At 40.1% G+C, this 72089-nt stretch overlaps 2 protein-coding genes across 4 annotated transcripts; one reads left to right on the forward strand and one right to left on the reverse strand.

The window, feature by feature from the left end:
* Window positions 1-675: 675 nt before the first annotated feature.
* Window positions 676-44187, reverse strand: EPDR1 (ependymin related 1). 3 transcript variants are annotated; one of them, XM_066272155.1, is made up of 4 exons: window positions 43632-44187; window positions 3471-3679; window positions 2120-2312; window positions 676-1119 (listed from the first exon to the last, which is right to left on the reverse strand). In XM_066272155.1, the coding sequence occupies exons 1-4, from the start codon at window positions 43928-43930 to the stop codon at window positions 912-914; spliced, it is 909 nt and encodes a 302-aa protein (XP_066128252.1). In that variant the 5' UTR covers window positions 43931-44187; the 3' UTR covers window positions 676-911. The 3 variants fall into 3 exon arrangements, with proteins under 3 accessions (XP_066128252.1, XP_066128253.1, XP_066128254.1); XM_066272156.1 differs by lacking the exons at window positions 676-1119; window positions 2120-2312 and adding an exon at window positions 6323-6393 and having other exon boundaries at window positions 3527-3679; XM_066272157.1 differs by lacking the exons at window positions 676-1119; window positions 2120-2312; window positions 3471-3679 and adding an exon at window positions 37442-37556.
* A 3804-nt stretch (window positions 44188-47991) lies between these two features.
* SFRP4 (secreted frizzled related protein 4) lies at window positions 47992-58738 on the forward strand. The gene is made up of 6 exons (XM_066276632.1): window positions 47992-48884; window positions 50179-50259; window positions 50354-50419; window positions 52327-52525; window positions 55472-55535; window positions 58250-58738. The coding sequence occupies exons 1-6, from the start codon at window positions 48152-48154 to the stop codon at window positions 58433-58435; spliced, it is 1329 nt and encodes a 442-aa protein (XP_066132729.1). The 5' UTR covers window positions 47992-48151; the 3' UTR covers window positions 58436-58738.
* Window positions 58739-72089: the final 13351 nt, after the last annotated feature.

Raw genomic sequence — 72089 nt, forward strand, 5'->3', positions numbered from 1 at the left:
CAACAGTGTGGTGATTGCCAGAGGGAAGGGGCGTTGGGTAAGTGGAGGTGAGCAACAGGAAGATAAATGGGGAAGGAAAGAGACTTTGCTTTGGACAATGGACACATGATGCAGTATGCAGTTGATACCTTGTTGATCTGTATATTTGAAACCTGTATGGTTTGTGAACCAATGTCACCCCAATATATTCAATTAAAAAACAATTATATTAAAGAACACTTTAGGGCCCTGGCTGATTGGCTCAGTGGTAGAGCGTCGGCCTGGTGTGCAGAAGTCCCAGGTTCGATTCCTGACCAGGGCACACAGGAGAAGCGCCCATCTGCTTCTCCACCCCTCCCCCTCTCCTTCCTTTCTGTCTCTCTCTTCCCCTCCCGCAGCAAGACTCCATTGGAGCAAAGATGGCCCGGGCACTGGGGATGGCTCCTCGGCCTCTGCCCCAGGTGCTAGAGTGGCTCTGGTCGCAACAGAGCGACGCCCCGGAGGGGCAGAGCATCGCCCCCTGGTGGGCAGAGCGTCGCCCCCTGGTGGGAGTGCCGGGTGGATCCCGGTTGGGCGCATGCGGGAGTCTGTCTGACTGTCTCTCCCCGTTTCCAGCTTCAGAAAAATAAATTTAGAAAAAAAAAGAAAAAAAAAGAACACTTTGAAATGCAATTAAATTTGTTTATTGAAGTGATATAAATAGTGAGTAATACAGACTGTTTTCAGCATAATGTGTCACACATTTCTCCTGGTAATAGATGATAGATAGATGTGCTGAAGAAACACAATAATAGAATGATCTAGAACAATAAATTTAATACTAAGAGTCTCCCCAGAGATCAGCAAACTCAACTTCATTAACAGATGAGAAAACTAAGCACTAGAGAGGCTGGCATTCTCTACTCTACAAATTTTTAGGGCATCATCATGTGTCAGGCACTTATTTGGTGTTGGACATATAAAAGTAAACAGAACACAGTATGGGTTCTGAAGGAGCTTCTAGCCAAGCTAGTGTGTGACAGTGTCCAGTCTGCAGGAAACAACACACAGCCTACATAAGTACTTAAAACAGCATGCATAAGCTGCAGTGTGCACGCAGTCCAGGCTCTGGAGATATTCTCAGTGCTTGTGTGAGCTGACCTAAGAAGGATGATAAGAAGTCAGGTAGATAAAGAGGCTGAGAGACAGTACCCCAGGAAGGCCAAGGCGAGGGAAAGCATAGTGCATTTCGTTAACGCAGAATTTTGGAGACAATAATCTTCCAACTCACAGTATAGTGGTATTTTTTAGAATACTACCTGTCTTTCTCTGTAGGTCTCCTGATGAGGATGTGATGATTCAGCATAAGTATCAATACTCTTGCATAGAAAAAAGGAAGCATACAGTGAGAGGCTCATGCTCACCCAGAAATAGACATGAAGATTTTAAAACTCTCCTGTTTAAAATGTCTCTTTAGAGGAATACTTTGTATTATAATCTTTCATTTCCTTTCAAAGTAAAGTATTTATATCAATTGGCTCATGCCGTAGACTCTTAAGTCTGAAAGGGATTTTATGGGATCACTTTTTTAGTGGCCTAGGGAGAATAGGGGAGAATAGGGTGAAGGCAGGGGAGCAGTCACTTCTTGGTGGAGGCAATAAGAACTTAAAAATTAATAATAACTCACATCCCGGATGAGTCCCCACAAAAAAAAAAGAAAAAAAAATTAATAAGCTGACCAAAATTGTTCTCTTTTTTTATTATCACCATGTGCCAGGAATCTGGTGATTCTCAGTAATGTCAGTAAGGGAACAGTCTTCCCTGCCATGGCCAGCTGCTCCCGCTGACCCTCGGCCCGTCGTCAGCCTTGGTGTACGCCTGAACACAGAGGTGCAGCACCCAGACAGGCCACACAGAGCCCCCCGTTCATCTCTACCTTTCATGTTACCAATTGTCTCCATCCTAGTCCCTCTCGTAAACAGCTTGAGTAGCCCACATCATTCATATGTACAAAAAAAAAAAGAAAGAAAAACAACAACAAAAACACATCAGTTGTCAATCTCCAAAGAAGATTCTCATCTCTCAAGTCTTAAATTTGTTTTGAGTGAGGGCAGCCAGTGTCTAATGTCGGACGCTGTCACTCCTGTGTCCCCAGGCTTACCAGGCACAATCCTCGCTCATCCTTTCCAGCTGGGCCGTCTGGCACGTGCTGGGCGGTATAAACACTGAGGGGTCTTTAATGCCCATCTGTATGTCGAAAAACCGTGTGGACAATATCACACTATAGTTTTTGGTGAAGGTTTCCTGGATAGGATAACAATCCTTGACTGTATAAATGCCAATCCATGTTTCATCTATAAGAGAAAGGGACGTGACTTTTTAATATAGAAGACCGGCAGAATCCTTATCTTTTATTGTGGTAAATTATAAATAAAATTTCCCATTTTAACCTTTAAGTACAATTCAGTGGCATTAAGTACATTCACATTATTGTGCAACCATCACCACCATCCTCTCCAGAACTTTTCATCTTCCCAAATGAAACTCTGTGCCCATTAAATGTTAACTCCCAAGTCTCCCTTCCTCCTACCTCCTGACCTCTCCATTCCCCCTTTCCTTAGCCCCTGGCCACTACCATTTTCTTTCTGTCTCTATGAACTTGACTATTCACTACATCATATCAATGGAACTATACAGTATTTGTCCTTTTGTGGCTTATTTCACTTAGCATAATGTCCTCAAGGCTCATCCATGTTTTAGCATGTGGCAGAATGTCCTTCTTTTTGAAAGCTAATATTCCGTTATATGAACACACCACATTTTGTTTACCCATTCATCTGCTGATAGAGGCTTAGGTGTTTCCACCTTCTGACAATTTTGAGTAATTCTGCTATAAACATGAATTTTCAAATGTCTGAGTCCTTGTTTTCAATTCTTTTGGGTATATGATCAGAAGTGGAATTGCTGGATCATATAGTAATTCTATATTTATTTTTTGTTGAATTGTCATACTGTTTCCCACAGCACAAAGGCCTGCATTTCTCACAGTCTTGGGGTAGGTGCATTAGCAGCAGAGCAGAGAAGAGCTTCACATTTATGTATAAAAGCAGACACTAAAAATAATGGCAGTAAGTTTGGTCACTGTGACGTTAGGAAGTGATGTGGGGAAAGGAAAAGGAGACATCCAACTCTAATGCGTGCCTTAGCAGACACTTTCCATGCCATTGGTCTAGGCAGATGGGGTAGAGGGATCATCAAATGTCAGAATCAAAGCTAAGTCCATAACGGGTAATGTGACAGAAAGGTACATACAGATAGTGCTAGAAGGCGGAGGTGTTTGACACATGATTCTGGTGTTATACAACTAGCAGAATACACATGAGAACTTTAATGGGGATTAGACAATTTGATCACACTTATAAATTTCCCTAACAACTACTTTCCTTAATGGACTTAAACACTTTTTCCCATAATGCTGTCTGCAACCCATCCTTATATTTCTGAACCCTTACACGATCTAGCTGACTTTCTGTCAGACCACTCCTGGACGGTGATCTGCTCCTGTGGCCCCCCTATGGAGTACTGGTCTTCAAAGGTAGAGTTCTGAGGAATGTCAAGAGGGTCCCAGGGGTCTGTCAGGGTGATCTTGGAGCACTGCTTGGTTGCTTGTTCAATCTGAAACATCACTCTATCTTTGTAGAGCAAAATATATTCAAATAATCTGAAAGACAGAGTAAAAGACAATAGTTTAGGACATTAAGTGACAATCATCATAGTGTTTATCAGCACAAAAGCCAAAAGCCTTTAATATAAATTACTCTTAAAATAAAAAATAAGTTAGTTCTGTTTGTAGTAATCATTTACTTATTTATAAACATCAGACATACAAATAACCTGAATATAAAATAATTAAATTTTATAGCTCAAAACTGAATATTCACCAGACAATTACTTATCAAGCACCATATGCCAGACTCCGTGTTTAGGATACAAACATGAGGAAGACCTGACCCCAGATTAACAGATATTTGTGACCTATCTTTTAGCCACAGGGACACAGGAGGATCTGACCATTGGGTTGGTTGAGTTCTCCTTAGAGCACTAAGTCAAGGAATTATGCACACTGAATGCAGAACAAGACCGCTGAGGTGGGCCAGGCACCTCAGTCCCACTGTCTTGACTGTCAGTCATGAGTGAAAGGCTTTGGTGAGGAGACACAGCCTCGCTGAGAATGGGTGCCCCTCGCATACTGAGAGGAGGCGGAGACGAGCAAGGACAAAAGCTGAGGGGACCCCAAGTGAATGGCTTCCCATGAAGCTTGTCTGCATGCTCTCTGCCTCACCTCTTATGCCTACGAGGCTGTGCTGGAAGTCAGCGGACCAATGCACGATCACCTTACACACTGTGTTGTCAACCATCCTGTGTCAGTCTTAAAAATAGCAATCTTGAGCAAAGCCGATTGAGTTTCTTTTTTTTAAATAAAGTTTTTATTTTCAATTACAGTTGACATACAATATTATATTGGTTTCAAGTGTACACCCCAGTAATTAGACATTATATAACTTACAAAGTGATCACCCTGATAAATCTAGTACCCATTTGACACTATACATAGTTATTAGAATATTATTCATTATATTCCTTATGCTGTATTTTAGCTCATATGACTATTCTGTAACTACCAATTTGTACTTCTTAATCCCTTCACCTTCTTCACCCAACTCTCCAAACCCCTCCCCTCTGGCCACCATTAAATTGTTCTCTGTATCTATGAATCAGTTTCTGTCCTTATTGTTTGATTTAGTTTTTAGATTCCACATATAAGTGAAATCATGTGCCCATGAGTTTCTGTGTTGGACTATCAATCCAATACTCAGGCCATGCTGCTGGTGGAGCAGATGGAAGTTGCAGCCCCAACCTCATAAAGTGAAATTCTCAGCACTTGAGGGTAAAAGAGCCCAGAAAAGTGGCATTTCATAAGCCAATAAGGACAGTTTACACAAATGATCCGTGGTGTGTGAGCCTCATCCACAGCCTCCACAAAGGACTCTTGTTCACGATCCCAAGTCTGAGCTTAAAAAATATTTTCTTCAGGAAAAAGTACTATAAATTATCACTATCTCTATGGTTAAAATAGCTTTACTGTTAGAATTATGTTGTTGGTATCTACGAGCTAGTGGAGAAATATACACATGACCTCATTATATATATTTAGACACGTCTATCCTGCTCAGTCCAGAGAATATTTGAAATGGCTTGCAGTGGTAAAACTCACGCACAGACTTTCAGAAATGCAAGTGAACGCAGACAGACGAGGAAGTCCTCCTTTTATGTCATATTGCTCAAGAATGGAGTCACCTTTTATATTACACATGAGAGTCCACATCAAACCATAAGCCCTTTGGAGAAGTTTGGGGTTAGATTGTCACTGTTTTTTCATTAGGTCCCCGGAACATTAGGGTCTAAACATTCACAGAAGGAATAAAAAAAACAACATCAACTTTAGCGCATAGTCCATTCATAAACAAGGGAATTTTTGTGCATATGCAAATCCTGTTCTATGGGCCTTTTAATGACAGAAGCCCCCCCCCATAAAACACTTGTACTAATTGCCCTCATGGTGGTCTTCATTATTCTTCTCTTTGCCATCAGTGTCACCCTCTTGTACTTTCCCAAGTTCAAGGTGTTCAGCCTAGAGGGTCATTCCTAACTTTTGATAAGACTTCAGTGTGTGCTTCTCAAAGTGCCTTGATTGTCCCCTGGAAGACATGCAGCCATGTACAGGGGAGGGATGCCTTCTTGAGAACAGCCCACAGACCTTAAGCCCACAATAACTGGGCCTGGCAGCCATGTTCACATATACGACTTAGTCACTCAGCAGAGTTTGCTGAACCAAAGATGGATATCTGACGTAGGCAGGACTATCAGCTTTGCTCCCTCTGACATGTGGAATTGTGACACAAGTTCTGCCAGTTTGTCACTTCATGTGGCTGGATACATTATATGTAAACACAGAAGTCATGGTAATCTCTTTTCCAATGTGTGAACTGAATAAGAGCAAAGAATGAAGCAGAAAGCAAGCTGGGATAGCAACAGCTGCTCAGTTCCTAAATGCATTTCTCTCTGAGCCCCAGCGCCTGGAGAGTCCTCTGCAAAGTTATGATCACTTTCCTTTGTCCTAGTAAGTGTTTCTTTTTCTGCTTGGACTTTTTGCATGACTCATACCCAGGACTCATTTCTAATAGAGTTGAGGACTCCACTATTCCCTCTAGAACCTCGGGTAACAGCTGCCAGCACAGCTGTGCTGGGAGAGGCACAGCATGGCCAGCTGCAGACCAAGGGCCGTGAACACTTGGGCATTCACCTGCCAGGGAAGGGAAGAAGACAGCAGGGAAGAAATGACCAACCTCACTGTTTTCTCGAGGCCGGCTCTGCCTGTACCAAAAAGTACAATTTCATTTAAAAATGAGAATTCTAGACTTGAAACAATCATTAAAAATGTTAACATTTGTTAATTCTGGGTGGTCTGAACGCAGGTGTTTGTTATGTGTTCTCTGCTCTTTACTGTTTTCAAAAAAATTTTTAAATGAATACATAGTCTGATATTAAGTGATCTATGTTGACAGTACCTTAAGTTAAACAGAAAATATTCATTTAATGAGAAACAAAACAGAATTGTAATAATTTGCTTTTCAAAGTATCTTGTGCACATAAATGTGAGTACTGCTCTGTGAGAAATTTTAGAGATTTTCATGGTGCTGTTGTGGCTTTTATGATTATGTGAACACATGCAGGGTTCAGTTGTTAGGTTCTCCAATGCAAATAGAATACAGGGTCTGGGATCCGACAGAGCCAGAGGGTCAAAACGCAGAGGTCAGCCAGGGTTGAAATGAGTCGTCGACTGGGGGTAATAACTGTAGACCCGAAGGACTGACCAACTTCAACAGAAACTGGATTCTGGGAGGCAAGATCAAAGCCTGGCTCTGAAGCGAAGTTGTCACACACTGTACCCTCCAGGGTGCAGTCAAGAGAGGTGAGGGCTGGAATGGATGTGGAGGTCAAGGCAGCAGGCCAGCCCTGGGTCAACAACAGCATCAAACTCCTCCTTGCTGGCCAGACACCAAGTAAACAAGGTTCCAGGAGGCCCCACCACTGAGTCTCAGCTGTGAGCAAGGTCAGGCTCTGCAGGTCTGGCCAACAGTCAGCAGGCCAAGCTCGCCAACGCAACCTCAGCCCACAGGAGGTAATCAGAGCCCCATTTTTTGCCACTCATCTCCAGGACAATGAATATTTATTGCTTTTGACAATATCCTCAGACTACATGAACAATTTCTATTTTTTTTCATGAAAATCTATTTTCCTAAATATTAGGCTCTACTGCCTCCATGTTTTATAAAACAATAAAAACCTGCAGTACTTTATATTTAAAAATAGGTCTTTGATTTTTGCAAAATTAATTCATGTTTAATGTAAAAAAATAAAACAATATAGAAATGGAAAAGAATATTTAAAATTGTCCAGAAACTCTTACAGAAATAACTCTCAAAATACGTTGTTCTTTTTTAATTTAATTTTTAATTGTGGTAAAATACGCACATTTACCATCTTAACCATTTTTATGTATACAATTTAGTAGTACTATGTCCATTTACATTGTTAGGTAATCATCTCCAGAAAAGAAATTCTATACCCATTAAACAATTCTCTGTTCCCCACCCTGCCCTCAGCTGCCAGCAACCACCATTCTACTTTCTGTCTCCATCATTCTGACTACTCTAGGGATCTCATGTAAGTGAAGTCATACAGTGATTGTTCTTTTGTGACATGTTTATTTCACTTAGCATAGTGCCCTCAGGGCCCATCCATGTTTTAGCATGTCAGAATTCCTTCCTTTGTAAGACTCAGTAATATTCCATTAAAAGTATATAGCACAATTTATTTATCCGTGCATCCATGGATGGACACTAAGTTGTTTCAAACTGTTGACTAATTTGAAGAATGCTGCTATGAATATTGGTGTGAAAATATTTTGACTGCTCAATGAGTACTATGCACATTTACAAAAATTAGTGAATATTATTCATTTGTTTTCTAACCTGCATTTTAATTCAACAATTTGTTCTTGATATACTTCCAAATCAAATAAGAGTTTTTTGGAATCATTTTTGTTTAATTTCTTATGAAATATTCTAAACAGGCAGAAGAGTTAAAGGGTCAGCACAATGATCACCTTAATATTTATCACACAGATTCATCAGTTGTTATGTTTGTCATGTTTGTTATGTTCTAAATATTTCTTTAAAAGAGGACTTTCTGCCTTGTGGCCACAATACCACTGTTACACTTAAGAAATTAAAATTAATTTCCTAATACCAGCTAATATTGGATCCATATTCAATTATCTCCCACAATATACTTAAAAGTGGGTTGTTAAATCAGAATTTTATCACTATTCAAGCACTATATTTCTTTGTTACATCTTTTTTTAAAATCTAGAACTCTACTATCCTTTTTCTTTTTTTTTTTTTTACTTTTAAACTTGCATGGAGAACCCATGTTTGTAGATATTCCACATTCAAGATTTGATAATTTCTTCATGGTATCATTTAATGAAACTAGACATGAGATCTGAAGACTTAATTAAATGTGCAGTAAAGAGTTTTAGAAAAAACATGTCATTGGTAAGTCTGTGTACTTTGTGTTTCTCACATAAGACAGGAGATGTCTCACCTCACTATTAATGCTACCAACTTTGATCACCAAGGTAGGTGCTTACTCCGGGTGTCTCTGTCATAAAGGTGCTTCCTTTGGCAATTACCAAATAATCACTGGGTAATACATTGTGATGTATGGGCTATTTTGTTACCTTATAACTCTTACCTAATGGTTTTAGGTAAAAGCACTTTGTGAATTAATTATTTCACTAGAATTGACATAATAGTACTATGGCATAACTAATGATATCTATTTATCTATCCATCTGTCTATGAGTATCACTTTGCACTCTTGGGTTTTTAATTTATTCAATGTAAAACAAACAAAATAATTGTCCCTTGTGATGCCCAAATTGTCCAAAGTTCTGTCAGTGGGAGTTTCTACCAAATAGTATTTGTGACTTTTAAGAACACCCACTAGTCTTTGAGTATTTTCTGCTTTTCTGTGACACAAGGTGACCCGGGCTCACATTGGACTTTCCTTGCACCAAATCTGAAATCAGCCAAATCTGAAATTTCTTTAAAGAACCCTGGAACTTAGTGGGAAACAACTTAGAAACTACCATCAGGGCAGTAGATGTGCTCATTGTCATTGGGATGTTATTGTTTTGAGGACATTTCAGTGGTCAGAGTTTCCTACATTAAAAAAAATAATCATAAATTCATATTAATATTTCTAATTTAAATTTAACATTATAGGTTTCCCTTACTTTTGTTTTTAAATTTATATCTCTTTTCTCTTAAATTAAAAATCATACTTCCTAAAACATTAGCAAATTTAATTATTTGCTTTATGCTATAATAATTATGAAATAACTTCAAAACCATTATTAAAAATATAGAACTACTGAATGAAGTTTAAGATTTCATTGTAGCACTTTTTCCTTAGATTATAATTCACTACGAATTAGAGTCACATTACTTATGATAAAAAGTCACATGAAATAGCCTATTTCCTGTGTTTCTAGATTGATATACTGCTAGGTTTATTTGTTTCAATTTGTTCTCAATTTGGGGACTTAATACTTTTCCTCTTTGATTTATTGTATTATTTGAATATATTAAAGTTTTCATGTTTCAATATGATATAGAAAGGCATACTAAGGAAAACCTCACTCCAATCCCTCTGCACCCCTCATGCTCCTAAGGATAGCACTTTTCACTGGCTTCATGTCTTTTGACAAGAAAAATAAGCAAATAAAGGTATGCATTCTTATTTCCCTCTTTTCTTTACAGAAAAGGTAGCATACTACATATAGACTTCTCTGCACCTTGTTTTTCCCCTATTAGAGGCTGGCCTTATTCTTCATAGCAGTAGAACAGTCTATTGTGTGTAAGGACCCTTGTTTACTATGCTGTTTCACCTCCTATAATATTGCCCCAAAAGCCACAATGAATAACCATGTGTTGTTATGGAAATGCATGTTTAGTGTAAATTACTAGATTTGAAGTTACTATGTCAAGAAGTATTTTGTTAAATATTATTGAATATCTGTTCATTGGGTTGTACATTTTGCATTACTATCAGCAACACACAAAAGTGCCTTTTTTCTTTATAGTCTTGCAAAGAGAATATGTTGTTAGACTTGAACTTGGGCCAATCTGATAAGTAAGAATTGTTATCTTTCAGGTGGTTTTTTAAGAACTTTTTTTCTTACCATAAATGTAAAATGTAAAGCTTGAGCAGTCTTACAAAATGACCACCTGGGAGGCACCTCAGAGCCTCTGTCAGCAGTGTGGCTCCAAGCCGCCTTCACCTATCATAGTGCCTTCAGCATTTCTTCATATGCTTAAGGACCATTTGACCATCCTTTACTGAGACATGACTGTTCATTTCTCTGCATATGATGTTTTGGTTTTCTTCCTAATTTCTTTAAATCATTAACTAGCCTTTTATATCTGATATAGTTGCAGATATTTTTTCTCTGCTATTTGTTGACTTTCTTTAACATTTTCTTTTTATAATGAAAAGACTTTGCACTTTTGTCAAATCCCCTTTATTGCTTCTGAATTTTGTCATATTTAGAAAAACATTCTCTGCTCCCAGGTTATAAAGTAATTCACTCATGTATTCTATAATCTTCATACGGTTTTATTTTGTTAACATTTAGGTCTTCAAACAGTTTGGGGTTTATTATGTATGGTGTGAAATATGGGTGAGATTTTATCTTTTCCTAATTATTCTAACACTATTAATTTAAAAATCTATCTTTTTCCCAGAGATTTAAGATGCTACTTTACCCTATACCAGTGGTTCTCAAAGTGTACACCACGGCACACTGGTGCACCCTAGAAGATTTTCAGGTGTGCCCTATGGTATTCCGGAGAAATATGTGCCTGCTGGGGACCAAAAAACCAACAGAGTTTTTGGAGCTTAGATTTTTGGGGACAGAGGTGTGGGGAATTGACTATAAGCTGACAGTTTGCCCAACCTCCCACCTCACTTGCCTCATTGGGTTGCAAAAAACTGTTAAGCTATGGTGCTGGATTGTTTATCCCACCCCCTATGTTCTCCGGAAAGACTGGAGGCAAGTTTCTTCTATCCTTTGTTTGGTGTAAAGTTAAAATGATATGTATGGTGGGGGTTTCCTGCACTTGGTAAAATTCTTGGGTTGCCTTGGAAACATGATCAGAGACCATTGATTTGCTAATGGCCTCACTTTACCCTATAAAAAAAGCAAAATGTGGTTTTGGGGCTCACTTTGTTCTTGCCAGCAGCAATTACAGGGCCCTCACAACCCCGTATTTTCTTAATTCTGCATATTTTCTTAATTCCACACAGTTCCCACTTAGGATGTGGAATTTCTAGTTGCGCTGGTTCACAGCATGTGCCCAGATATAAAAATGAAAATAGTTACTCTATTATACCATTTCATTATGGAAATACTGTTCTTTTTGTTAACACATCATTATTATATTTATTATTAACAGATCATTATATTATTTATGTTTCTCATAAACACAAGAATGAAAAAAACTTAACACATTTGCACCAGGACCTGCCGAATTTACTAAATCTTACTAAGAATGTATCTATATATATAAAAAGATAACCTTTTTGGACACATGCAGCCCCATGTTTATTGCAGCATTGCTCACAGTGGCCAGGACACGGAAACAACCAAAAAGCCCGTCAGTAGATGACTGGATAAAGAAGATGTGGCACCTATACACTATGGAATACTACTCAACCGTAAGAAATGATGACATCGGATCATTTACAGCAAAATGGTGGGATCTTGATAACATTATACGAAGTGAAATAAGTAAATCAGAAAAAAACAGGAACTGCATTATTCCATACGTAGGTGGGACATAAAAGTGAGACTAAGAGACATTAATAAGAGTGTGGTGGTTACGGGGGGAGGGAGGAGAGGGAGAGGGAAAGAGGGAGGGGGAGGGGCACAAAGAAAACTAGATAGAAGGTGACAGAGGACAATCTGACTTTGGGTGATGGGTATGCAACATAATTGAACGGCAAGATAACCTGGACATGTTATCTTTGAATATATGTATCCTGATTTATTGATGTCGCCCATTAAAAAAATAAAATTATTAAAAAATAAAAGATAACCTTGTTTTTTTTAACCCTTCTTTTTTACGAATTCTAAGCATAACTCAAAAAAGTAACATAAAAATGTTTTTTAATGTCAGAATAAATTTAATTTTGTTGTATTTATTTCACTTAATTACCATAAAAGCATGCTTGGACTTTATTTTTTTTCTTTAATATTTGACTAAATTATTATAACATATTTCTCAGAAATTTGTATGTAGTATACCTACAATTATTTGTAGAATTTTAAATGTGCCCCAACTTCAAAAAGTTTGAGGCCCTGGCTGGTTGGCTCAGTGGTAGAGTGTCGGCCTGGCGTGCAGAAGTCCCGGGTTCAATTCCCAGCCAGGGCACACAGGAGAAGCGCCCATCTGCTTCTCCACCCCTCCCCCTCTCCTTCCTCTCTGTCTCTCTCTTCCCCTCCCGCAGCCAAGGCTCCATTGGAGCAAAGATGGCCCAGGCGCTGGGGATGGCTCCTTGGCCTCTGCCCCAGGTGCTAGAGTGGCTCTGGTCGCGGCAGAACGACGCCCTGGAGGGGCAGAGCATCGTCCCCTGGTGGGCAGAGCGTCGCCCCCTGGTGGGCGTGCCCGGTGGATCCCGGTCGGGCGCATGTGAGAGTCTGTCTGACTGTCTCTCCCCGTTTCCAGCTTCAGAAAAATACAAAAAAAAAAAGTTTGAGAACCACTGCCCTACACCAATACCATAGGGTTCTCTTATCTATCTGTGCACCTGTGTCTCACTGCTTTAATTAGAGAGATCTAATTGTGTGTTTCACAATCTGGTAGAAGGTACCATTGTATCCTTCTTCTATTCCAAGATTTTTCTAGATATTTGGGCTTTATAATTTTTCCATACATAGTTTTGAACCAAATTGCTTAGCTCCCAGAACACCTAAACCTTTTTGCTTCTAACTATTAATGTAGGAAGAATGGTATCTTCATGATGTTGAGTCATTCTATCACCTCAATAAAAATCTGTTCTAATTTTTCAACTATGTATTATTTTGTCTTTGCATACATCAAGATTGTTTAAAATTTTTCCTAGACAAATTTTGCACGTTTTCTTTAAATAGATTTCTAAGAGGTTTATCTTTTGTTGTTGCTGTTATTATTTTAAATGGAACCTTCTCTTCTACTATAGTTTCTAGCAGGTTATTGTTGGTATATATTAAGATTATTGATTTTTTATATTGATTTTATATACACCTACTTTACTAAATTATGTTATGGTTTGTCCTACTGGTAGTGACACAGTAAATAAAGTGTTGACCCAGATCATTGAGGTGTCTGGTTCAAAACCCCAAGACACCTCAGGGTTTGGCTCTGAGGCTGGGCTTGTTAGCACAGGGTCACTAGCTTGAGCAGGGATAATCCACATAATCCCAAAGCTAGCCAGTTTGAGCCCAAATGTCAATGACATGAAAAGCCCAAAGATGATGGCTTGAGCAAGGGGACACTGGCATGGCCCCAGTCAAGGCATGTACAGAAAGCTCAAAGTACAACTGAAGTGAAATCAACTACAGATTCATCATCTTCACTCCTCCCCTTAAACCCCCTCCCATCTGGCAAGAGTCAAAATGTTCTCTATATCTATGCATCTGTTTCTGTTCTTCTTGTTTAGTTGTTTTGCTTTTTAGATTCAATTGTTGATTAATATGTATTTATTGCCATTTTATTGTTTGTATTCATATTTTTTTATCTTTTTTTTCCTTCTTCTTAAGGACAACCCTTTAACATTTCTTATAATACTGGTTTGGTAGTGATAAACTCCTTTAACTTTCCCTTGTCTAGGAAGCTCTCTATGACTTTTGATTCTAAATGATAGCTTTGCTGGGTAGAGTAATCTTGATTGTAGGTCCTTACTTTTTGTCATTTTTAATATTTCTTTGCAATCCCTCTGGCCTGCAAAGTTTCTGCTGAGTAATCAGCTGACAGTCTTATGGAGTTTCCTTGTAGATAACTAACTGCTTTTCTCTTGCTGCTTTTAAGATTCTCCCTCTGTTTTTAACCTTTGCTATTTTAACTAAAATGTGTCTTGATGTGGGCCTCTTTGGGTTTATCTTATTTGGGATTCTCTGTAGTTCCTGGACTCATAGGTCTACTTCCTTCACCAAGTTAGGTGAAATTTTCTGTCATTATTTTTTCAAATAGTATTTCAATTTCTTCCTCTTTCTCTTCTCTTTTTGGCATACCCATGAGACAAATGTTGGTAAACTTGAAGTTGTCCCAGAGGTTCCTTACACTATTCTCCTTATTTCTGGTTGTTTTTTTTTCTTATTGATGTTCATTGGGTTTTTACATTCTTATATTCTAAATCACTGATTTAATTCTTGGCTTCACCAACTCTATTGTTGATTCCCCATAAATTAACCTTCATTTCAGTTACTATATCCTTCACTTTTGACTGATTCTTTTTTTGTGGTTTCCATGTCCTTTTTTATGCTGTTGAAGTTCTAAGTTCATTGAACACCCAGAGGCAGATTAAGGTTGATTGAAGCCCTGGGCATAGAAGAAAATATTGGGCTCTTTAAAAAAAGGAGAGAGAGAGACAGGAAAAATAAAAATACATGTTAACCATATTTTTAAATAAATAAAAAATAGTGTATACTAGTAATGTTAAAATTGCACATATGAAATCAAACTTGGAGTCATTAAAAAAACATGCAAAGTAGTTGTTTTGCAGGGCCCTTCAGATGTCGGGGCCCAGGGTGCATGCCTGGTGAGCCCTCTGTTAAATCTGCCTCTGTAAACACCCTTATAATCAGTGTTTTGAACTCTGCATCTAACAGAGTGCTTATCTCCATTTTGTTTAATTTTTTCTAGAATTTTCTTCTGTTCTTTCATTTGGGACATGTCTATTCATTTCCCCATTTTGGCAGCTTTCCTGTATTTGCTTCTCTCTATATTAGGTAGAGCTGCTACATCTCCTGGACTTGGAAAAATGGCCTTATTTAGTAGGGTCCAGAGGCACGGCTTCCCTGATCACCCAAACTGGGTTCTCCAGGTTTGCCCCCATTCTGTGTGTGCTGTGTATACTCTCCTGTTGTATTTGAGCTTTGATTGCCATTGGCATATCAATGGGAGGGGTCTACCTGCAAGCGAATTGGCTGCAAGGACTGGCTGCCAACACTGACAACGGTGAAGGATCAGCTGTGCAGGGACTCTCTCCACAGAGTTAGACTTACTTCAGCAGGGATCTAGTGCTTGCTGACTCTGCACCTTGAGTGTGTGACTTGTGGAGGTGGTTGTGTGGTGTTTCAGATGTAGTCTGAAGTTGTCCTTCAGGTACGCTGGTTCTGGGGCCTCTCAGGAGGTATAGACCAAAGTCAACCACTGTCTTTGCTCTTTCCAGAGCCATCCAGCATGAACTACAAAGTATGCTACTTGTACTGCCTTGGAGATACCCAGGAGAGGCCAAACTGAAACAGTGCTGGCTGCCACTGGTATGAGGCCTAAAACTACTTAGCCAGAGATGTGGGGCATGCTGAGGCAAGATGCTGCTTATCTGAGAAATTTTAGGAGAGTCTGAAGCATGAGCCAAGACAGGCCATTCTTATGGAAAAGGCACAGGACACAGGTTGAGTGGGCCAACAGTTTGGTAGGACAGGACTTCAGAAGATCACCAGGACAGGGTGAATAGCGTGAGCCAGATTGAGCCTATTGGCTCTGTAGGGAGAGAGCTCATCAAAGGAAAAATGGCACTGCCGGCATTTCCCTCTAGCGGAAAACTGGCCCTTCTGTTCTCATCCTAATGCTAGATAATTGAGTTCTTCCCTTTATGTCCCTGGCACTGGAGCTTAAAGGGAGTGAGTCCAAGTAAGTTTGTGAATGGGTCCTTTAAGAGGAAACTGCCTGGGGCTCCAGCAGTACTTTGTCTTACTTAGCCTCAATGCCCACTGGTTTTTCCAGCCAGAAGTGGTATGTCTTCTCTTCCTAGCACTGGAAGCCTAGTATAGGGCTGGAACCCCTCCCTCCAGAGGGATAGCTGAGATATCCTTCTCAATTTTTATCCACCACACATTGGATGGATAAATAGGCTCACACTATTTACCTTGTCCTGGTGACGCCCTGAGGTCCCACCTTACCAAATTTCTGGCCCACCTAACTTATGTCCTTTGGCTTTTCCATACATTGGATGGAACAGCCTGTTCTGATCCTTCCTTCTAGTCTCCGTGTGGCTTCCTCTTTAAATCTCTGGTTGTAGGACTTCTGTTCAGCTAGATTTCAGGTGGTTCTGAATGATGGTTGTTCTCTAGTTCAGTTGTAATTTTGATGTGGTTATGGGAGGATTCAAACACCATGTTTACCTTTGCTACCATCTTGACCAGAAGTCAAGGAGAGAACTTTTAGATGTAGTTTTCCTACTTCAGGATGAGGTTTATAAATAATGTAAAAATCACTGTAAAGAAGCTTGGGTCAAAGAATTAAAGTCCTCACTCTACCAATGGTGAGCTGTATGATCATAATTTTAATCTCCCTATTTCTCATATGTAAAGAAGTCTAAAATTTTGAACCTCATGGCATTATTAGAAAGATGATTTGAGATAATGGATATAAAATTATTGCATAAATGCAAGGATTCATAGCTTTATAGAAAATTCTGATTATAGTTGTATTTATTATAAACAATTAATGTTTAACAAAGAAACTATTCATTTACCTTGTATACCTAGCACTCAACCTACTATTTAACAAATAAGGGTTGATACATCCAGGTGAGATGGACAGGTAAGAAAAGAACATTTCTGAGTGCTACAGTGGATCCTTTAATAGAAGACCCATCAAGCATTCTCATACCTCTCTCTTGCCTTCCTCTCAATACAGAGGCTTAGAAAGCATGCCCATATAATCACTTTCTTAGTCTCCTTTGGAACTAGGGGTATAGTTCATTATGACACTGGAAACCTGAAGGGAAGATGATCACATGTGGGGGTAAGAAATCCTCTGGAAATTTCTCTTCTCTCAAAAAAAAATAAGGAGAATAAAAGTGATGTGATACATATACTCAACGGAATACTATTCAGCCATAAAAATACAATGAAATGCTTTCATTTGCAACAACAAGGATGGATCATGCCAAGTGAAATAAGTCATACAGAAAGGGTGAATAACTGTATAATTCCATTCTATGTAAAATAGACAACATAAAGAAAAAAAAAAAACAGAACAAAAAAACACATTCCTGGATAAGAGAATGGGGGTCACCAGAGGGAGAGGTGAGGGGAGGACAAAGAGATAAAGGGGATCAAATATATGGCGATTAAAGGAGACTAGACTTTAGGTGATAAACACAAAAGGAGTGTATGAACGTGGTGTTATAGAATTGTACACCTAAATATTATGTAATGCTATTAACCAATGTAACCTCAATAAATTAAATTTAAATTTTTAATTAAAAAATCATTGCAAAAAAAAAAAAAAAGAAGAAGATTCTGTCTTTTCCACTTCCTCCGTTTCCTGTCTTTGAACATAGTTTGGGAAGGACACATGCTTGGAACAGGGGCAACCACCTTTAAGTAATGAGGCAACAAGTCAGTGTGCCATCTTACAGTGATGGATGGTGAAGGACCTAGGGCCTGATGAACTGCTGATTCACACCTAGAAATGTATCACCAGAATTTTGAGGTAAAAACTAAGCATCCTTATAGTTTATGCTTCTCATAGTCAGAGTTGCTGCAGCTGAAAGCACCTTAAATGAAATAAGTAAAAAACCATTGCTTTACAAGGTATTACTTATTAGGTTCCTTAAAACAAGTCTACAAGTCTATAAGTCTTCCCTTCCAGAATGAGTAGGGCCCAAGATTTGGGTAATCCTAAAACCCAAAATGCCAGATCCTGACCTAAGGACAGATGACCCTGAATAGCTACTGCCTTTTCAGCCAAGAGGCAATTGTTTGTTTTTCTGCCTTGGATTAAAGTAGTCAGGAAACACAAAACATAACAAAAAACAGTATAAGCCTGGAAAATTAAACTGTCTGACATGTTATTAGCTTTTTTCTTCTTTTAACAAATGAAAAAAATATGAGGCTTAGAGAATAAATTAATAGTAAATAATTGTGCCAGAATTTGACCCAAGGTTTGATCTCCAACCAGACTCACTCTAACTCACTAGCACCATGCTCCTTCCTTCCTTCCACAGAAGAGAGGAATGATTCTTTCTATCTATGTAGAACCTCTTGGCCAACTAAGGTACATCAAATTACAGAAAAGGGAGTGGACAAATATTATATTGTGATTACAAAAAGACTTTGGATTTTATAAAAGAAATTGGACAAGCTCTGGATTTGTTTAATATGCAATATAATAGATTAGTAATGCATGCCGGCTCTCTGACTTTTAGCAGAAAGAACTGAACTGTGGCCACTTGCCATTCTGGCATAAACCAACACTGAGTTAGTTACACCCTACAGGAATCATGAGACATAAAAGAAAAAAACACTGTTCTGAAAGTGTTGTGTTAGACACAAACTCATTGTGCAGTTTGATGCCAACCACATACAACAAAAGGAAAATTAAATTACTTGAGACTGCAGCCCTAGGAAAAGTCAAATCAAAGAGTGATTATGTGTGCAATTTTAGAAGCTGTAAGGTGATGTATCTCCACAGCTTGGATTTTAGTTCAAAAGAGGAAAACAGTGTTTAAGAAGTTAAAGAGAATTTTTTTTTCTAAAAATGTATCTGAATGAATATTGGCAAGGTGTAGGCATTCTTTCATCTGATGGAAAATAATAAAAAACTGCTCATGACACAATGGTTCAGTATGACCATTTTTCTTTTTTTCTACCACCACTAAAGAAATAGCCTCATTAGTACTGAGGTAACTCCCAGATACACAGTAATTTCTAGAACATATGTCAGGGGGTTAGGAAGGTATAAGAGTCATGTTCATATAATCAGCACTATGCTTTTCAGTAGAAGTATATTAGTGCCCTCTATGTTGGAAAATAAACACATACACACCCTTGCAGTTAAAAGTTAATGAAACTAAAATGTAAATCTTATTTTTTACATTCACTGGAATTTGGGTTAATGCTACATTTAAGCAAAAGGAATAATATTTGGCCACAAGGATAGCTTTCTAGTGAAAGACATGATTCTCAAAATAAAAAATGTAGAGGAGGTCCTGGCTGGTTGGCTCAGTGGATAGAGTGTCAGCCTGACATGTGGACATCCCGGGTTTGATCCCTGGTCAGAGCACACATGAGAAGCAATCATCTTCTCTTCCTCTCCTTCTCTCCATTCTTTCTCTCTTCCCCTCTCACAGCCAGTGGCTTTGGTTCAAGTGTTGTCCTCAGGCACTGAGGATAGCTTGGTTGATTCCAGCATTAGCACCAGACAGGGGTTGTCAGGTTGATCCCAGTCGGGGTACATGTGGAAGTCTGTTTCTCTATCTGCCTTCCTCTCACTTAAAAAAAAAATGCAGAAGAGGCAGTGTAGGGCACATTAGCTACGAGAACCAAAAACCAGAGACAGTGAATTAAAAGGTACTATTATAAAACCAAAAAAAAACCCCATAAAGTGATGAAATGCTAATGAACTGATAAGAAATTTAGGAGACAGTTGTAAGAGAATCAATACACATAGGTAGAGAGATATTCTACAGGAACCAAAAAAGAAGACAGAGTATTAAGCCTCCAGGAATAGTAAATGAAATTTCCCTAAGGCTAGACATAACCTGGCAACATTAATTAATAAAGTTCAATGATAATAGAAACAACCTACAAAAACTTGGACAGAAAAAATTATTAAACTAAACCAAGGGCCTGGCTGGTTTGCTCAGTGGATAGAGTGTCAGCCCAGCATGCAGGTGAAATCTCTGGTCAGGGCACACATGAGAAGTGACCATCTGCTTTTCTTCCCCTCCCTCTCTATCTTCTCTTTCTTTCCCCTCTCACAGCCAGTGGCTTGGTTGGTTCAAGTGTCAGCCCCAGGAGTTGAGGATAGCTCAGTTGATTTGAGCATTGGCCCTAGACAGGGGTCGCTGGGTGGATCCCAGTTGGGGAGCATGCAGGAGTCTGTCTCTCTACTTCTCCTCCTTTCACTTAAAAAAAAAACACACTAAACCCAAATTACTTTGATGTTATACTTCTCTAAAATTTTTCCATAAACGTTTTAAGCAAAAATATTATTACTTAATGAAGTACATATTCCCCCAAATCATAATTATGTAAGACAGCAATTAGTAGGTGTTCTCAGATATTCAAAGCCTCTGAAAGTACCCTTTCTGAAGAAAATTAATTGAGGATGCTCTCTAGTTGACGAAACACGAATCAAAACAAAATATTCAGGTAAATAAAAATATTGAAAAGAAATCACAGTAAATAATAAAATGAGTAAAATAATATATGTCTTTTTTTAATAATGGACCTTGTGGTAAAGCTACTTAGAAGTTTGTACAAACACAAACATTATAAAAACTCATCTGTGTTTTAACCAATGAAGTTAACCTTTCAGAGGTTTGACCAGCATGATGAAAGAAGGAAAGATTAGAAACTATCTAAACACTTGAAGTTCTTTTCAACATACCAAGTGGTACTTTGGAAATACAAAACAACAATAAAAACCCAATAACCTATATCCTGGCATCCAAAAAGCAGATATTCAAGCTTTATTCTCTATGTCCTTAGGCAGAACTGAGAAGAACTAAGACCTCATGAGACTGGCTCCTCTGAGGTCCCAAAGGTAAGTCAGACAACACCTGGAGCTGAGTCAAAAGAAGAATCACTGTCTAAAATACAGAGTGTGTTGGAAAGGGGACAGGTGGAGGGCTCAGTTCAGAGAAAGAGGACTCCCAGATCCATAGGAAACTACAAACCATACCAGAACGTAGCACCAGATGTGGCACTTTAATGGGTATTAAATCTGGGGTAGAGTCTCTTCCCAGCATCTTTTGCTCCAGGAGTGTGAGCTGATAGATTTTTCTACTGGTCCATTGTCCTGTTTCTCTTGAAATTAAAGCTTCCATCCTCTTGCGCTTTCTCTGCATTTGCTGCCTCTGCCTCCTGCTTCTCTCCAGGAGCTCTCTGCCCAGTGCTGTCCTGGGGCAGCTACCTTCTGTTTGGAGGTCATCTGTCCCAGGAGCTTCTCCTTTCTTTGAAGGGTTTGATAGTAATGTAGGTACCCTTTTAGGGCTCTGAATTTTCAGATGATTTCTAAATTCAAAGAGGAATCAAGAAAGGAGGAAAAGAGAAGTACTTCTGAAGGAAACCATTGCTACTTGGAAAACTTCCAATGCCCATATTGGGAATAATTCCCAAACACTGAGATTGAGGAGCAAGAAAGGCAGAGCACAGGGTCTGATGAGAACACAGCTGGGGAGAGGCCCACGCATGCAACTTACAGGGGATCCATTTTCAGAAGCTATGATATACCCTTCATGGAGGGACTACACTACACCTCTGCTTAAAAGCTTTCAAAATATGAGTGTGCACTATAGTTTGATGTCAAAAATTATTTGTAACAAGAGATACATGATGTAAAATATAAATAAATAATGTACCATGAAACCATTGCACAAATCAAAGTGTATTGTTTAAAATGTAATTGAAAAGAAGAAACAAGGGGGTAACATTCCAGGATAGCGACAGAGAAGGCAGAGGTTACAGCTGCCACCTCCCAAGACCAAATTGGATTACAATTTAATTTAAGAACAATCATCTTGAAAAACCAACTTTAGACTAAATAAAAAGGAGTCTATAACCAAGGATCACAGAAGAAGCCACACTGAGACTGGTAGGAAGGGCAGAGACATGGAAAGGGCTGCCCTGCTCCCAGGAGCGAGCGGCAGCTGAGGGTCCAGAGGGACTCTCACTGAGGAGAGGGTCGCCCTGAGAGATGTGGGTCCTCAGCCTCAGGCCTGGAGCCATATCCTAGAGCCCCAGAACCTAGAAGAGGTGCCCACACAGCATTTGGTGGTAAAAAGAGCTGAGTTTCTGTCTGCAAATAAGACAGAGCTCTCTGAGAGGCAGGCTCCATCTTAAAGAGCCTGTGCAGAAAATCTCTTTTACAGACACTTACCTGGGGCTCTGGTGGAGGGAGAGATGAGAGGACTAGAATTGCATGAGGAGACTGTGAGGCCCAGGGAGAGACACTGTGAAGAACAGCCACTGGAACCCCTGTGCGGAGTCATCCTCCAGTACTGCAGTCACCATCTTTCTTGGGTGGAGCAGTCCCCTCTGAGAGGCATCAGTCTAGGAAAAAGAAACTGCTCCACCCTTGGAGTCTCTCCTACCCCAGTCATGGTGTCAGGTTGTTTCTGAGAGGCCAGAAAGCAGGGGATACATCAATGACTCAGTTTTCTGGTGTTGAGGCAGAAGCTTGCCCCCATATGCTCCCGACTTTAAAACTGGTGCTTCCATTGCATAGGAGACTCAGTAGAAACTGTCCAGAGGGCAGGCAGACCACACTTCTAGGTCTCATAGGCCACACCCACCAGACTTCTGGGGCAATATCCCACTGATGTCTGTGAGAAAAGTCTGGGCAGACTGACGCCTGGGGCCGAGGGACAGAACCACAACCGTTACCCTTCCTAATCCCTGAATTTCCTCAGGCTCTAGACCAGGGGTCCCCAAACTACAGCCCACGGGCCGCATGCAGCCCCCTGAGGCCATTTATCTGCCCCCTCCGCACTTCCGGAAGGGGTACCTCTTTCATTAGTGGTCAGTGAGAGGCCCATAGTTCCCATTGAAATACTGTTCAGTTTGTTGATTTAAATTTACTTGTTCTTTATTTTAAATATTGTATTTGTTCCCGTTTTGGTTTTTTACTCTAAAATAAGATATGTGCAGTGTGCATAGGGGTTTGTTCATAGTTTTTTTTATAGTCTGGCCCTCCAACAGTCTGAGGGGCAGTGAACTGGCCCCTGTGTAAAAAGTTTGGGGACCCCTGCTCTAGACTCTACCAGAGGTTTTTTCAGTGGCCGAGCCCAACAAGCAGCTAGCAGATAGAGGTTGCAGGAGGCAGGACTCAGGGAAACTAGGCCTTTTAAACAGACCTTCCCACAGGCCCAAAGTAGGTAAAAGCCAGCCTAGGAGTGCAGCTGGTATTTCCATGTGCATCCGGGCCCAGCAGAAGCAACCACAAATTCTGGATTGCTTGTAACTCCAAGAAGGTTGCTGAGGGCCAGTCAAGGGCAGTGTTTCTTACTGGTCTGTGCTGAGTTCCTGCCAAGGAGGCCCAACTGCAGAAAGCATTGGTTCAGGACCTAAGAATCCATGCTAGAGTGGTATCCTAAATAAGGGCTCCTCATACCTGGCCCAACTGAGGCGAGTTCCACTCTCTATGACCAGTACCTGCACAGAAGCTCATGTGCATTGGATAGAGTGGAGCTTCACAGTCAACCAGCCTAGGTGCTGGATATTCAGCCCTGCTGGGCTAGATTGCACAGGGGAAAGAGAGAGAGGCTTGGAACATAGACATTTAATGTGTGGGTGACTGTGAGTTTATTGCTGGATACGGCCGAGGGGCTTAGCTTTCATGGGGGGTGGTCACATTCACTGGCAAAAGAGGACTCTCTTAGTCTTCCTCCCTGAGACCAGGGTCTCACCAGCTGTAAGAAGTTCTGCAGAGGAGACTGAGAGCCACACTCAATCTGAACCTGCTGCTCACCTTGTTGGGGAGAAATAAAATTTGAGTATCCAGCAGGGACTGAGGGATTACACTATGGAGTAGGGGTCACATTCCCCATACAAAACTCCTGGTGAAGAGACCCCTGAAGTAAGGGGTCCCACTACGTTGTAATCACAACATCAGCTGCCCTAACCTAAAAAGCATGGAAGCTGTAGATGGATTGGTTGGTACAATCTTTCTACAGAAGACTCTGTGGGAAGATCAGGCAGCCACAAGAGGAAGAAGAGCAGCTGAAAAGTGGGGAAAAATATTATAGAACTTGGGTCTTTTACATAGCTGCTCTCAACTCTAAGTAGGAGGATGCTGATCTTTATACAAAGGTTGGTGCCTCCAACAGTACCCAGACACAGAAAATGCAAACACGAACAGCAAAAAGTGCAGTAGCTGCAGACAGGTAGCCCACAGCAGGTTACAAACAACAGCTGACATCAACCCAAGAAAATATAGATCCAACACAACTGGTAGTGGGTAGCAGACAGCACCAACCCTAGACTCACATAGATAATAAGCAGCACACACAAAGGAGGAGTCTAGCAGGCACCAGATACTGTGAAGAATAAATATGCTCAACAGGAAAGACATTACACAATGTGTAATACACATAATCAAGATTGACACTTAGAGCCATCCAGCCTGAAGGGATAACCATATCCAAGAAAGAACCAAATGCATTCAATACTCAAATACAACAAAAGGGAACACAGTACCCTTAAGAAGCATTCTTAGAACAAGGAAAACAGGTGGCCTGAGGTCAGTACCATCGAGCCCATCTTCCTCATAAAATCACCACAAAAATGTCAAAGTCAGACAGCATTACCTAATACACAGACAAAATGGGAAGACAGAGAAATGTGACCCAAATGAATCAATAAGAGAAATCCACAGATGAAGAATTAAATTAAATGGAAGTAACCAAACTACCAGATGCAGAGTTTAAAATAATGATTTTAGGGTGCTCAAGGATCTTAGAGCAACAATAGATGGACATAATGAGCATCAAAATAAAGAGATAGCAAGCATTAAGAAGAACATTAAAATCATAAAAAAGAACCAGTCAGAAATGAAAAACACAATATCAGAAATGAAGATTGCACTACAAGGAATCAACAGAAGGCTGGATGAAGCAGAGGATCAAGTCAGTGATTTAGAGGACAAGATAAATGAAAACACAGAAGCAGAGCAGCAAAAATAAAATAGGCTCAAAATTCTGAGAAAATTCTAAGAGACCTCTGTGACAACATGAAGAGAAACAAAATCCACATCATAGGGGTTCTTGAAGGAGAAGAGAATGAACAAGAGATAGAGGACCTATCTGAAAAATTTGTAGCTGAAAATTTTCCTAAATTGATAAAGGAAAAAGTCATACAAGTTCAAGAAGCACAGAGGTCCCATTAAAGAGGAATCCAAGGAGGCCTACACCAAGACACATCATATTTAAAGTGCTATAGTTAAGAGACAAAGAAAAAATACTAAAAGCTGCAAGAGAAAAGCAGTTAATTAACTACAGAGGAGCCCCATAAAGATGACATCAGACTTCTCAACAGAAACACTTCTAGCCAGAAGGGGTTGGGAAGAAATATTCAAAATGATGCAAAACAAAAACTTAAAACCAAGAGGTCTATCCAGAAAGGCTATTGTTTAAAATTGAAGGAGAAATAAAATGCTTTCTAGGCAAAAAAAAAAAAAAACCCTCAAAGAATTCATTATAACCAAACCAGTACCACAAGAAATGTTAAGGGGCCTACTGTTAATAGAGCAGAGGAAAAAATATCTAGAGAAAGAGCATTGCAGATTTAAAGAATAAAATGGCAATAAATAAGTACATATCAAAATAACCTTAAATGTAAATGGATTAAATGCTCCAATCAAAAGACACAGGGTAGCTGCAGGGATAGCAAAACAGGACCTGTATATATGCTGTCTACAAGAGATACACCTCAGACCAAAAGATACACATAGACTGACAATGAAGGGATAAAAAAAAGTGTTTCACAGAAATGAAATTGAAAAGAAAAGCAGGGGTAGGAAAACTAATACCTGATAAAATAAACTTTAAAACAAAGGCTATAAAGGGATAAAGAACATCACTACATAATGATAAAGGGGGCAATCCAACAGGAGGATATAACCATTGTTAATATTTATGTGCCTAATATAGGAGCACCTAAATATATAAAGATTTTGATGGACATAAATGTTGAGATCAACAGCAATGTTATAATATTAGAGGATTTTAATACCCTACTAACATCAATGGATAGATCCTCCAGACAGAAAATTAATAAAGAAAGAGTAACCTTAAATGATACACTAGGTAAACTAGATTTAACTGATATCGTTAGAACCTTTCACCCCATATCAGCAGAATATACATTCTATTCAAGTGTTCATGGTACATTCTCTAGGATAACCACATGTTAGGACACAAAATCAGTTTCAATAAATTTAAGAAGACTTAAATCATATTAAGCATCTTCTCTGATCACAATAGCATGAAACTAGAAATCAACTATTATAGAAAAACTGAAAAACATTCAAACACTTGGAGGCTGAATAGTATGTTGTTAAATAACAAATGGGTTAACAATTAGATCAAGAAAGAAATAAAAAATTTACTTGAAACAAATGAAAATGAACATACAACAACTCAAAATTTATGGGACACAGCAAAAGCAGTGCTGAGAGGGAAGTTTATAGCATTACAGGCATACCTTAAGAAAAAAAAAAAAAAGCTCAAATAAACAACTTAACCCTTCATCTAAAAGAACTAGAGCAGCAGTTCTCAACCTGTGGGTCGCGACGCCGGCGGGGGTCGAACGACCAAAACACAGGGGTCGCCTATTTTCCGATGGCTTTAGGCAACCCCTGTGTTTTGGTCGTTCGACCCCCACCGGGGTCGCGACCCACAGGTTGAGAACCATTGAATTAGAGAAAGAACAACTAATTAAACCCATAGGAATTAGAAGGAGGAAAATAATAAAGATCAGCATGGAAATAAATGACATAGAAGTTAAAATATATATATAAAGATTAATAAAACCAAGAGCTGGTTCTTTGGAAAGGTAAACAAGATTGACAAAGTTTTAATCAGACTCATCAAGAAAAAAAGAGAGAGGACTTGGTAAATAAAATTAGAAACAAAAATGGAGAAGTAACAGCTGATACCACAGAAAAACAAAGGATTATAAGAAAATACTGTGAAGACAAAAAATTGAAATGAATAAATTTTTAGAAACATACAATCTTCCAAAACTCAATCTGGTAGAATCAGAAAACCTAAACAGACTGATTACAACAAATGAAATAGAAACAGTTATGAAAACACTCCCAACAAACTAAATTCCTGGACTGGATGACTTCACAGATAAATTTTATCAGATATTCAAAGAAGAACTAACACCTATCCTTATCAATCTATTTCAAAAAATTCAAGAGAAAGGAAGACTCCAAGCTCCTTTTCTGAGGTAAGCATGATCCTCATTCCAAAACTAGGGAAAGATACTACAAAGAAAGAAAACTATAGGCCAATATCCTTGATGAACATAGATGCTAAAATTCTCAACAAAATACTAGCAAACCAGATCCAGCAATACATTAAAAAGACATACATGATGATCAAGTGGGATTTATTCTGGGGAGGTAAGGCTGGTACAATATTCATATTTCAATCAATGTGATTCATCACATAAACAAAAGGAAGGTTAAAAATCACTTGATCATATTAATAGATGCAGAAAAAGCATTTGATAAAATCCTGCACCCATTTATGATCAAAACTCTCTGAAAGTGGGAATACAGGGGACATACCTCAACATAATAAAGGCCATCTATGACAAACTGACAGCCAACATCAAATTTTGCCCAAATTAAAAACAATGGCCTTAAGATCAGGAACAAGGCAGGGGTGCCCCCTTTCACCACTCTTATTCAACATAGTTCTGGAAGTCCTAGCCACAGCAATCAGACAAGAAGAAGAAATAAAAGGCATCCAAATTGGAAAAGAAGAAGTAAAACAATCATTATTTGTTGATGACATGTACTATACAGGTATTGATCGACTTATGACCTATGCAACTTACGACCATTCGACTTTACAACCACAATCACTATCCAAGACTGCTCTGCGTCTGGCAGCACAAGCGTTGCCCAGCTGGGTGTACGACAGTGCGAACCAGCTTCCGGTAGCTCTACCATCTCCACGTGCACAATTTCAAAGGTTATCCAGATTCGGTACAGCAATTTGTATTTTTGTATGCACCTGTATTTTGTAATTTTGTATGTTTTGCAAATATTAAAACAATTGTACTGGTAATGCAGTGTTTTACTTAAACTTGACGAATGTAAAAATAAGAAACAAAATGGTGCAGAGATGATACAAATGACATAAAATGGGCCTGACCTGTGGTGGCGCAGTGGATAAAGCGTCGACCTGGAAATGCTGAGGTCGCCGGTTCGAAACCCTGGGCTTGCCTGGTCAAGGCACATATGGGAGTTGATGCTTCCAGCTCCTCCCCCCTGTCTCTCTCTCCTCTCTCTCTGTCTCTCTCTCTCTCCTCTCTAAAATGAATAAATAAAAATTTAAAAATGACATAAAATGAACAAAGAAAAATATGATATATAACAATAATTAAAGAAAATTATGATAAAATATGACTTAAAGATTTTTATAACATCATTTCACAGTACTGTACATATAGCCTACTCAACTTACGACCAAATCGTGTTACGACCGGTCTGTCAGAACCAATCATGGTAAGATGAGCACTAGCTGTAGGTAGAAAACCCTAAAGTCTCAGTCAAAAAAACTACTAGATCTGATAAATGAATTTGGCAAAGTGGCAGGATATAAAATTAATATTCAGAAATCAGTGGCATTTTTATACACCAACAATAAACTGTACACCAACAATAAACTGTCTGAAAGAGAAATTAAGGAAACAATCACCTTCACTATTGCAAAAAATAAAATAAAATAAAGTACCTAGGAGTATATTTAACCAAAGAGGTAAAGAACTTGTACTCAGAAAATTATAAGACATTGGAAGATTCAAGCAAGTGAAAGCATATACTGTGTTCATGGATAGGAAGAATAAACATCATTAAAATGTCTATATTACCAAAGCAATCTATAAATTCAATGCAATTCCTATTAAAATACCAATGGTATACCTCAGTGATATAGAACAAATACTCCAAAAATTTATACGGAACCAAAAAAAGAACACGAATAGCCTCAGCAATCTTGCAAATGAAGAATAAAGTGGGAGATATCACACTTCCTGATATCAAGTTATGCTATAAGGCCATAGTAATCAAAACAGCTTGGTACTGGCATAAGAACAGGCATACAGATCAATGGAAAAGAACAGAGAACCCAGAAATAAACTCACACCTTTATGGACAACTGATATTTGACAAAGGAGGTAAGAACATATAGTGGAGTACAGACAGTCTCTTTAAAAAATGTTGTTGGTAAAATTGGACAGGTACATACAAAAAGATGAAACTAGACCACCAATTTATACCATTCAAAAAAATAAACTCGCCCTGGCCAGTTGGCTCAGTGGTAGAGTGTCGGCCTGGTGTGCGGAAGTCCCGGGTTTGATTCCGGGCCAGGGCACACAGGAGAAGCGCCCATCTGCTTCTCCACCCCTCCCCCTCTCCTTCCTCTCTGTCTCTCTCTTCCCCTCCCGCAGCCAAGGCTCCATTGGAGCAAAAAATGGCCCGGGCGCTGGGGATGGCCCCTTGGCCTCTGCCCCAGGCGCTAGAGTAGCTCTGGTCACAACAGAGCGACGCCCCGGAGGGGCAGAGCATCGCCCCCTGGTGGGCAGAGTGTCGCCCCCTGGTGGGCGTGCTGGGTGGATCCCGGTTGGGCGCATGCGGGAGTCTGTCTGACTGTCTCTCCCCATTTCCAGCTTCAGAAAAATACAAAAAAAAATAAAAAATAAAAAATAAATAAACTCAAAATGGATAAAAGACATATGTAAATCATGAAACCATAAACATCTTGGAAGAAAACATAGGCAGAAAATTCTCTGATATCTCTCATAGCAATATTTTTGCCAATTTATTGTCATGGGCAAGTGAATTAAAGGACAAAATAAACAAATGTGACTATATCAAACTAAAAAGCTTTTGCACAGCAAAAGACACCATGAATAAAAAGACAACCCACACAATGGCAGAACAGATTTGCCAATATATCTGATAAGGGGTTAATAACCAAAATTTATAAAGAACTTCTAAAACTCAACACCAGGAAGGTAAACAATTCAATTAAAAAATGGGCAAAAGAACTGAATAGTCACTTCTCCAAAGAGGACACACAGATGGCCAATAGGCATATGAAAAAAATGTTTAACGTCACTAGTCATCAGAGAAATGCAAATTAAAACCACAATGAAATACTACCTGACACTTGTCAGAATGGTGCTCATTAACAAATCAACACACAATAAGTGCTGGTGAGGGTGTGGAGAAAAGGGAACCCTCCTGCACTGCTGGTGGGAATGCAGACTTGTGCAGCCACTGTGGAAAACAGTATGGAGATTCCTCAAAAAATTAAAAATGGAACTGCCTTTTGACCCAGCTATCACACTTTTAGGAATATATCCTAAGAATACCAAATTACTGATTCAAAAGAAGATATGTAATCCCATGTTTATTGCAGCATTTTTACAATAACCAAGATCTGGAAACAGCCCAAGTGTTTATCAGTGGATGAGTGGATTAAAAAACTGTGGTACAGATACACAATGGAATACTATGCGACTGTGAATTAGAAGGAAATCTTATCCTTTGTGATGGCAAGGATGGACCTGGAGATTATTATGCTAAGTGAAATAAACTAGGCAGAGAAAGACAAATATCATATGATCTCACTTATATGTGGAATCTAATAAACAAAGTGAACTGAGAAACGGAATAGAGGCCGAGGTAGGGTCACAGGGAGGGAAGGGGGATGAGGGGATTGGATCAGAGAAGGTGAAGGGATTAGTGAAATTATATATATATATAACACATAGATCCAGATAACAGCACAGCAAATCCCAGAGGGAATGGGGGAGGGAGTTATGGGGAGGGGATGTAATGGAGGACACAGGGGTCAGAGTTAGGGAGTTATATTGAGTAGGACACTTGAATACATGTTAACACAATAAATTAAAATTAATTAAAAAAGAAAAAGTAAAGAAGAAACAAAGTTTTCAATAGATAAGATGGAGCTGTTTAGACTGTGGAGGATTAACATGAGGAATCTTTGTGGTGATGGAAATGTTCTGTATCTTGACTATATCTATGTCAAAATCCTGTTTGTGATATTGTTACCACTGAGGGAAGCTGGGTATTGTGGACATGGGACTTCCCTGTAATCATAAATTTAATTTAATCTATACACAAAAACAAACCAAAAAAAAAAAAACAAGCAAAAAAAAAGAATTAATAAACTGTTATGTACATGGCCTAATGATATCTTATATCTTTGATATTTGAACTTAAAAGTTAAAGAGTTACTTCTTCAAAAGTAGTTGGTTCCAAATGGTTTCATAAATTAGTCTTTTCAAACTTCAAGGCTTAAGAACATAGAGAAATATAGAAAGCTTACCGATGCTTTTATAAAGTTATAAAAAACCTTACATTAAAACATATAAAGCATTAAAATAAAAACCATAGATTGCCTGACCAGGTGGTGGCACAGTGAATAGAGTGTCAACCTGGGATGCTAAGGACCCAGGTTTGAAACCTCAAAGTCACCAGGTTGAGCATAGGCTCATCGAATTTAAGTGCAAGCTCATCAGCTTGACTGTAGGGTTGCTGGCTTGAGTGTGAGCTCATAAACATGATCCTGTGGTCACTGGTTTGAAGCCCAAGGTTGTGGCTTCAATAAGGGATCACTGATCTGGTCAAGGCACATCTGAGAAAAAAACAATAAACAACTAAAGTGATGCAACTACAAGTTGATGTTTCTTATCTCTCTCCCTTCCTGTCTCTCTCTCACCACTTAAAAAAATAAAAACAATTAAAAACCATAGATAAAAGCTAAACTGTGGCTATGCATCAAAAACAAATCTTAATAGTAAATCAAATCAAGCAAACTATTAAAAATTATACATAATGATAATTTAGAATTTATTTTAGGAATGCAAAGATGGTTAATGTTAAGCAATCTATTTATAAAAATTATTAGATTGATGAAGTTTAATATCCATGCTGATTAGAGGTATTACATTAGAGCAAGGGTCCCCAAACGTTTTACACAGGGGGCCAGTTCACTGTCCCTCAGACCGTTGGAGGGCCGGACTATAAAAAAAAAAAACTATGAACAAATCCCTATGCACACTGCACATATCTTATTTAAAGTAAAAAAACAAAACGGGAACAAATACAATATTTAAAATAAAGAACAAGTAAATTTAAATCAACAAACTGACCAGTATTTCAATGGGAACTATGCTCCTCTCACTGACCACCAATAAAAGAAGTGCCCCTTCCGGAAGTGCGGCGGGGGCGGATAAATGGCCTCAGGGGGCCGCATGCGGCCCATGGGCCGTAGTTTGGGGACCCCTGCATTAGAGTAAAAATCATGATAAGGGAGTGTGACATCACTGCAGGTCTATTATTTTGCCCTCTGTTTCTTATTATGTTAGAAATTACTAAAAATAATTAGACTCCTTCTAGGTGTGGGAAACACAAACCCTCATATTCTGCCAATTGAAATATCATTTGGAACTTTCTTGAAGGGCAAAGTTGTCAAAAAATTTTAAATGTGCAAATCCCTTTTCTATCACCTTCTTGTGTAGAAATTTATCCAAAATATATTTTTAATGGTACGCATATAATTATACAAGGTTATACAGTTTTATACCAGTGAAAAATTGAAGCTACAGAAACACATTTGACCCATAACAAGGTACTGCTTAAAGAAGCAATGTTCTATCTATTAGCTAGAATACCACAGTCACTAAAAATGATTCTGTTAAAGATTACTTAGTGGTTTGAGAAATATACACAATATTTTGCTAAATAAAAAACAGCATAGCATGTTTTCATTTTAATTCTAAAATTGTGTATTTGGGAATAGAAAACATCCAGAAGCACATTTACCTGGGTTATTAGTCCTGGACAGCAGCAGGATTAGGAGAGATCCTTACTCTTTATTTTGCTCTTCTGTGTTATACAAATTTTTCCACTATGAATATGTATAAAGCTAGTAACTCAAAAGCCATAAAAATAGTATTTATTCATTCAACATACATTTATCGAGACTTCCTATGTGCCAAGCACCTCTATGTGCTCGGGATTTGCTGGTAAAGAAGACTGATACCATTCTCCTCTCATTCGGGACAACTCACTTGGGACAACTGAACTGATAAGATCATGTTACGCAGTGACAGTGCCCTGAGGAAAAACAGGAGATATGCTGCACAGTACTTGTGGGGAGGGGCTTGTTGGGTGGTCACAGAGGGCCCTCTGAGGAGATGATGAGCTGAGACCTGAGGGAGAAGTCAGGAGTTCAAAATGATAGAAATAGACTGGTATGGATAGATGAGCCTGCAGAATGTTTTAAGGAAAGACTTAAAAAGTATTAAATAGTATGTTAGATAGTGGTTAAGATTCTTGACCATACAAGGCAGTAAGGTGGGGTATATGAGACTGTAGAGAAGAGAAACAGTCTAACTTGGGAGTGGGCCATGCAGCTTTTTAAGGAAAAGGCTGTCTAGGCAGAGGGAACTATAACATAGTGCCAATGGCTAAGCATGCTGAGGCTGTGGCCTGAATTGAAGGTTGGTGATGTGATAATGAATGCATGATGGACTAATCAGGTCAGAGACAAAGTGTGGAGGTGGTGGGGAAGCAGATCCTATAGCATGGTCAGGTCCTTGTAAGAACCTTTACTCTGAGATAGAACAAAACTTTGGACTGTTTTAAGCAGAAGGGTAGCATGATACATTTTTTAAAAACAGAATCACTTGAGATTCTGTGTTGAGACCAACAACACAGTGGCAAAACTAGGGGAACTCATTAAGAGGCTATTGTAAAGACTCCAGGAAAGATAATAGTAAAGTTTTTTCAGATTCTGGGTCTATACTAAAATTAGAATCAATGAAATTTGCTTACAGATTACTTGTGGCAAGAGGAGAAAAAGAAATCAACCATGACTCCAAAGGTTGATCCTGAGCAACTGAAGTTGCTATAGGCTGAGATAAAAAGAAATTTTCAAGATGAAGAATTTTAATTGTCTCTGCAGAAAAGCCTTTAGTTTTAGACATGATGAGTTTGAGATAACTACTAGAAATTCCAATGAAGAACTCGATGAAGCATTTGGATATGTGAGTGTAGAGTTCAGGAGAAAGCTATAGGCTGGAGACATACATATGGGAGTCTTTCACATAAAGATGGCATTTAAAGCCATGACCAAGATGAGCTCAACAAGAGAGCCGTATAGTCAGAAAAGTAAAGCCTGGAAAGCCTGAGCCCTGGGACATTCTACTATTAATAGTCTGAGAGAAGAGGAGGAAGAACAAAGGAGAGTAGAAGGAGAGGAAATAGGTGGAAGAGGAAAACAGAAGAGTTTAGTGTCCTGAAAGCCATGTAAAGAAAGTTTATCAAATGGAACAAATGACCAACACTAAAACAAGAACTGATAACATAGCAGTTGATTAGTAATGTGGAGTGCGTTGCTCTTGACCATAGCAGTTTCTGTAGAGATAGTGAAAGTTTGATTGTAGGGGGTTCAAGAGAGCATGGGAGGAAATATACTGGAGTTAGCTTGAGAGTTGCTTTCAATATAAGGGAATGGTGTTTCAGCTAGTAGAATCAAGAGAAAAAAATTTCCTTTTGAGATGGGTAAAATAAAAGAAATTATCAAGGGGGAAAACAGAAGATTTTACTAGAATTGGAGAATATAAGACTATCACATTTATTCCAGGAAAAGCAAACCACTAATTGGTGGAATATTTTCAGATCTTTGGGCATGTTGCCCCTGACCATCATCTTTGAGGTCAGAATCAAGGAGAAAGAGCTCAAGGTTAATGGAGAGTAGGAAATGTTTTCAGAGCAGTATGGCGACCAACTCTGGCTTCTATTAATGTTAGTCTTAGACCTAACCTCTTTACTTTCTTGGGCTTGTCTTTCTTGAAATGTCTTGTTTCTCACTGCTTCTCCCTCCACATCCAACTGTCATCTTCTGAAATCTACGGTCAACAGACCCATCAAAATAAGACTCTTAAAGCAAACTCTATGTGCTTCCAAGAAAAACTTATTCTTGAAGAAAAACTCAGAATTGCAAGTCAGCATAGTTTACTTCTGAAGGATCAAAAGGCCACAAGCAGTCAAACTTCTGAGCTAATAAAGAGGCTGGCTCTAGCCATCCAGGATCTAGAAGAGGAAGTAAAGTAAAAAGGAGTCATTCTCCTGAAATTCTAAAAATCATGATTTTATAAAATGAAATCTCAGTTCATGCAAAACAGGGTTTGTGATCAAATAAATTTGTTGAGTACTTCATACTTATTTATCTCCCTCAGCCACATAGATACATTCTGAGAATTTATAATGATGTTACCCTGAGAGATCCAAAAGGAAACAAACATACAAAAAAAAACCATGATGTGATCTCCGCATTCCTTTTGTAAAATAATTTAGAGCCACTAGGCAAAGCCAAACAAGGCAGGCATCTGCAGGACTTGACCTGGAGTCCAGAGCCCAAGTTGAGTGAGGAGGACATTCATGTAGAGAGAAGTTTCACAGCGATGCATGATGGCTTCCCTGCTGCAGCCAAATCATGAAGCCAGTTTCCTCTGAGTGGGAAGTTACAGAAAAGGACCAGAGAAAACTAGAATGAACCATGTGGTGGTAGATTTGAATTAGAAGTATTGGTATAAATACCTCTATGTATTAGAACTGAAAGCTTAGAAAGAAATGTAAATGTAAATATTTGTATATATGTGTAAGTAAGTGACTGTGTGTGCATGTATGCACTCGTTCAAACCTATATCCCCTTGCTCTGTTCACTGAGAGAGCCTGGGAGCAGCCCCACCCAATAGCCATGAGCACAGCAACAGCAGAGATCTTGGCTACCAAATATTATTTGCTAGTAAAAGTAACTAGAGCCTCTTGAGAAATGGATTACTTCAAGATTCTGGCAGGGAAAGTATAGGTAATCTTGAAATACCTTTTGGTGCCTGAGAGAAAAGAAGTCTTCAAAGACTAAGAAAGAGATGTCAAAAGAACATAGAAACCAACACGAAGAGGGTCCCCAGCCCAATATGGGACAGTTTGAACATCAAAATAAACAATAAAAACAAATTAAATACAACGACCATCCTTGACTCCATATAAATATAAATAAACAGGTAAATTGGGCCCTGGCCAGTTGGCTCAGTGGTAGAGCATCATCCCTGTGTGTGGATATCCCAGGTTCAATTTCCGGCCAGGGCACACAGGATAAGCGCCCATCTATTTTTCCACCCCTCTACCTCTTGCTTCTCTCTCTCTTTCTTTCTCTCTCTCTCTCTCTCTCTCTCTCTCTCTCTCTCTTCCCCTCCTCTCCTGCAGCCATGGCTCAATTGAAGAGAGTTGGCCCTGGGCACTGAGGATGGCTTTATGGCCTCCACTTGAGGTGCTAAGTAGAGCTTGGTTGCTGAGCAATGGAATAATGCCCCAGATAGGCAGAACATTGCTTCCTAGTGGGCTTGCTGGGGGATCCCAGTCAGGGCTCATGTGGTAGTCTGTCTCTGCCTCCCCTCCTCTCACTAAATTAAAATGAATGGATGAACGAATGAATGAATGAATAAAATGGATAAATTAAAAGTTTAATGAAGAATGAGATGTGTACATGATTTTAAAATATCTCCCTACAAAATACTATTTATAAACTAAAAAAGTGTCACTTCACACTGAGAAAATCTTCCAAATAGTAATCAAGTGATCATAGTAAACATCAGGATGCATAAAAAATAAAGTGTTATCTCTGTGATATTCCTAACCTGTGAATAACTTGAATCTAATTATCAGGAAACATCAGATTAACTCAAACTGAGGAACAATCAACCAAAAAAACTGGACTTCAAAAGTAATTAAGTGCAAGAAAGATTGAGAAACTGTTCCAGACAGAAAGAGACCAAACGAACACAGTGCCTAAATGCAATGCTTGAATAAACTGGGTCCTTTTTATAAAGGACATAAAAAGAACAACTGTCACAGCTTGCATGAGCCCTTAATTTCAAATGGGAGAAATGAATCCATGTTAATTTCTTGATTTTTATGGTTTGTTGCAGTTATGCAGGAAAAATGTCCCTATTGGTAGCAAATACACACTGAAGTATTTGGAAGATGTGGAGAGCTATAGTTGGCCACTCATTCTCAAATAGATCTGGGAAGTGGGGGAGGGAGGTTAATAGTAGCTGTGGACTACAACTGTAACTTTTCTATAAGTGTGAGATTGTTTCAAAATAAAATAAAATTATATATCTGGAAAAAAAAAGGCTCATCCACTTCCCAAACACGTATGATCACTGAAATTACCTCATGTAATAGCATTCCTTGGAATTGATCTTGCTGAGCAGGAACTTGGAGGACACTTCTGTGAGCAGTCCCACTCAGTCTTTTAGTATACAGGGAGGCTCCATGGACAGGGGAGCTTTCTGAGTTTGGGTCCAAGGCACTTAAGGATAGCCTCTTCTTTTCTCTACCCATAAAGACAAGCTTAGGTAAAAAAAAAAAAAAAAAAAAAAAAAAAAAAAAAAAAAAAAAAAAGATTTTATTTATTCATTATAGAGAGGGGAGAGAGAGAGAAGGGGGGAGGAGCAGGAAGCATCAACTCCCATATGTGCCTTGACCAGGCAAGCCCAGGGTTTTGAACCGGCAACCCCAGTGTTTCCAGGTTGACGCTTTATCCACTGCGCCACCACAGGTCAGGCAGATCAATGTTTCTGTCTCTCTCTCACTCACTTGCTCTCAAAAATTTTTAGATTTCTCTCTTAAAAATCAATCAATAAAAAAAAGAACTCTGACTTTCACTACTCAAGGGGACAAGTCAAGAATAATTTTAGAATCTATGTCAAATTCATTGCATCATGGTATAACCAAGAATTAGCCTGTTATAATATGATATAATAAAAGCACAATTAGTGCTTTCATGGTATCATTTAATTTTACCTGTATCTAACTTAAGAAGCCCTAAATATTTAGTATCAACATTGTTGGTATCATTAAGTTAAATTAAAAGCTGGAAAACACTGAGGTTCTGAGAAGTTAAGGACCTTGTTGTGGTGAAGGCAGTATGAGAAGCCATGGTTAGCATCCTATGACTGTCTAAATGGATGACCATCCTCTCTACTACACTAGGTGATTTTCTGGAAAACAAAAAAGATGATGATAATAGATAGATAGATAGATAGATAGATAGATAGATAGATAGATGATAGATAGATAGATGATAGATAGATAGATAGATGATAGATAGATAGACATTAGATAGATAAATAGATAGATGATAGATAGATAGATAGAATAGAAATTATATTCTGTTCTCCAAGAAATGAAATGCTCTGAGAAAATTGAAACAGACAGCCTGACCAGGCAGTGGCACAGTGGATAGAGCACTGAACTGGGATGCAGAGGACCCAAGTTTAAAACCCTGAGGTTGCTGACTTGAGCATGGGCTCATCCGGCTTGAGCACGGGGTCACTGGCTTGAACAACGGGTCACTCACTCTTCTGTAGCCCCCCGGTCAAGGCACATATGGGAAAGCAATCAATGAACAATTAAGGCACCCAAATAACTGATGCTTCTCATTTCTCTCCCTTCCTGTCTGTCTGTCCCTATCCGTCCCTTTCTCTGTCTCTCTTTCTGTCACCAAAAAAAATAAAAAAGAAAAAATATTGAGACAAACATGGACTAATCAGAATTTAATAAAAATCTCTTACCAATTAATTAAGACATACTTTTTCCCCCATCTTTTAAACCCCCCCTCAAAAAAAATCTCCAAACAGGTAGGATTGGTTTCTTGTTTGGCTTTTTAATTTTTAAAAAGTTTTAAATTATAGTTGACATTCAGTATTATATTATCTTTATGTGTCCACCACAGTGATTAAACATTTATATAACTTACAAAGTAATCCCCCAATGAGTTTAGTACCCATCTGACACCATACATAGTTATTACACTATTGACTATATTCCCTGTGTGTACTTTACATCCCTGTGACTATTCTGTAACTACCAATTTGTATTTTTTAATCCTTTCACCCTTTTCATCCAGTCTCCAACCTCCTTTCCAATTGGCAACCATCAAAATGTTCTCTGTACCTATGAGTTAGCTTGTTTGTTTCTTCATTTATTTTGTTATTTCGGTTCCACACGTAAGTGAAATCACATGACATTTGTCTTCCTCTGACTTATTTTACTTAAAATAACACCCTTTAGGTCCATTCATGTCATAAATGGTAAGATTCAATTTTATAGCCAAGTAATATTCCACAGCTTTTTTATCCACTCATCTACTGATGGGCACTTAGGTGGCTTCCATATCTTGGCTATTGTATCAATATATAATGCTACTTTGAACATAAGGGTGTATACATCTTTTCAAATTAGTGTTTCTTCAGATAAATACCCAGAAGTGGGTTTGTAGGATCATTAGGCAGCTCCATTTTTAATTTTATGAAGAATTTCCATACTGTTTTCCACAGTGGCTGCACCAATTTTCAATCCCACCAACAGTGCACAAGAGTTTTCCCTTTTATCCACATCTTCACCAACAATTGCCTTTGGGAAATGTCTATTCAGGTCCCTTTTAGGATTGGTTGTTGAATAGTGTTCTAAAAGATATCCCTGACTTGTGAGTGCATATTCTCTTAATGCTTCTCACTCTACATGAGTATTTTTATTAACTGCGACACCAAAGGCACCATTTTGTAAGTGGGAGTGGTAAGTTATTGGTAGCCTAATAAATTCATTCTGTTCCTACATTGCTTCTTCCAAAAAGTTCAAAAAGTTGACTGATTACAAAAATAATCTTGCTTTTTCTTCAGTCTTCAAATGTAATACTTGTGAGTATAATCAAGAGTCAGGGAAGACATTTGGAACCAGAAAACAAAATAATATCAATTACTAACATTTCCTGTTCTCTGCTAAGATTTGTCTTATCTGAAGCTAAGATTAGACAACTTTAATAAAGATTAAAGTTATTTAATCTTTTCCATCCTCTCAAGGTAAAGAGAGCCTGGAAAATCCTAGTCATTCCACAGTAACTGTCAGTGGGATTTTCCATAACTATCTGAATGCAAAATAAAAACCTTAAGAAGTTGATCCAATTCTAAAACTCACTTCTCAACTTACTAATAAATGTGAAGAGACAACCCATCCAAATTTTCTTCAAATTGCATCTTGTTTCTTGGCCAGACTGTTAATACATGAAAAAGTATCTGAGTTTCTTCCAACCAATCTACATTTAAAGAGCTTTAAAATGCACTTATGCATTCAACATTTTTTCCTACATCTGACCTAGGGCCAGAGATGGGACAGTGAGACAGTACCTTGCCAAGAAATTGGAAAGAAGGGGAATAAAATTTTCTTCTAAAAATTAAACTGTGAAATCAACACTTGATAGATCAGGGCAGGGAAGACAGAAATCACCACATGGGACAAAGATGCCTCTAGGCCAGCATGATTTAACTGTGACCCCTCTAGAGATACAATACACACATGTACAGACTATACCAGTTGAACAAGGAGCTATAGATGAAGAGTGGGTGCTAAGACTGACCTGAGTAGAACCCACCAGGGTTCTGTGCAGAATGGGAGGAATCTGGACTGCAGTAAACCAGTGACAAAACATCTCTATGGTGAAAATGAATGCATCACTTTATCTCAGCCTGGGGCTGGCCTAATTTATTCATGATGGAAAGATCAATACTAAGCATACAGCCTAACCTAGACTAAGCAATCATTAAATTCAAATGAATTTGTTCCAACTCTTTGTTCACAATTTCCTGATTATAGTTTGGCTCTCGCACAGTTCTGCCTGCACAGAATGACCCAGTCTTGCGGACTTGAGAATTCTGGCCCTATGCCTGCTACAGCACTCAGTGAAATATATGGTTTAGCATTTGGGCTTGCTTACTCTAACTCAGCTCCCAAAGGAAGGGCCCTTGAGTGCCCCAGTGATCAGTTTCTGAATCCACAGGGCGGGCAGCAAGTATCTGGGCCATGGTAAATTCACCAGGGTGGTGATGACAATAGTTGTGAAGGGACAACCATGGCCATATGCTAAGTAACCTCTGTGTGTCAGACACTGTGTGTTTTACATACTTGATTAATTTAATTTAATCCCCACAACAATACAATAAACTAGGCATTATTAGTATTACCATTTTGTAAGCTTTGGTAACTTACCCAGAGACCTACATCAGGAATCTGGACTCAAACCCAGTTTTGTCTGACTTTAAAGCTTAATCTTTTAAATTTTGAAAATACTTCCTCTGGAGGTCATCCTTTTCCTAGCTACACTCCTCTGCTTCAATAGTGAGTTTGGGGCCATCCAGTCCATCTTCAAAAAATGATTATTCATCAATACACTATTACTGTACCAGCCTTCACATCAATGCACATAAAAAATAGCAATCAACCTTTAACCAGATGTGCAGAAAGCCAAACCGTATCTCATGAACAGTGTCATTTTCATCACCTACTCCATGCCATCGTATGGTTAGCTTCAGAAGCCGAATGATACTTCCCTCTCCATCATCACCTCAACCACACACTGTCTGATCACTTGCATGTCCTTCAGTAAACCTCTTCAACACTTCCCTAATGTGTCCAATTCTCACTATCACCATTGCCACTACCTGTTTTTAACCTGGGCCTCTGCAAAAGTTTCCTAGGGCATGCTCTTGCTTCTACTCTTGTTCTTTCCCATTCTCAAACATGCATCTAATGATCTCTATGTTATCCAGTCATGACATTCCATTGTCTTAAAATCCTTCAGTGGAATCCCAACCTTTCATCATACTCTGTGCTTCAGTCTTAACTGCAACCAGCCTGCAGTTCTTGGAATACACCCAGCCATGTCTACTCCAAGATGGCACAGAAACTGGGCCTGAAATACACCTGCATCACCCCCCAAACCATTCTTCCCTCCACACCTTCTCTGGTCAGCTTTGAGACTTACTCATGTTTCACTTACTCCAGGAAGCCTGGCTTATGTGCCCATCTGAGGCATTCTTATTGCATGCAGCTAATGCCTTATCTCACTGTATGGAATTTTTTTATTTATGTGACTCCACCCTCAGACTATGACCTCCCAAAAGCCCAGGACCCTCTCTCTTCATACACAGTGACACACACACACACACACACACACACACACACACACGAATATAGAATGAATGAATGAATAAACGAGTAAGAGGCTGGTATATCACAGGGGTAAAATCCACTCTGCTTCTTTAAGTCCCAGCTGTAGATCTTAAGTTGTTTCATCTCCCAAAACTACAGATTCTCTGTCTTTAAAATAAATATCATAAATCCTACACTGTCAAGTTCTTGTGAGATTTAAACCAAATTGTATAACATGTGTAAAATGCTCAGCACCATGCTTGGGACATAACAAGTGCTCAAATGTTGGCTGTTACTACTACTATTACTATGTCCTTGAAAACCTAGCACAAAACTTTCACGTTCTTGAAGATCTCACAGATATTCCCAGACCACACAATGACTGGGCATTCCAGGCCTCCTCAGCACTTGTGTTTAACACTTTATAATGGATTTCTTGCACTCTTGAATTTAGTGCTTTGAAAGGATCCCATACTTTCTTCAAGATGCCTAATACTCAGTAAAAGCTTTTAGATGAAATGATATCAAGATTTGCTGAGATCTCACTCCCCACTGGAGCCTAATCCCATGGACATTCACATGACGCCTCCTAATGATGCAAATGACATACAGAAAAACTAACATGACCTGGACAGAAACACACAGAGAAATGGGAAGACTAAAATTAACAGGTGGGGATCTCAAAATAGAAACCAGGGCTTAAAGGGGTCAGAAGTAAGATGAGGTCCCAGAAAAGGGATGTGCTTTGTCACAGCAGATGTGGAATGGTGAATTATAGACCAGTGGTTAACATATATATATTTCGTAGTCCTTCAATGGATCACAGTATGTAACACTTGCTTTAAAAAATTTTTTTTGAGTAGACCAAAAATGTTAATAGCTGTTGCACTGTTGTCTTATCCTTCAAAATGTAAAGAATAATTCTTTAAAAATATATGTTCTAAGTGCCTCACTCGCAAATTGCTCTTAGAAAAAATTAGGCAGTGCAGAAGCAGTAGCGTAGCGAGGGAGAGGCACGGGGGTCTATTATGCCCCGGGCGCCACTCGCAGAGGGGCGCCAAGAAAAGCGTAGTAGAAGGGGGGGGGCAATAAAGTGTCGTGCCCCGGGCACCAGTTACGTTCGCTACGCCACTGTGCAGAAGACATGCCCCAGGTCGAAGGGGGCTCCAAAAGCCAGGAGCCTGGGCCCGGCGGGCTACGGGCCACATGATTCCGCTCCTGCCGCCTTCTATTTTAACCCGCCTCCGCCCCGCTGGGCCTCATTCAGCGCCCGGGCAGGCCGCAGATCCTCCACCCACCCGGACTGTGCCCCCAACCGTGCTGTCCATCCCGGAACCATCCTCTTTGCAAAGTCTCTGGGAGGGAAGCGCCTCGAGCAACCCCTAAGCCTCACCAATAGGGCCGCCCAACCGTCCAGCCGCCCAGCCCGCGCCCCGGTACCTCTTGCAGGGGATCAGCGCCTTCCTCTCATCCAGCACCCGCACGCGCTGGTTGAGCCCATCGTAGGAGAGCAGGGTGCGGCTGTTGCGTCCACTGCTCTGCTGGTAAAGCACCTGGCGCCCCTCCCACTGCTGCGGCGCTTGGCACGGGCGCGGCGCTCCCGGAGAGCCCCAGGGCCCGGCTCGCAGCGCGACCGCCCCGAGGCCGCCGAGGCCGCCCAGCACCCAGACCCAGAGGCCGCCCAGCAGCCAGGCGCCCAGGGGGACCCTGGCCCCGCGGAGGGGAATGCGCCCTGGCATTGTGGTACGCCACGCGCGAAGGCCAGCGGAATCCACGGGGGCGGTAAGCCGCGGGTGGCGGCACGTGGCTCTCCCCGCTGTGCCCGCTGTGCCCGAGTGCTGTCTCAGCGAAGCTGCTGTCTGTCCCGGTGCCGGCCTCCGCAGGTGTTGGGTCGGGGTCAGGACGCGCGAAGCCAAAACCGGCCCAGGGGCCTGGGAAGACCCGGTGAATCGCGCAGGAGCTATTACTGCCCGAGCCACTGACCGCTGCAGCTTGTTTTCACTTGCTCTCTGCTGCCAACAGGAAATGCAGTGGCAGAAGTGCCACCAGTATCCTGAAGGGTATACACGTTTACTGAGGGGGGTGGGGGGGAGGTATGGTGAGAAGGGATTTGTTTCCGCACTTATTTAAGTGTTAAGTGAGTACCCACACTGGGGGACAGACCAGGGTCAGGAAAGCCGTCTGCAGCACTTGTTATGCCCCACATGCCTTGTCCCTTCTGCCAAAATTGCCACCTTCTTCCTCCAAATTAAAAGTGAAAAGAAGGGTCCCTTGCTGAAGAAATGATAGCAATCACTCATTGTAGCCATTTCCCAGTCCCTGTTCCCACCACAGAACAGAGCCTAGGGGACTAGGGGACATTGCCCCTGGTACACTTGCAGGACACTGCTGCCCTCACCCATCACCTGGCAATACCACAAAAGCCTAGATGCCTGTGAGTTGGAAGGTTAGCATCTTCAAGGACAAAATTAACTGGTTTTTTGGTTTATGTCTATGTAATGTTAGGATCTCTAATATGGAATAAAGAAAAAAGAAGCAACTTTTTAAAAGGACCCTCGCTTTCCAAGTTTAAAGCGTCTTTTCATTTGACCTACGTCTCAAAGATGAGGAGGAGTGAGCCAGGTAAAAGTGGGAGAAACATTTCTGGATGAAAGTCATGGGAGACAAGAGAAAATAAGTGTACTGTTGGGGTTCGATTTTGAGGCAGAAGGCACTATGGGGACAGGTCACTCAGGGCCTTGGAAGCCATTTCAGAATTTAGCATTAATACTGAGGGTGGTTTGAGCCATGGAGAACTTCAAAGCTAGGGAGAGGCATCAGCAGATATGCATACCTTAGGGAGCTCACTCAGTTCTCTGTGACTGCAGAGAACAGATAGGGCAAAGCAAACGGCAAAAGAAGGAGGAAGATGCTGTCATAATCCAGACAAGAGATACTGTCAGAGGTGGTGGAATGGAATACAGAGGATGGAACAGAGTTAGGAACTATGGAGAAAGATTTAAACTAAGAAAGGGCTCTAGTTTCAGGCACTGGGAATTTGAATAGTCAAGAACTTAAAAAGATACATTTAGTTTACAATTGGTTGATTTTGAGATAGTTGTGGGGTGGGTGTGCAGATGCAAACAATCCAGGAACAGTTGAATAAGCACTTCCAAAGGCCCACAGAAGCAGGAGTCTAGATGGGAAACCATTAGCATCTAAGTAGTCATTGAAGCCAAAGCGTAGAACAGCGGTTCTTCACCTGAGTGACTTTACCCCCCCCCCCCCCCAGGAGACAGTTGGTAATATCTGAAAACATCTTTTATTTTCACTATGGGTGGGAGCTCAGCTGCCATGGCATCTAGTGGGAGGAGGCCAGGGATGCTACTATCTACAATATAATGTGCAGGACAGCCTCCTCTCCCTCCCAATAAAGAATTATCTGACCCTAATGTCAACAGTGCCCAAGCCAGGAAAACCTGGAGTAGCGGGGAGTGTAGAAAACAAAACAAGGTCTGAGAATGGAGACCCAGAGAACTGCAAACATTTAAGGGGTGGACAGAGAAGCAGGCACTTGAGATTGAAAATGAATCACTAGAGCAAAGCTAGTGACCAAGGCAACTTCTTTAGTTACACAAGTTTGGCAAATCAATTTGAAGTATAGGTTAATGATTGTGTGCTAAAGCAAGACATGAAGAGGTAAGTGAACTGACAAAATTGCCTGATCAATCTTTCACTAATCTCCCCCTCCCCATCCTGAAGCATTAGGGACAGACTACCAAGGTATCTAATGGGGTGCCCTTTCTTAAAGGACATGTCCTAGAGAACATCAAGGATACACCTGAAAGTACCAAGGACTTGGTACTTGTGTGGTTAAACAATTGCAGGATGTTCAAACTGGTTGCAGACATATGAGCCTTCTCTAAGTTTTCCCTCCTCAAGCAACTCCCAGGAAAAGAACAGCCTGTTCAGTTTTCTCAAAACTGTATTTTCGGCCCTGGCCGGTTGGCTCAGCGGTAGAGCGTCGGCCTGGCGTGAGGGGGACCTGGGTTCGATTCCCGGCCAGGGCACATAGGAGAAGCGCCCATTTGCTTCTCCACCCCCACCCCCTCCTTCCTCTCTGTCTCTCTCTTCCCCTCCCGCAGCCAAGGCTCCATTGGAGCAAAGATGGCCCAGGCGCTGGGGATGGCTCCTTGGCCTCTGCCCCAGGCGCTAGAGTGGCTCTGGTCGCGGCAGAGCGACGCCCTGGAGGGGCAGAGCATCGCCCCCTGGTGGGCAGAGCGTCGCCCCTGGTGGGCGTGCCGGGTGGATCCCGGTCGGGCGCATGCGGGAGTCTGTCTGACTGTCTCTCCCCGTTTCCAGCTTCAGAAAAAAAATACAAACAACAAAAAAAACTGTATTTTCCTCCCTCTTCGGAACTCAGGTTGAAAAATAGGTACGTATTTTTCATTCACTGGATTTTATTGCTGGAAATATGTTAAGATCTCATTGAGCCATCTATCCCCTTTGCTTGACTTGGCGTTTTTGAAGCTTGAGATCTGTCCTATAGAGACCGGGAATACCTTGCGGGGCTGACCTGCCTGTATTTGGATGCCTTGGGCTTCCCCTAAATAGAACAGGACTCTTGGAGTGAATCCTGGAATGCATTTGTCTCATTTATCCTTGAAACTTATGTGCTTAATTCATTCCCCCTTCCATAAGATAGTGCATTTAAAGTACTTGACACTATGCCTAGCCCTGGTCCATTGTAAATGCTCAGTAAATGTCAGTTGTGCTTTTTAGTTCCTTGGACTATTTTAGTCCCCAGCCCTAGCCTGGTGGCTCTAAGTTTCAGAGAGAAAAACCTGCCTGCTTTAAATTCAGATTTCCAGTGAAACTATGTCTTTTAAGATAAACATTCAGAGAACATGTTTCCATATTCCAATGCCCTAAGAAAATAACATATCCCAGGAATCTTACTGCCTGAGGATCCACATACTCTTGTAACAATAATGCCTCCCTTTTCTGTGGATAGCTGAGCCAGCAGTAGATTTTACTACCACTTTTTAATAAAAATAAAAGAGAAAACAAAACACATCTACTTGTTTTCCATGGTACATTACTTCTTAATCAATTTAAATTTCCAAGCACATCAAAAAAAAAATCAAGTTTTTAGGTTGCTGGGTTGAAATCACTTGGCATGAAGGGGAAAAATAATCTGTCAGATTGTGGTGTCTAAAGTTTTCTTTGTTTTCTCCTGGGTTTCATTATTGCTGGAGAGAAGAATAGGGAGTTGGAAGAAAAAAGTGGGAAGATCCTAAATGCAGACACTTCTCAGACTAGAAGATGCTAGAGTACCTTCAAGCAGTTCTGTTCCTGGGGTAGGTACAGACCAAATTCCATTCTGGAAAAGCTTTAGTTCAAACTAATTTCTACTAGCCACTACAATGGCAAAACAAACTCCATACCATGTGGGGCAGGGTGAGGTGGTTTGTTTACATAACATGTCCATCCTCTTCCAACTATTACTACTGCACTCTCCCCTCCCACACGACAATCCACTACTCAGTGTGTCTCAGGCCCCTGGAGGAAGCAGGAATTTTTCAGAATTAAAAGGCAGCTGAAGTTCCCATTTCCCTCCAACTGTGTAATTGGGAAAGCTGAGGGTGCAAAGTTCAGTTTTGACTCAGAAGATCATCTTTTCCTCTCTTGAAATCCTCTCTTGCACCCTCTTGGATCCGGTGTCCAAAACGACTGCCAGAGGCTCTTTTTCTTGGTCCGAAGAGAAAGGACGGGCCAGACCAAAAAGGAGGGATTTGGGGGTAATGTCAGGTTCCAGCACAGGGCTGCGGCCGGGAGAAGATGATGTCACCGCTTCTACAAAGGAGAGGGCTGGAGGTGGAGCGGCGGAGGGGGAGCCCGCGTCGCGCCGCGCCTGCAGCTGCCAGGGGAGCGTTCTGAGCCCACGTCAGGGGAGGTGTTGGGATAAATAGGGTCCCGCAATGGCCGTGGCTGGCTGCGCGTGGGGCTGCAGGGTTCGGGGCTGGAGTTGCCTGGACGGGCTCGCACCCCGAAGGCTGAGGGCTGACTCTGCTCTCGCACTGTGCTCCACACAGAGCACACCTCCGGCCAACCCCAGAGACTTCACATCGCTGCCCAAGGGAGTCTGGGGAGTCCCGTGCCTTAAAGGACTTCCTCCTCGGCGAGAGGCAAGAGAAGCACTAGCGGAGGCGGCCGAAAGGGAAGGGCGCTTTCGGCCAGTCGGGGTCGCGGCGCGGGAGGACAGTGCGATGCTCCCCTCCATCCTGGCAGCGCTGTGCCTGTGGCTGCGCCTGGCGCTGGGCGTGCGCAGCGCGCCGTGCGAGGCGGTGCGCATCCCCATGTGCAGACACATGCCCTGGAACATCACGCGGATGCCCAACCACCTGCACCACAGCACGCAGGAGAACGCCATCCTAGCCATCGAGCAGTACGAGGAGCTGGTGGATGTGAACTGCAGCGCTGTGCTGCGCTTCTTCCTCTGTGCCATGTACGCGCCTATCTGCACCCTGGAGTTCCTGCACGACCCCATCAAGCCATGTAAGTCGGTGTGCCAGCACGCACGCGACGACTGTGAGCCCCTCATGAAGATGTACAACCACAGCTGGCCCGAGAACCTGGCCTGCGACGACCTGCCTGTTTACGACCGCGGAGTGTGCATCTCGCCTGAGGCCATCGTCACTGACCTCCCGGAGGGTGAGGCCAGGGGAAGGACTGAGGGGGATGAGGAGCCATACTTGACTGTCGCTGCCACGTGCGAATCATGCTGCCACACCTACAGCTGCCCGCGGGTGGTCAGTCAGCGCCCCACTCCATCCACTTCAGAGGATTGGGGGAGTTGGGAAGGGCTGTGACTTTATTCACGGAAGAATTTGATTTTTCCCTAGGAATTTCAGGAGCTGGAGAACACCACGTCCCATGAAAGGGAGAGGGGGCATTTTGCTTGCAAAGGGAGACATCGGGGACGGTTTCATTTACAGAAACAACAGAATAGCAATAGTAGCAGTAGGAAACAGGTAGATAATAAATCTTAAGATGGGTCTGAGCCAGTGTTAAGCACTTTACACATATCACTTAATCTTTAAAGCAATACCACCAGGATACTCCATTTAATGTTAGCTCTTGAAAGCTCTTTCTGAAAAAAAGAAAGAGCTTTGCAATCATCGCTCCCCACCAGCAGTACAGCTTGTAAATTTAGTCACCCTGGAAAATTGTGATGCCTGTTTCCTGATTTTTGACCAAGAGCCAACATTTGTGGCATCTTAGTTGACTGGATCTCTCTCCCACTTCCTCCTTTTCTCTTTGGTCATTTTGTTGTTTTTCTAGGAAGAAGGAGCAGGTTTAAATCCACTTATTGAAGTGAAACCTAAGAATATTTTTGCATTGTTTTATCCCTGACCCAGATTGCTGCAAATTTAAAGAGATTATGGTGAAGTTTCTCAAGTTATACATACCTCAGATCATTGCCCAAAATATGAAAGAAGAAAAGTAAAGAGAAGTGAAAAATCAAAACTAATTTAGTTTTAGAAAAAAGCTATTCCTTTCTTAAATTATGTAAGTGATCAAGGGTTATGCTTGTTTTGTATTAAGTAGCATGAACTGTTTCTGCACTGCAAAATGTGAGGTGGGGATTTGGAAATACTCTGGTTATTTTGATTAATGTAAACTGTCAACTTATAATATCAACATTTTAAAATAAATCTGGAAAGGAAAGACAGAATTTGTTCCACTAGGCTGTACGTATCAGGAAGGTTAAATGGATGTGTGTTCACAGCAGCTTGTGCTGGATAGGCAATCTCACTTGAAAGTCTTTCCTACTAAGCCCAAGGATGGCTATATGAAAGAAGTATTCAACATTTGTTTGCCATTATTACTTTTTAATATTATTTTTTGATGCTGTATTAGTTTATGTCGCCAGATGGTTCCATATTCTAGCAAGTGAACAGACCCAATCACTGACCATATCTGTGTGATCCTGTGTATGTTTCAGATGCTAAATGGATAGATATCACACCAGACATGATGGTACAGGAAAGGCCTCTTGACGCTGATTGTAAACGTCTAAGCCCTGGTGAGTTCTTTGTCATAAAGACACTGTTTACTTCTCCCCAGAATGACTTCTCTGAATCCTGTCCAACATCTTGTCTCTCTCTTGTCTTCTCTAGACCGGTGCAAGTGCAAAAAAGTGAAGCCAACTCTGGCAACATATTTGAGCAAAAACTACAGTTATGGTAAGTCATCTAATGTGACCATTCACTTTGGTACTTAGCACATTCCAAAGCTGGGTCTGCTTGTCATAGAGTAAAGAAGAGATTTGATGATTTTTCTAGTTAACTGTGTAGGTTTCAGATGGCACAATAACAACTGTAAAACTTCTTGCATTTCTGGGTAATTCAAGTAAGCACAAAGTAAGTAACTCAGCTGAGAACAGTGATGTGGCTCAGACTGTGAGTTTGACATCATGATCTTATCTCAATGAGAGGTCCTGCTCAGCCAGGACAGCACACATCACATTATTATTTTTTTTTTTTTGAGAGAGAGAGAGAGAGAGATTTCAATGCTGCAGGAAAGGTGGCTCAGTGATCCATAGATTTGGTTATCTGAAGCTCAAGGCCCAGTAATTAAGATCTGCCTATGTATGTTTTTACTTATAAATAACTATGAATATTTAACATCTTAAAGAAGCTGTAAAAAATATGAATCACAAAACCCTATGGCTACAATTATTGATATAGCTTAAATGCCATCTTTTCTCTTACCTAAAAAACACATCAGCACTTTCTTCAAAGAATAAGTCAATCATTCTATTTTGAGTGTTTTAAGTCAATTTAATTCTACTACTATCACTTGAAACAAAATTTAATTTAAAATATCTGTTCAGGCTATTTTATGTTACTTTGAATTTCTTAAATTATTTCTGCTGAAATAAATTGAAACTATTTTGGAAAAAAAAATGTTCATTTTATTTTCCAACTTAGTTTTCCATATTCAAGCTGATATTTTATATCATAATAATATGTTATATAAATACATGAAAATAAGAAAATCATGGCAACATAAAAATCCCCAAAATAACTTTTTTTAAGGTATCAGACTTGAGAATTGTACATAGCTTAATGGGGGGTAATTCAACCAAAAAAAACACAAAACACACTTTTTTTCTAGTAGTTCTTGTTCTTTAAAATCTGTTGTACATAGACATATTGTCTTAACCTGACCTACTTAGTCCATCAGCAGAGTTTTACTCCATGCTGTTCTCTGAGGTGTCATGGCCTCATAACTGTTTTGAGAATGAAACCATTTCTCTTTAAATCTTTTGGCTTCTTCATAAACCAGGTTCCTCAGATGAAATTCAAGACAGATCCATAGTGGTCTGACTCTATGACAGGCCGTAATAACGAGGGTCCAAAACAGCCAGAATTTAAAGTTTGATGAGACACAGTAACATAAACAGTCATCTGTAATAACAGTTCTACCTCTACTCACCACAGAACTCGCTCTGATAGTGTGGGAAATGAAAGGACTGAGAACAGTGATCTTCAGAGACTCCTAGTCTAAAACGATATGGCTCTGATGACTTCCTCTGGAAGAGAGGAAATTTAAGCCTCAGATGGGTAACTGAACAATGTAAATTTCAAGGTTGCTTATGATTCTGAGAATATAGGATTCTCACTTCAAACCATCACAAGGCAGATTATAAACAAATATTTGTTTCTATGAAATTTTTATTGACAGTCTATGTAACTAAATTTCCTGATGTGTTTTTTGACGGAAAAAAATCAACACTTAATTTTAGAACTATAAAATTTTAGAGCTGAGAAGGGTCTGGGATTCAAACCGTAACTATAGCCCACTGAGCAGTCACTGATCCAAAGGCGGAAACTAAACGAAGCCCGTTTGTTAGTTTACTTTTACATCTTGCAGCATGACTCACAACTTTTAAGACAATGTTGACAATATGCGAGGCCTTATATTTAGAATGTGATTGTGGGCTCTTTGTCTGCATCTGGGCAACTTGGACATGACCATAATTACAGGAGTGGTTCTTTAAGAGAGGCTCAGGAGGTTGGCATGAATGCACCAACCCTATTTTTTTCCAAAGACTTCAACAACATTTATATCAATTTTTAAACTGCAGTTATCCATGCCAAAATAAAAGCTGTACAGAGGAGTGGCTGTAATGAAGTTACAACGGTGGTGGATGTGAAAGAGATCTTCAAGTCCTCATCACCTATCCCTCGAACCCAAGTCCCACTCATCACGAATTCTTCCTGCCAGTGTCCTCACATCCTGCCCCATCAAGATGTTCTCATCATGTGCTATGAGTGGCGCTCACGGTAGGCACAGAGGGACAGAAGAAACAGCACACAGCCTACAGAAACATCAATCCCATTTAGTAGTCATGGTTAAAAAAAAAATGGCACCAGCTTTTTAAAAAACCAATTTTAATACATGCCTTTATTGGGATATCATGTATCTTATATATCAATTTTTCATAGATTAAGGGAAAATAGAAATATGAGTATTTGAATGGAATCATTAAAAATCAATTTCAGAAGTCATTAAATGATTTCAAAAACATATAGGCAGATAAATTAGTTTGAGTAAAACCAATTCATGTCAAATCATTCAAATGAGTCTTACTATAGGAAATACTGAGTTTTTTAAGGTCATATAACTTACAGATCAAGTCAAGATGGTCGTTTGAGACTACAGTTTCATACTTTTTAATATACACTTAATTTACAATTATTGCTACAGTATTACACACACACACACACACACACATACTCACACACAGTTCTCTACTCTCATCTCTAGCTGGAAATGTGTCTCCCTACATCTCTTTCCTTAGCATATTTTTAGTACATATCGGTACGCTCTTTATAACATAAACATCTAACACTGCAGCACAGGGTTTAGGATGAGCCCAAAACTTGCTGCAATATAGTTCTCCAGCAAAAGTATCTATTTTTATAGAACAAGTCTTCCCTTTGATTCTCTTCCATTCATGCTCATTTGTTCGCTTGTTCCAGATATAGTTCAAAACTCTATTTCTCAAAAAAAAAATTTTTTTTAATTGACCTCACTTGGAACTCTTTTGTTCTGTACTCTATCAGTACTTCGTTATGCTTATAGTCCTCATAACTCACATAGCACTTTGTGTTTTTGTTTTAAATTTGTTCTACTTACAACTTGTCTCTCTAAAGAAGCTGAATGAATGAATGTTGAGTGAGTATTTTCAGGCTTGTCACTTGCATGGTGTTTGTGTCTGCTTCAGTATTAGGTGCAGTTCTGGGGATGTACTATATTATATTGTTAGTCATTAAATTCGACTTAGAGAAATGACTGGATTATAAATGAATTAATAAGAGTTTTCATGTCATCTTTCCCAGGTTAGTTTGTAAATTTAATGCAATTCTGATAAAAATGCCAATAAAATTTTATGGATGATTGAGATTTATTCACAAATGATGCTAATAACCACTTGGAAGAATGAACTAGCAAAGGCATGTAAAGGATATTTTGAAAATAGAGATTAGAAAAAATATTCTTTATGAGACATTCAAATTGGTATAATGCTACAGTTGTTGAAACCATGTGGTACAAGTGTAGACATAAAGAAAAATAAAGCAGAGGAAAAAGTCTTTAAACAGATTCAAATGCATAAAAGAACTATATTATGTAAGAAATGTTATTTAGTAAAACTTGCAAAGATTTTTATTGGGGAAAATAGTACATATTTTTACTTATACTCTAAAATATATTTAAAATGTAGAGATAAATCTTTTAAAAATCTTAGTCAAAAAGGATAAAATTAGGTAAATAAATGTATAACATTTAAGTGGCAAAATACTTTGTAAACATAAAATTAATGTAAGAAATGACATGGGAAAAATGTCTTTAACATATTTGACTACATACTAGCATGTACATAAAAATTACAAACAAAAACAGAAAGACAAAAATTGAAAACATACAACAGGTATGACAAGGGAATAGTAATCTTATTCTCTAGAAATTTAATATAAGTTACTATTTAAAACATTAGACCTTTTTCTGACTGACTTATTTCACTTAGTATAATATTCTCAAGAGATGGTTTGACTTTGGGTGATGGTCACACAATGCAATATTCAGATCGTGTATCATAGAAACATACTCTTGAAACCTATATGATCTCATTAATCAATGTCACCTCAATAAATTTCATTAAAAATTTAAACCTGCAACATAAGAATATGTGTACATAAATTTATAGAGATGATCCAGAAAAAATACAAATAGTAAATAATACATGAATAAATATTATATGTAATTCTTCAATCCAAATAAAAACAAGGTTTAATTGTTACTTAGTCTTAGTGTTAGTGAATTGAATTAAAAGTTCAATCATTTTGGCTCTGGCCAGCAGGTTCAGTGAGTAGAACATCGGCCCAGCATATGGACACCCAAGATTCAACCCCCAGTCAGGGGACACAAGAGAAGTGCTGACCTGCTTCTCTCCCGCTCCTTATCCCCATTCTCTCTCTCTCTTCCTTTCCCCCAGCCAGTGGCTCTATTGACCCGAGTGTCACCTCAGGCACTGAGGATAGCACCTTGGTCCGAGTCTGTCAGCCTCAGGTGCTAAAAATAGCTTGGTTGATTCAAGCATCAGCCCTAGATAGGGGTTGCTGGATAGATCCTGGTCAAAGCGTATGTGGGAGTTTGTCTCACTAGTTCCCCTCTTATCACTTAAAAAAATAATTCAATCATTTTGAAAACAATTTGGCACTATGCTTTGAAAACCTATATGTGTGTATGTGTTTGCATATATATGTATATATTTAGAGAGAGACACACATATAAAATGTTATAGATATTAATATTTGTAATATTATTTAGTTATTAATGTTATATTTTTAAATTCTAGTTATATCAGAAAATGCATACAGAGTGGGTTAAAATGTAGGTATATGGTTGTGAGTGTGCAAAACACAGTTCATTCTTGTATTATTATTTATTAATTATTGTATTATTTTCCATACAAACAACTATAAAACTACTTTTTTCCCACCCTATATAATACAATAATAAAAGAAAATGTGTAATATGATTTAAATATACAGTGTGGTCTAAAATATATGTATATATAAGTACAAGGGAGAATAAGAAGATATATTAACAAAGTATAAATGGTGAATTATGAGGTTATTGAATAATTTTTCTTTTATTTTTGCATTTTTAAACTTTTTACTTTCATAATCAGAAGTTGTTTATTAATATAAATCACTCTTTTTCAGGATGATGCTCCTTGAAAATTGTTTAGTTGAAAAATGGAGAGATCAGCTCAGTAAAAGATCCATAGTAAGTATAATTAGCAATGCTAAAAATATGGGCTTAAGTGTATGTAAAGATATTCTGCAGAATCTGGGAATTCTTCTCATTCTCTTTGATATGTAGTTACGTGTATAGCTATTCTCACTTGGAATTTTTATCATAAATCTCTCTTCAACTTCAAAAGCAATTTGCTTGCATCCAAATCCAATACTGACCTGTTGCTTATTTTCGGATTAAATTAGTGGGTTTTGTTTTTGTTTTATTTGTTTATTTCTTTATTGTATTACATTTCATGGTTTTAGCAGTCAGGTTCTTGAACAGAATTAATATACAGAAGGATTAAAACAGACATTTATATGTAAGAGTGTGAATACCTAGTTCCAAAACTCACCCATCACTGTACAAAGCAGAATTTTTCCCTGTATTTAAAATAACTAAGACTGCCCTGGCCGGTTGGCTCAGCGGTAGAGCGTCAGCCTAGCGTGCGGAGAACCCGGGTTTGATTCCCGGCCAGGGCACATAGGAGAAGTGCCCATTTGCTTCTCCACCCCTCTGCCGTGCCTTCCTCTCTGTCTCTCTCTTCCCCTCCCGCAGCCAAGGCTCCATTGGAGCAAAGATGGCCCGGGCACTGGGGATGGCTCCTTGGCCTCTGCCCCAGGCGCTAGAGTGGCTCTGGTCTCAACATGGCGACGCCCAGGATGGGCAGAGCATCGCCCCCTGGTGGGCAGAGCGTGGCCCCATGGTGGGTGTGACGGGTGGATCCCGGTCGGGCGCGTGCGGGAGTCTGTCTGACTGTCTCTCCCTGTTTCCAGCTTCAGAAAAATGCAAAAAAATAAAAAATAAAAAATAAAATAAAATAACTAAGACTTTCATCAATATAAAATATAAACAAAAGTAATTATTTTATATTTTGTACTATCCATGATTTTAACGGTAATATTATAGAAATATTGGTAATTCAATTGGAGGAGTTAGAATAATTTTTTTTGCCAGACATGTGAAGTCACACTAGAACTAAGAAAATGAGGATGCTGATTTGAAATATTTAAAGTATCTCCTCTCACGAAAATATGTTTAGATGTACTCAGGAGAATTTGTGTTTTAAGGTACACAAAGGTATTGCTACTGCCTATGACTTCTTTGTTTGCATGAATAAAACACTTGGTTAAGGGAACAGTATATATCAGGGGTCCCCAAACTACAGCCCACGGGCCACATGCGGCCCCCTGAGGCCATTTATCCGGCCCCCACCGCAGTTCCAGAAGGGGCACCACCATCTCAGCCAAAAGCAGGCCCATAGTTCCCATTGAAATACTGGTCAGTTTGTTGATTTAAATTTACTTGTTCTTTATTTTAAATATTGTATTTGTTCTCGTTTTGTTTTTTTACTTTAAATAAGATATGTGCAGTGTGCATAGGGATTTGTTCATAGTTTTTTTTATAGTCTGGCCCTCCAACGGTCTGAGGGACAGTGAACTGGCCCCCTGTGTAAAAAGTTTGGGGACCCTTGGTGTATATTAATGCTGACTTATGTAACACAGCCTCTCCTACTCAGTGCATTTTTGCATAAAAGAACCAAACACTACTGCTATAGCTGAGCAAAAGTCTCGTGAGTTGCTCAGGGATATGCCTTATTCTTACTAGGCAGAACATTCTGGAAGAATTAGTTATCTGTTTTCCAAGACTGCAGTGAATTAGACACATCAATGTAGAAGGTTAGGTCCACCATAAGGACCTGAAGGGAAGGAAAGCATTCAAGAAACAGCTGTTTGGGCCATTTACTTTTGCAACCAACACTACAATATACTTCAGTAAGGATTTGAAAATGTCACTATACAATAGCAACAGACAGTAACAACTTTTTTTATTTTAGCACACCTCAGGAGGGTGGGAACAGTGTCTTTCATTTCATTGTATTTCTTGTGCCTAGAAGAATGTCTGGCCTATAGTTGTGCTCAGACCCTTTGCAGATTGAAATATATTCTAACAAATTAGAGATGTGTGTTATAATAAAAAGCAATGTCTGTTTATGTGGCCTCACTTTTTTATTTTTTCTTCTAAGCAGCTTTTAAAATAAATAGAATTTCTTTATATTATAAATAGTAAGTCCTTTTCTATTAAGGAAACTTGAGTGTCCAGAATGACTCATTTCCCATCAGTTCTGGCTAGCTCACACTTGTGTGGATTACTAGGTGTAAGTGACACTTCTGTCTTCTTTTGGAAATGAGAGTATTAAATGAGTCCATAAGTGTGTTAAGAGGCCTCTGACCTTTGGTGAGGGTGGATAAATTTTTGCTTTTAGCTATGTCAACCCTTCTTAGAAGGCTTTGCTCTGTGTGTATGTTACAGTAGAGGGCCAATGGGAAAAACTACATGAGTCAGGGCCTTAGGATCTGGAGTCAGACTAGTAAATTTGAATTCTAACTCTGACATTTATCAGCTATTTGACCTTCTGCAAATTACCTTGGTGTGTTTGTTTCCTGATCATGACAGTGGTGTCCACCTACAAGGGCTGTTGTGAGTTTCAACAAAATGAATGCATGTCAAGACTTCATTATATAGTCATCATTTTCCAAAGTCACTGGTACATGATAAGTGCTCAACAACATAGGGTAGCACCATAACTACTGTTGTGATTAGTATGTAACAGTAAAAAAATTTCATTAGTTCTTCTGATACTAGTTTACTAGTGTAAAAGGGTAAGATGTACTTGACAATCACATTTACAAATTGCCTCCCAGCAGTGGGAAGAGAGGCTGCGGGAACAGCAGAAAACAATCCACGACCAGAAGCGAACAGCTGGCCGCATCAGTCGTAGCAATCCTCCAAAACCGAAGGGAAAGCCACCTGCTCCCAAACCCACCAGCGCTAGGAAGAACATTAAAGCTAGGAGTGCCCAAAAGAGAACAAACCCGAAAAGAGTGTGAGCCAGCTGCTTTCCAAAATGGAGACTTCCTCTCAAGATGAAGCCAGGCATTCCCCAGACTCTGGAAGGCCACATGCCTCTTGCCTTAACAACTACAGTACTCTTTATAGACACATCTTGCAGCATTTTTCTTAATGATATGCTTCAACTTTTCTTTTTAAGCCACTATAAGTCATGTGGTAGGTATGCCCTTTGGTATGGAAGGTATATGAAAACTGGTCCAAAAAAGTGTATTGTGTTCAGAGTATCCTTTGCGCATACTCTACGAGAGCTCACTATGCAGAGATACACTTCTGTTCCTACAATCTGGCCTGGTGTTTGCCTTGTACAATAAATGCCACATTGCAAACAAAGCATCTAATTTTTTACCATATGTTTTATTTCAGTTTAGCTTCTGTTTGAATCTTAGCAACTTTTAAAAATGTGACTGAGGGCCCTGGCCAGTTGGCTCAGCAGTAGAGCATCGGCCCGGTGTGTGGAAGTCCTAGGTTCAATTCCTGTCCACGGAACACAGGAGAAGTGCCCATCTGCTTCTCCACCCTTCCCCCTCTCCTTTCTTACTTTCTTCTCTTCCCCTCCCACAGCCAAAGCTCCATTGGAGCAAAGTTGGCCCAGGCGCTGAGGATGGCTCCATGGCCTCCACTTCAGATGCTAGGCTAGAATGGGTTGCAGAGCAACTTCCCAGATGGGCAGAGCATCACCCCCTGGTGGTCATGCCGGGTGGATCCCAGTCAGGTGCATGTGGGAGTCTGTCTGACTTCCACCCCACTTCTCACTTCAAAAAAATACAAAAAAAAAGTGATTGAGAATATTTACATGTTTATTGCTTGAAGAAGAATTTTTGTGATGAATGGAAACTTTTGAACAATCTAGAAAAGTAGGACATGGAAAATTATGAGTTTGTGTTTTTTTTTCAAAGAAGACTGCTTTGTTTTTAGCTATAAACTCTAGAAAATAAAATGATGATGATGATGATGATGATGATGATGATGATAAATAAAAAGGAAAGGCAGGCAGGCAAGCAACATCTAGATCAGGGGTAGTCAACTTTTTTATACCTACAGCCCACTTTTGTATCTCTGTTAGTAGTAAAATTTTCTAACCGCCCACTGGTTCCACAGTAATGGTGATTTATAAAGTAGGGAAGTAACTTTATAAAGTTTATAAAGCAGAATTACAGCAAGTTAAAGCATATAATAATTACTTACCAAGTATTTTATGTTGGATTTTTGCTGTTTGGCAGAATAAATCTTTATAAAACAACTTACTATAATTAAATCTGTCTTTTTATTTATACTTTGGTTGCTTTGCTACCACCCACCATGAAAGCTGGAACGCCCACTAGTGGGCAGTAGGGACCAGGTTGACTACCACTGCTCTAGATCCTTGTTTTCTGGTGACCACGCCCTAGTGGTGGTGCTCTGGTTTTACATTCTTGATGGTGCTTCTCAGCATTGCCCTATAGGTAGGACCAGAAACAGAGGTTTTTATGATAGAAGTACGGGCTAGTCAAAGATTTTATACTGTGAGTGTGGTGCTTGTTTCACTTCCCCGGACTTCCAAGGTATCCTGGCTAAGTCTCTCTGCTGGTTGCTGGTGTGTACAAGGGGGGCATGGACCAGAGGTGGGACTACTGGTTGTCAGCCTGCTGTGACACTAGTGCCACACACCAGTTCTGTACTGGAAAAGGTGACTATGGTCACATGTCTATCCACTACTCAGAAATGGAAAAGAACAATCTGAAAGCTTAAGGGTTAAATCTCCCTCATGTGTACCATTGTTGCTGCTTCTCAGAGAAAGGATAAGGTACATGCTGTGTTCACACAGGATAATTAAACAGATAGTTATATTTCATGCCTGTAGCAATGGAGACACAGAAGTGAGCTGTGAGGGTAAGCCAGGGGAGAGTAGAAGAGGGCAGGCAGCCATCTCCTCCTGAAAGCCTCACTTTGCCTGCACAGCTAGCCCAAGGCACCAGAGTTAAAGGGATCCAATAGGCAGACTCAGGCAAGGGTTATCAGTGAAATCCTCAGCATGTGCGTCTGTTGAATAAAAGCCAAACCTCTTTGGCCCTGAGGAAGCCAGGATGATGTTGAATGTAGCATCCAAACTAAAGAAACTCAGGAAAGGCCATTACCATTTTAGCCTAATGGAAATTCTTTAGGGGAGGGGAGTTAGAATAAAACTCTCCATGGAAAAGGAGAAAAAAATGCTTATGTAAAACCTTTTTATTTTTTTAAGTGCAAAAAAAGTTAAAAGAGTTTGGAAATACCTTTATAAATTTAAACATGGCTTTGATTATTTAAATTATATACTGATTATTAGACAAAAATTTAATCAGGCATATTTATCATTTTTATTAATAAAAATTAACCAGGCCACTATTTGTTTATTGTGAAAAAGTTAAAAATGAACATTAGCCCACAATATAACACATATGAAATTGGTCTTTGTGTGAGAGCCGAAAATTTATATTTCTCACTTAAATATTTCTCCACATAAATACATGTGAGAGGAGATAAATATAAATATATGTAGAAGAAAGCTGAGGTTCTATCTCTGAAATGGGAATTATTTGAGAGTTGGTTTACTTTAATTTTTTTAAAAAACCTTATTTTATAATATATTTATCAGCACATTTTATAATTGAAGACAACTGGAGACATTTATTTTTAAAATAGTATTATTAGTCTTTCAATAATATAGTAAACATGTATATTCTATAAAATATCCAATAAATACATAAAATAAAAATAATGGAATTAAAATCCTACCTAATCCCACTCAGCACTATTTAGAGGTAATCACTGTTAATATTTTTATATATATATAATTTCCCAGGTGTTTTCTACACATTTATATAAGGATTTGAAAAAAAAAGAAGTAAAACTAGGACCTTAGAATACACACTTTTTTCTAACCTGCCTTCTTCACTCAGCCCTTTATTTAGATTAGTTGTCATGTCAAATAAATCTGATGCCACCTCCGTTACAATGGCTATGTTGTATTCCATGTATGCTTTATACAACAAGCCCTTATGTTATTGGAGATTTAGCTTGTTTCTTAATGGAACATACTGATTAACTAAATGAAATCATGATAGCTACTAGTATTTGTGCACATCTTAATTAGTTTTGGGGGGATGTTCATCTAAGTAGCATTGCTAGGCTAAGAACTATGACCAGCAAGGAAAGTTCTGGATCATATTGTCAATTATCCTCTAGAATGCTTGGACCATAGATGTATCAAAGTGCTGAATTTCCAACTTCTCACTAAAATTATTTCCTCCTTCTTATAGTTTGTATAAATTTAATTAAGAACTGAATATCATCTTGGGATAAGCACCTCTCTTTATCTGTAAGCCATCAGCTGACAATATTCTCAACACTCCCAACCTCCAGGCAGCTGGAAAATGAATGACTGAGTACCTCAAAGGGAGTATAGTAGGTAGGTAGGTAGGTAAGTAGGTAGATTGAGGATGGATGAATGGATAGAAAGATAGATTTCTTGATATCTGGGGAAAATCTACTCAACCTCCTCAATTTTTTTAATGAATCAAATTTAATATAATTTATCATCTAGAGAAGCCAAGAATTAGGATTAAGCAGATGTGCCAATATTTATTTCTCTTTCCAGCTTTCTTTCTTTTTTATTTATTTATTTATTTTTGTATTTTTCTGAAGCTGGAAACGGGGAGAGACAGTCAGACAGACTCCCGCATGCACCCGACCGGGATCCACCCGGCACGCCCACCAGGGGCGACGCTCTGCCCACCAGGGGGCAATGCTCTGCCCCTCCGGGGCATTGCTCTGCCATGACCAGAGCCACTCCAGCGCCTGGGGCAGAGGCCAAGGAGCCATCCCCAGCGCCCGGGCCATCTTTGCTCCAATGGAGCCTTGGCTGCGAGAGGGGAAGAGAGAGACAGAGAGGAAGGAGGGGGTGGGGGTGGAGAAGCAAATGGGCGCTTCTCCTATGTGCCCTGGCCGGGAATCGAACCCGGGTCCCCCTCACACCAGGCCGACGCTCTACCGCTGAGCCAACTGGCCAGGGCACCAGCTTTCTTTTAAAATACATGAGAACTTGAATAAATAACCTTTGTTTCTTTCCAGGTCTGAACCAATGCAGTCTGACCATACTTTTGTGTTCTAGCCTTGGATGCTCATATGGTTGTCCACTGCAAACTTAGAATAAAATTCTTGTAGTACTTGAATTAGCTCAAGGGTACTTCTGTTTGGTAGAACCAGTCCCCAAATAAAAAAGAAGGGAACGTTCTACCATACGTCTTTACCTGCTGTTATCACCAAATCAAAAAGCAAAAATAGTTCTTTGAAAGCATGGAATGAAAAAGTTGAATGAGGCCCTGGCTGGTTGGCTCAACAGTAGAGCGTCAGCCCAGTGTGTGGAAGTCTGGGTTCGATTCCTAGCCAAGGCACACAGGACAAGTGCCCATCTGCTTCTCCACCCTTCCTTCTCTCCTTTCTCTCTGTCTCTCTCTTCCCCTCCTACAGCAAAGGCTCCACTGGAGCAAAGTTGGCCCGGGCACTGAGGACGGCTGCATGGCCTCCGCCTCAGGCGCTAGAATGGCTCCCGTTGCAATGGAGCAACACCCCAGATGGGCAGAGCATCACCCCCTGGTGGGCATGCCACGTGAATCCAGTCAGGCACATGAAGGAGTCTGACTGCCTCCTCACTTCTAACTTTTCAGAAAGGTAAAGGAGAGAGAGAGAGAGAAAGAGAGAGAGAGAGAGAGAGAGAGAGAGAGAGAGAGAAAGGTTGAATGAAACCTGAGAAGTCATAATCTAGCTTGCTGAAGTATGGCTGTCAGGTCTTGGCTGATATCTCACATGTAGGTAAAGAAAAATCTGGGAGCCCAGAGTTACTCAATGTTAGTTTAGAAGATAACAATACTGTGCTGCTAGCAAGAATATTCATTTATCACAATAGAAAGAACAAATTTCTGCTTTAGCTTATAGTCTGATGTGCTAATACCATATTTTCTAACAGAAAATACATTTTGAAAAATGCATTTTATACTGAGAGAAATAATATGTTATAATGACAGACATGCCAACCCAAAAATTTAGTTAATTGTCACCGTTGTGACTTAACTGATTAGCAAGCAGTGTTGTGTTCTCAGATCAATGGAGTATATGGGGTAGGGTACCTATTTTAATATCAGTACCCTCAGGAAATGAGTAGCACTAGGACAGCAAAGAAATATCCTCCTTTTGTTATTGAAACAAAAGAGATAATTAAAAAGTAAAAATAAAAACTAAAGCACCCAAAATGTCAAAATAGCTACCCCAAATGTCAAATTAGCATTTTGGTATGAATCCTTTCAGCCTTTCTCCCTGTTTATATGTCTGAATTTAATAATGGTACATGAACATTTTTTCCCAGTAAGAAATACATTTGAATTTTTATTTTTTACAGCTGCAAAGCATGAATCTGTCAGAGTTTATTTTGCCAATAACATTTGAGAATGGACTTTTAAACACAGTTCCCAGGATGCCTGGATAGGACCAATTTTTGTGACACTATTTTTTTTCAACTATTGCTGAGTTCTAAGGACCAGAAAATAATGGGACATAAAATTTTTTTGTATTTTTTCTAATGAGCATGTGTTATTTCTATAATACAAGATACTACAAGATACTATAAAACTGAGAGGGATAGATTTAAGCCATGTAGACATGAAAACTATTTCATTGATTATATGTTTGTTAGTCTGTGTCTTCAGAGAAGCCACAGGAAAAAGGAAACTAAATGTGAAAGGATTCTATTAGAGGAAACACCTGTGAGAGAGAATAAGAAGGAGCTGAATTGGAAAGAGGAAAGGAAACATTTCAGACTGCCTCAATGTCTAAAGATGGTTTGGCAAGGCTAGTGGGAGCTCTGAGCCAAACATCAAGGAGTCGCTCATCTCCTGGGGATGGCTTTGTCTTTGCATCCTGCTGTACTTCATCATTGACTGGGAGTAGCCCATGGACAGCCTGGTCTTAAAGCAAAGGTAGCAATAGATTTCAGACTGGTGGCTGGATACCTGGTTATGGTCCTGTAGCTGGAGTCTATGACTCACATTCTCACGGCCATCACAGTATGACAATTATAAAAATATTGAGATTTTGCCACTACGTTTTCAACAAAATCTATAAATTGGTGCTGCCAGACAACAAAATGTCTTCGTCAACTTCTGTAATTGTCTTCAACACACTATTTGAATCCCTAAATCTCAAAAACTTTTATGTCTTCATGTCTTTTTTGTCTTTTATGTTTTATTTCAAATTTATTAAGGAGAAAATGTGTTGATTATGAGTACAGACCTTATGTATTTATTCTACCTAATAGATGTCTCCATTATAATACAACACAAGGAAACATCTTTGGAGGCAATAAGAAACACTATGATGTATAATTTTGCCTTTGCCTGTTCAGACAGTATAAGCATAAGCCTAATGCACTTATCTGCAGTAATTACATAAGGGCAGTTTTAGCCCTTGCTGTTTGGGTCAGTTGGTTGGAGCGTCTTCCCTAAGCACAGAAGTTGCGATTTTGACCCCCAGTCATCAGGGCACACACAGAAGCAGATTGATGTTCCCCTCTTATTCTCCCCACCTTCTTCTCTTACTAAAATAAATAAATAAATATATTTTGTAAAAAAACAGTTTTATAACTTGAAATCCTCAAGTATGTAGCTACAATATCTAGATGAGAACCACTTTATAATAAGTTTGGATTACATTAGTGATATACTTTGAAAAGAAAAAAACATTAACAATTCAATTTAGCTAACAATGGACTCATAACCAGAGAACTGAATCCAAATCTCACAAAATTATAATAACATGAATAATATAATAAGGTATAAAGTACTGGCATTAAGAAATTATATCATGAATAAAATGTCATGATGCTACTGAGAAATATCTAAAATGCTGTTGTTGAATCAAACTGATGAATTTTTCAAATTCATTAGCATTGTTAGTCTTCTAACAATTTGAAATATTTATTATGTCATTGAAATATTTTAGCACCTGAATAACACATGGAAAATGGCCTAGTAAACTTTATTTCTTTATTAAATGTATTTAAAAACCTAGCTTGGAAGTCTTCCAAAGTAACCTCCAAGGGTGAGCAAGTTCAGACACAGTATAGGCAAACAGCAGTATCAATGTGTCATTCCATTGGGGAAAATAAAAGGGTACCAAAAGAGTCCAACAAGAGGACCATAAACTAGAGCATAGCATATTTTTGGAAGTTTTTCTGTTTTCTACAGAGCATCTGCTTACAGGGAACAGGATCCAGGGAGGGGTAAATTAGGCTCAAATAAAGAATACTTCAGGTCTCCTGTCTTGGAAAGACTCTAGAGAACCTAAGTAGGGCAATCAAAAAAACTCTGGTTTCAAGTCACTGTGAATGACTGAGCCAGTACTAAATAATGGGGACTCTTCTGTATGGTGAAATTCATGGAGATACAGACCTCATCTGCAGTTCTGTTTGGCTGTTGAGATAGAGGCACTTCCCCCACAGGCATTGCCTTTCTTCAGAGCCAGTCCTTGTATTGGACCCATCTACTCAACATCCTGTGCTTCTCATCATGCTAACAAATCTCAGCTCAGAGCCCTAATGTGTCTCCACCATTCTTACCGTCCTCAATCACCTCAGCCATAGTGACCCAGAACATGTGTTTTCTGCCCCCATATGTCTGCTTCATGCTATCATGTCCCACCCACTAAATTCAATCCCTTCAAGACCAACACCAACACAATCTAAAGTTTAATTGACTGTATCTCTTTGAACAATGATTATGAGATTTCTAACCAGTTACTCTCAAAACTAATTCTATAATCTGAAAGAAATAGCCTTTCTTGATATCTTGCTTATAAAATCTTTGTGCAGATCTGTACACATATATAGATAGCTGAGTGAAGCATGCCATCTGCTGGTGAAGTATATTATTAATTTTTGGAGCGTGTGTTGCTTTCATGCTTTTAAAGTTCTGGACCATTTAATAACAATGCATTAATTAACATAATTATACTATGGATACCTGTTGGGGACCTGTTGGTCAAATAAGTTTGCAAATATGATATATATGTTTGCTCACTTATACTTTGCACTGGATGTGGGGGACAGGCTGTAAGCAGGCAGGGTCCTTATAGCCTAAGGCTTAGTTTTAATACTAAACCTTTCTCACCCTTTTAATCCTAAAATTCTCTCAACACTAAACTTTTCCCCACACCCTTGAACAGGGGTCCCCAAACTTTTTACACAGGGGGCCAGTTCACTGTCCCTCAGACCGTTGGAGGGCCGGACTATAAAAAAAAACTATGAACAAATCCCTATGCACACTGCACATATCTTATTTTAAAGTAAAAAAGCAAAACAGGAACAAATACAATATTTAAAATAAAGAACAAGTAAATTTAAATCAACAAACTGACCAGTATTTCAATGGGAACTATGGGCCTGCTTTTGGCTAATGACATGGTCAATGTCCAGTTCCATATTTGTCACTGATAGCCGTAACAAGTTGTTGGTCAAATAAGTTTGTAAATATGATATATATGTTTGCTTGCTTGTGACTTATATTGGGTGTGGGGGACAGGCTATAAGCAGGCCAGGTCGTTGTAGCCTAAGGTTTGGTTTTAGGACTAAGCTTTTCCCACACCCTTGACTGATTGTATGATCTGGGTGGTGCACTCTCATGAGGAATCCAATTATGCCTTGGATAAGTGACTTTGTATCAGAGACTTCCTTGTTTGTATATTGGATTAAGGGATTTTGGTTTTCTACACTATAAAGTGGGACAGACCAGGAGCTGGCTCACTCAGTTCCTGCTATCACGATTGCAGGGGCTTCCCTGATCCCTTGCCCTTCATGGGAAAAGCTGGTTTTCTGCTTTTCCCTTGTCTTCTTTTGTGGTTTGCCTGTCTTGGTGAGACACCAATAAATAGGATGGCCCCCCATCCTCTGACTCCGCCATTTCTTTATCGTCTGCCTGAATCCAATGGGAACCTGCATGTGAATGGCCACGATGGCGGCTCCTGGCCTTACACAAGTGATATAACGTGCTTCCGGAGCCGTGACGCGTGCATCCCACGTCACATACAGTACTCTGGGACTCACTGACCACCAATGAAAGAGGTGCCCCTTCCAGAAGTGCGGCGGGGGCTGGATAAATGACCTCAGGGGGCTGCATGCAGCCCAAGGGCCATAGTTTGGGGACCCCTGCCCTTGACTGTTGCATGATGTGGGGTAGTGCACTCTTATGAGGAATCCCATTATGCTTCAGATAAGTGGCTTTGTATCAGAGACTTTCTTATTTGTATATTGGCTCAAAGGTTTTGATGTTTATACTATAAAATGAGACAGACCAGGGACTTTCTCAGTTCCTGAAATTAGCATGGCGTAGGAGAGGCAGCCAAGATGGCAGAGTGCTGAAGGAGAAGCCAGTTTGTGCAGAGTTTGTGCTGAGAGGTGTGAAGCCAGTGGCCAGGGCCACTATCACAGCAGCCTGGCCCATGCAGGTTCACATTGGATTCGGACAGTCGGTAAAGAAACAGTGGAGCCAAAAGCTGATAGACCATCATCTTTAATCCTAGCTTGCACCCGGTGGGCAAGTAAAACACACACTGGGCTCCAAAACCCACTCACATTCAGTGCTCACAAAGCTACTGACTTATCCGAGTTTCCTAGAATCAAAGGTTTCTAGCTCACCAGACTTATTCACCTCTGTTCCCCATCTCCTTCCTTCTCCCTGCACAAATTCTGCACAAACTGGCTTTTCCTTCAGCACTCTGCCATCTTGGCTGCTTCTTTTGGCCTCCTCCACATAGCATTTCTCTGCTCTCCTCTCTGCTCTCTCCTCTAATGCTAATCTCAGGAACCAAGAGCAAGCTCCCGTTCTACCTCCATTTTATAGTGTAGAAAACCAAAACCTTTAATCCAATATACAAAATAGGGAAGTCTCTAATACAAAGTCACTTATCTGAGGCATGATGGAATTGTACTACCCCACATCAAAAAGGGTGAGAAAGGCTTAGTCCTAAAACCAAGCCCCAGGCTACAAGCATCTTGTCTGCCCACAGCCTGCCCCCAACACACATTAATATCACCTGGGCAACAGCTTCCATGTGGGCAGCACCATCTTTAACAAAGTGAGCATAATATATTTTATCTGCCCAACAGAAGGAGATGGGGAAAAGAGGGTTATAAAGCCAGTAGCCAGGGCCACTATCACAGCAGCCTGGCCCATGCAGGTTCGCTTTTGATTCAGACAGTCGATAAAGAAACAATGGAGCCAAAAACTGGTGGGCTATCATCTTTAATCCTAGTGTTGGGCAGATAAAATATATTATCCTCACTTTGTTAAAGATGACGCTGCCCACGTGAGGCTGTCGCCCAGGTGATATTAATGTGTGTTGGGGATCTTGTAGCCTGGGGCTTGGTTTTGGGATTAAGCCTTTCCCACCCTTTTTGATGTGGGGTGGTACAATCCTATCATGCCTCAGAAAGTGACTTTGTATTAGAGACTTCCCTATTTTGTATATTGGATTAAAGGTTTGGATTTCTACACTATAAAATAGGGGCAGAGCGGGAGCTTGCTGTCTTGGTTCCTGGGATGATTAACATGAGAGAGCAGAGGGAGCAGAGCAGAGAGCAGCGGAAAGAGGCCATGTGGCCAGGAGAAGCAGCCAAGATGGCGGAGTGCTGAGTGAGATGCCAGTTTGGGCCGGGCTGCTTTGATAGTGGCCGTGGCTGCTGGCTTTACACCTAGCTTGCACCCGGCGGGCAAGTAAAAACACACACTGGGTTCCAAAACCCACTCACATTCAGTGCTCACAAAGCTACTGACTTATCCGAGTTTCCTAGAATCAAAGGTTTCTAGCTCACCAGCCTTATTCACCTCTGTTCCCCATCTCCTTCCTTCTCCCTGCATAAACTGCACAAACTGGCTTCTCACTCAACACTCCTCCATCTTGGCTGCTTCTCCTATCCTCCTCCACATGGCCTCTCTCTGCTCTCCTCTCTGCTCTCTCCTCTAATATTAATCTCAGGAACCAAGAGAGCAAGCTCCCGTTCTGCCCCCATTTAATAGTGTAGAAATCAAAACCTTTAATCCAATATACAAAATAGGGAAGTTTCTAATACAAAGTCACTTATCAGAGACATGATGGGATTGTACCACCCCACATCAAAAAGGGTGGGAAAGGCTTAATCCTAAAACCAAGCCCCAGGCACAAGGATTCTGCCTGCCCACAGCCCGCCCCCAACACACATTAATATCACCTGGGTGACATCCTCCACGTGGGCAGCACCATCTTTAATAAAGTGAGCATAATATATTTTATCTGCCCAACAAGGGTGAATAAGGCTGGTGAGGTAGAAACCTTTGATTCTAGTAAACTCAGATGAGTCAGTGGCTTTGGGAGCCCTGAATGGAAAGGGAAGTGTTTTCCCACTGTGTGTATTTCTTGCCCACTGGGTGCAAGCTAGCATTAAAGGTAATGGCCCTCCAGTTCTTGGCTCCATTGTTTCATTACCATCTGTCCGAATCAAATACGAATCTGCACAGGCCAGGCAGCTGTGATGGTGGCTGTGGCTACTGATTTATAGAACCACAAGCTGACAGGGTCTTTGAGGTTTAGATTTTGGGGGCCAGAGGTGTGAGGAACTGACAGTAAGCTGACAGTCTTCCCAAACCCCCACTCACTTGCTTGGTTAAGTTGCTAAAAGCTAAATTTTTCTCCACACCTCCATGATAGCTGTGATGCTGGATTGTTTGCACTCGTCCTATCTGCCATGTTTCTAGGAAAGACTGGAGGCAGTTTTCTTTTTGTCCTTTGTTTTATGAAGTTAAGATATTTTGTATGGTGGGGGTTTTCTGCACTTGGGAAAATTCTTGGGTTGCCTTGGAAATGTGATCAGAGATATCATTGATTTGCTAATGACTCTCTCCGCCCTATAGATAAAGCTGGGTTGGGGGTGGAGAGCTCTCTCTGGCTTGCCATCAACTTGCAGAGGCCTCCTGATCCCATGCTTTTTCTCTTTAATTTTATTTTTTTATTCTGCATTGTTCTCCCTCAGGACCTGGAATTACTAGCTGCGCTGATTGGCTGCAGATATCTAAATACTATCAGGCATGTAAAGCAGCAGATAAGAGAATTTGATTTTGTGAATAAAAAAGGGGCCACATACTGAATCTGACAAGCTCAAGGAAAGCCAGCATGGTGTCCTTACAGACTCTGGGACCTAAGGTAAACATACAGGATGGTCTGAAATTGAAACTTTTTTACTAAAAGTGGTTTATGGCTGGTAGTCATGTCCTAGATATTCTCTATCTGAACAAAGGTCAGTGTTTGCTTTGAAGCCTGTCTGTTGCCTTTTGCATCTGCAATAATATACCTGATAACATGCCTTTGAGGTGTGGAGGTAATCTTATTTTTCTGCCCCCTCAGGGAAGGCATTCTACCAAAGCAGGAGCCAACAAACTCTTTCATGGTTAATATTACCATATTAATTAACTTAACCTGTCTGTGCCTTCCTATGCAAGAGAAGTTTTAGTGTATACATTTTCACTTTTATTCAATCCCAGAGATTTCCCAGTTTTGCTTTCTCTCTCCTCCCTAATCTATCATCAATCAATTTCATGTAATTCCCGTACCTTTTTCCCTTTGATTCTAATGTATAAAATAAATGGTGAAACCGCCATTTTTTGGAGCATTTTCTCAATCCGTTGAGACTTTGCTTTTCAGAAATTGTCAACAGTTTGGCCCAAATAAACTTGTAAAGCCAGCAGGCAGGGCCAGGGTCACTATCACAGCAGCCTTCTGGCCTATGCAGGTTCGCATTGGATTCGGACAGTCGGTAAAGAAACAGCGGAGCCAAAAACTGGTGGGGCATAGTCTTTAATTTAGCTTGCACCCGGCGGGCAAGTAAAAATACACACTGGGCTCCAAAACCCAGTCACATTCAGTGCTCACAAAGCCACTGACTTATCCGAGTTTCCTAGAATCAAAGGTTTCTAGCTCATCAGACTTATTCACCTCTGTTCCCCATCTCCTTTCCTTATCCCAGATACAAACTCTACACAAACTGGCATCTCACTCAGCACTCCACCATCTTGGCTGCTTCTCCTGGCCTCCTCCACGTGGCCTTTCTCTGCTTTCCTCTGCTCTCTCTTCTAATGATAATCTCAGGAACCAAGAGTCCAAGCTCCCACTTCGTCCCCATTTTATAGTGTAGCAATCCAAACTCTTAATCCAATATACAAAACAGGGAAGTCTCTAATACAAAGTCACTTCTCTGAGGCATGATTGGATTGTACCGCCCTACATCAAAAAGGGTGGGAAAGGCTTAATCCCAAAACCAAGCCCCAGGCTACAAGGATTCTAAACATACATTAATATCACCTGGGCAACGGCCTCCATCTTTAACAAAGTGAGGATAATACATTTTATCTGCCCAACAATCCACCCCTATGCTCACTTTACTACCCACAATTTACATCACCAGCATTCCTGTGCAAGGAAATTAGAACATTACACAAATTACAACAGCAAAAATCATACAATTTCAACAATTACAAAGGTACACTTCACCAATCTCTGAGCACTTTGCCCAAAGCGCAAAATGTCCTCGGCCTACGGGAA

Source organism: Saccopteryx bilineata, chromosome 4 (genome assembly GCF_036850765.1).
Source record: "Saccopteryx bilineata isolate mSacBil1 chromosome 4, mSacBil1_pri_phased_curated, whole genome shotgun sequence".
NCBI classification, from domain to species: domain Eukaryota; kingdom Metazoa; phylum Chordata; class Mammalia; order Chiroptera; family Emballonuridae; genus Saccopteryx; species Saccopteryx bilineata.

Excerpts from the sequence above, each read along its gene's own strand:
- EPDR1 (XM_066272155.1), bottom strand. The coding sequence starts at position 43,930 with ATGCCAGGGCGCATTCCCCTCCGCGGGGCCAGGGTCCCCCTGGGCGCC. Across the intron at positions 2,313-3,470 it reads CAGAAAGTCAGCTAGATCGT|ATGAAACATGGATTGGCATT; the intron begins GTAAGGGTTCAG and ends TTTCTCTTATAG. Across the intron at positions 1,120-2,119 it reads ATGAGCGAGGATTGTGCCTG|GTCAGCTCACACAAGCACTG; the intron begins GTAAGCCTGGGG and ends CATCCTTCTTAG.
- SFRP4 (XM_066276632.1), top strand. The coding sequence starts at position 48,152 with ATGGCCGTGGCTGGCTGCGCGTGGGGCTGCAGGGTTCGGGGCTGGAGT. Across the intron at positions 48,885-50,178 it reads CGTCACTGACCTCCCGGAGG|ATGCTAAATGGATAGATATC; the intron begins GTGAGGCCAGGG and ends TGTATGTTTCAG. Across the intron at positions 50,420-52,326 it reads GAGCAAAAACTACAGTTATG|TTATCCATGCCAAAATAAAA; the intron begins GTAAGTCATCTA and ends TTTAAACTGCAG.